The 71580-nt window shown below is 39.6% G+C and overlaps 3 protein-coding genes across 5 annotated transcripts; 2 read left to right on the top strand and 1 right to left on the bottom strand.

The window, feature by feature from the left end:
- The first annotated feature begins 238 nt into the window (after positions 1-238).
- LOC103175693 (myosin-4) lies at positions 239-15317 on the top strand. The gene is made up of 39 exons (XM_007888851.2): positions 239-455; positions 583-726; positions 824-980; positions 1133-1160; positions 1265-1379; positions 1504-1596; positions 1912-1975; positions 2072-2170; positions 2864-2967; positions 3243-3381; positions 3752-3870; positions 3984-4133; positions 4242-4412; positions 4878-5178; positions 5299-5366; positions 6086-6173; positions 6477-6594; positions 6688-6811; positions 7433-7569; positions 7655-7910; positions 8013-8255; positions 8359-8535; positions 8630-8775; positions 9401-9491; positions 9595-9984; positions 10085-10211; positions 10375-10493; positions 11103-11299; positions 11405-11588; positions 11696-11861; positions 11976-12100; positions 12245-12553; positions 12978-13181; positions 13689-13814; positions 13925-14095; positions 14265-14369; positions 14483-14578; positions 14868-15002; positions 15180-15317. The coding sequence occupies exons 1-39, from the start codon at positions 252-254 to the stop codon at positions 15192-15194; spliced, it is 5805 nt and encodes a 1934-aa protein (XP_007887042.1). The 5' UTR covers positions 239-251; the 3' UTR covers positions 15195-15317.
- An 11250-nt stretch (positions 15318-26567) lies between these two features.
- LOC103175694 (myosin-4-like) lies at positions 26568-45845 on the top strand. 3 transcript variants are annotated; one of them, XM_007888857.2, is made up of 38 exons: positions 26568-26768; positions 26892-27035; positions 27185-27341; positions 27486-27513; positions 27724-27826; positions 28022-28114; positions 28306-28369; positions 28466-28564; positions 28895-28998; positions 30195-30333; positions 30812-30930; positions 31265-31414; positions 32164-32334; positions 32450-32753; positions 32857-32927; positions 33308-33395; positions 33550-33667; positions 33761-33884; positions 34985-35121; positions 35699-35954; positions 36049-36291; positions 36389-36565; positions 36657-36802; positions 37193-37283; positions 37388-37777; positions 38226-38352; positions 38456-38574; positions 39224-39420; positions 39519-39702; positions 41056-41221; positions 41445-41569; positions 42370-42678; positions 43369-43572; positions 43663-43788; positions 44311-44481; positions 45003-45107; positions 45214-45309; positions 45705-45845. In XM_007888857.2, the coding sequence occupies exons 1-38, from the start codon at positions 26568-26570 to the stop codon at positions 45843-45845; spliced, it is 5787 nt and encodes a 1928-aa protein (XP_007887048.2). The 3 variants fall into 3 exon arrangements, with proteins under 3 accessions (XP_007887048.2, XP_007887044.2, XP_007887047.2); XM_007888853.2 differs by having other exon boundaries at positions 32450-32807; XM_007888856.2 differs by having other exon boundaries at positions 27724-27832.
- Positions 45846-48000: 2155 nt separating this feature from the next.
- Positions 48001-63841, bottom strand: LOC121848039 (myosin-4-like). The gene is made up of 39 exons (XM_042342337.1): positions 63638-63841; positions 63385-63528; positions 63131-63287; positions 62948-62975; positions 62740-62854; positions 62524-62616; positions 62318-62381; positions 62125-62223; positions 61057-61160; positions 60841-60979; positions 59668-59786; positions 59238-59387; positions 58984-59154; positions 58575-58881; positions 58393-58460; positions 57426-57513; positions 57221-57338; positions 56949-57072; positions 56624-56760; positions 56274-56529; positions 55284-55526; positions 55007-55183; positions 54778-54923; positions 54590-54680; positions 54110-54499; positions 53832-53958; positions 53393-53511; positions 52948-53144; positions 52679-52862; positions 52420-52585; positions 52198-52322; positions 51615-51923; positions 50919-51122; positions 50691-50816; positions 50368-50538; positions 49892-49996; positions 49692-49787; positions 48780-48910; positions 48001-48139 (listed from the first exon to the last, which is right to left on the bottom strand). The coding sequence occupies exons 1-39, from the start codon at positions 63839-63841 to the stop codon at positions 48130-48132; spliced, it is 5802 nt and encodes a 1933-aa protein (XP_042198271.1). The 3' UTR covers positions 48001-48129.
- Positions 63842-71580: the final 7739 nt, after the last annotated feature.

The raw sequence follows: 71580 nt of genomic DNA, 5'->3' as shown, positions 1-71580 counted from the left end.
TAAAACTTTTAGAATCGCTTTCATTAGAAAAATTGTTCAAGTTGAATATTAAAATTAAAATAATTTGTTTTAATGATCCAAGGCCCAGAGCGGGACATTGAGCTGATGGTCTGTATTTAGATATCTAAATAGATTATTTGAATTTAGATAAAGCATTTAAATGTAGGGACCAAATGCCATCATCAAAAGTTTGCTGTTTCCAAAGTACTGTTAGTTGACCCAATGGTTTGTTTAACAGTAAAACAGCAACAATGGGAGACTCTGAAATGGCGGTGTTTGGCGAAGCCGCCCAGTTCCTCCGTAAAACTGATAAAGAAAGAATTGAGGCCCAGAATCTGCCATTTGATGCGAAAACAGCATGCTACGTGTTCGACGAGAAGGACCTGTACGTCAAAGGTACAATCAAGAGCAAGGAAGGTGGCAAAGTTACAGTGGAGACGTTACTGGACAAACGGGTCAGTTACCAGACAAAGTGCAAGAGACGTTTCTTTTGAAAGTTTTTGTTGCAATTAGAAAAAAAAATCTGTTGGCTTTGGCAAAGTATCTTGAGGTCTATCTATCTACCTGTTGATTTATTTGCAGACGGTCACAGTTAAAGAAGATCAAATCTGGCCAATTAATCCTCCAAAATTCGATAAAATTGAAGACATGGTGGTCATGACTCACCTGAATGAAGCAACTGTGCTGTATAACCTCAAAGAGCGTTACTCAGCCTGGATGATCTATGTAAGTATGTGATTTCTGAGACAGATTTGCAAACATGATATGATTAATCTGTGTTATTCATGACGAATTAACTCATTTAATCTGTGCTCACAACTAGACCTACTCTGGGCTCTTCTGTGTCACCGTGAATCCCTACAAGTGGTTGCCAGTGTACAACACCGAGGTAGTGAATGGTTACAGAGGAAAGAAACGTCAGGAAGCTCCTCCACATATCTTCTCCATCTCTGACAACGCCTATCAGTTCATGTTAACTGGTAAATAAATAAGACAGTTTGCAGTTTGTCAGTTTGCAGTGTCATTGTATTTTTGAGCTTTGATATTAACTAATAGCAAAAACATTCTGAATTTTTCAATAAATCAATTTATGTTTTTCGAGACATAATCATTGTGTTCCTCTTATTCGCAGATCGTGAAAACCAGTCCGTCTTGATCACGTGAGCTTTACCTCTTTTTATTCCTATCCGGCCGCAGTTGTTATTTGACAGTAATTATATTTACAAACACCCTAACTGTTATTGTCTTAACTTTATATCACCAGCGGAGAATCTGGTGCGGGGAAGACTGTCAACACGAAACGTGTCATCCAGTACTTTGCAACAATTGCAGTGACTGGCGACGCAAAGAAAAAAGAGGCGGCAGCTGGAAAGATAAAGGTGAGATAATGTTAAAATATTCCATCATAATTTACTACATCTGACAATTTCTTGCTACTTAATAATTTGTCCTTCATTACACAAGAAGGCTCAGTCGCAATAACTGTGAAACCATTTTTTTTAGGGAAATCTGGAGGATCAAATCATCCAGGCTAACCCATTGCTGGAAGCTTTTGGTAATGCCAAGACTGTGAGAAATGACAACTCGTCTCGTTTCGTAAGTTTTGCTCGAAAATCTCTTTACACAGTTGCACAGATTATCTTTATTCCAAACCATATCGCACGCTCAACATGCATTATTCATCATGAATTCTGCCTGGCAAATTAGCACCTTATATTAATGGGGAAATGATAAAAGGTTAACATATCCCATCACAGATTATTACATATGCAACATATTTTACTGCGCCAGAAGGAACAGTGACAGTATTTTTAAAATATATTCTGGAGGAAAGTTTGGGGTCAGAAACAAAGCAGAAATAAATCAGAATTTCAAGTCCCTTGACTATATTTGTATAATCTTCCTTTCCAGGGTAAATTCATCCGTATTCACTTTGGAACAACGGGAAAACTGTCTTCCGCAGATATTGAAACCTGTAAGTAGTTATGCACTTGTCCTATAAGCATCTCCAGTTAGTGAACCATTGATTATGTATCGCAGTAATCCAACCCATGGATTCTATGTCTAACAGATCTGCTGGAAAAGTCCAGAGTAACCTTCCAGCTGAAAGCTGAAAGAAGTTATCACATTTTCTACCAAATGATGACTAATCACAAACCCGAGATTGTTGGTAAGAACCAGAGATTTTAATTCAGTGTTTTGGAAAATATTTGATCTGGGGACTTGGGGGATTGATAAGACTCTTTGAAATGCATGTTGATTGTGACCTTTCTAAAGTTACACAAGAAATGTCCAAAATATAGTATCACTTGCTGAACTTTCTTGTGATACTGTCTTCACACTATTTAACATTATTTAAATTCTATTTTATGACTGTATCTCATCATTGATTAGGGATTTTAACATAGGAAATATCCTCCTTGGTGAGGGAGGTCAGGGTGTCTCCTTGGAGCATAATTGGCTCTAAGGTGATACGCTTGGCAATGGAATGTCAGAATAGAGTCTGTGGTGATCTCAGTAGTCTGGTTTATAAGCCGGTTAAACTCCAGCAGTACCCCCAACGCACATTCTGAGGTCCCAAAGCCTTGGCTCTTACAATATACAGTACGCTTCAGAATTAGAAAAGCAGGGTGCTTCCCGCCAGGCAGAGATTGCGCATTTCATTTCAGATAGCAATTCCCACGTTTAGGTGGGATGCAAGGAACTCTGGGTTTAGGTGGGATGCAAGCATGCTGATGGGTTTCTGCCATAGAGACCCATATCCAATCAACATACTTAAAAAAAAATGGGATTGCAGAGTGAGGTTATGGGAGTAGAAATATTCATGTTTATAAATCTTTATGCAAAATCCTTTTCTTCCTAGAAATGTGCCTCATTACCACCAATCCCTACGATTTTCACTTTATCAGCCAGGGTGAGATTTCTGTCAAGAGTATTGATGATATAGAGGAGCTGATGGCTACTGATGTAAGTTATTAGCTGTACACATTCACTTTGTTTCTATTATCTTTATTATAAGGCATGGACAAAATAAAAATACAATGCATATAAACTTGTGGAATACTGTATAAAGAATCCTATTTATCAGGAACAATTGATAATTTAAGAAGGTAATCTGTGTGCCATTTTATGACACAGCAAATAACAATTATGTATATTCCACCAACCTCTTTGTATGGAATTACTGTTTCAATATATTCGTGTTTACTTGGGTCCTAACGTTTTCCCCCCTGAATTTAAAGAGCGCCATTGATATCCTGGGCTTCAACTCTGATGAGAAAAACGGTATTTACAAATTGACAGGTGCAGTCATGCACTTTGGTAACTTGAAATTCAAGCAGAAACAGCGTGAGGAGCAGGCTGAACCCGATGGCACTGAAGGTAGAAACTTGGACATTTTGCATGGCTTTAATAACTTTTGTGTAATTAAAATGTCGAATGACATAAAGTTGGCATGAAAATTGCCCGGAAACTCTGGAACACTCTTCCTCTACCCCTCCGCCTTGCCCCTTCCTTCCACATTTTCAGGTTGTGCCTGAAGAGCTTTCTCTTTGACCTGTGCCTAGTCACCGCCCCACCCCTCCTTGGCGCTGTGCTCCGCCACTGTCAAGCGCACTGGGATGCCACCCTGCGTGACGGGCGCTGAGTAAATGCAAGTTGTTGTTGTAATGCTTATGCTAGAAAAGCATTTCAACATGGAGAAAGAAGCAGCATTCCAAAAATAACATTTTAATATTTTCTTCCCTTTCAGTTGCCGATAAAATTGCTTACCTCACAGGCCTGAACTCCGCAGATTTGCTCAAAGCTTTGTGCTACCCAAGAGTGAAGGTCGGCAATGAGTTTGTGACCAAAGGTCAAACTGTCCCTCAGGTACTATTTGCTGAAACAGAAAAGTACTGTATGGCGAAATACTAAAGTGTTTTAATGATTAAATTAAAGCCTCGAGAACGCAAAGACTTAAGACAATTTTTGTCTTGATTCAGGTGTACAACTCCGTTGGAGCCCTTGCAAAATCAATCTTTGAGAAAATGTTCTTGTGGATGGTGATACGCATCAACCAGCAACTGGACACAAAACAGGCCAGACAGCATTTCATTGGTGTCCTGGACATTGCCGGATTTGAAATTTTTGATGTAAGTTACAAGGACTTATCAAAATAAACACGCCAATAAATCAGTGTTACTGAAGGTAACAATTAGCACGAAGAATGGCAACTTAAAATGTTAACTTTCTTCATTCAGTACAACAGCTTGGAACAGCTGTGCATCAACTTCACCAACGAGAAACTGCAACAGTTTTTCAACCATCACATGTTCGTCCTGGAGCAAGAGGAATACAAGAAGGAAGGAATTGAGTGGGAATTCATTGACTTTGGTATGGATCTGGCTGCCTGCATTGAGCTTATTGAAAAGGTAGGGAATGTTCCATAAACCTTAATGAGAAATTAAATCATTTAACATGTGCGACTTGTCTACGTATCCCTTCACGCCTCCCTGCCTTTCTGACCTCTCTCCCCACTCCGCTACCCATTGCCTCTGCTCAGTTGGCACCAGCCTCCTGCACGTCCCTCTGCTTCACCATTGGCGACTGCTCTTTCAACCACTATACCGTAAAGCTTTGGAACTCTCTCTCAATCCATCCATCTTGCCCCCTCCCTCCCTTCTTTTAGATCACAACTGAAGACCTTCCTCTTCAACCGTGCTTATGGTGACCTACTCCCCCCCAGCTCGCATCGGGCTCCGCCATTGTTAAGCGCTCTGAGATGCTGTCCCACATGAACACCGATATATAAATGAAGTTGTTCATGTTGTCTCTTTATAAATTGCTTAATTGCAAAAGGTAATGTTGCTCTTATACAATTGATTCTATGATTACAGCCCATGGGTATCTTCTCCATCCTGGAAGAGGAGTGTATGTTCCCCAAGTCTTCAGACGTATCATTCAAGAACAAGCTGTATGACCAGCATCTTGGCAAATCAAACAACTTCCAAAAACCCAAGCCTGTCAAAGGAAAGCCTGAAGCTCACTTCTCCCTGGGTCATTATGCTGGTATTGTGGATTACAACATCACTGGCTGGCTGGAAAAAAATAAGGATCCACTGAATGAAACTGTAATTGGATTGTTCCAGAAATCTTCAGTGAAGCTTTTAGTTGTTCTCTATGCCGTAACAGCAGAAGGTAAAACACTCATCTAAACCCCAATTTTTTTTTAATGGTTAACTTTGTTGTAGTGTTTAATTCTTGATCCATGACTTTTTTTAAAAAAAACTTACCAAATGAATTATTTCTTTGCAACAGAAAATGCCCCAAAGAAAGCAGGCAAGAAGAAGGGTGGTTCCTTCCAGACTGTATCTGCTCTTTTCAGGGTATGATTCCCTCCTTACGTAATTTTACTTCTTTCCACTTAAATACCTATTATTCTTTCTCCTCAAATATTCTGCTCTCTTCTCCTGAATACATTAACTCATGCTAAGTTAGGTGTACAGTTCCATAGTTTTGGTTGTAATCATGGACCGAGCCTACATTGTAATTCTTAATACATTAATGTTACAGCATTTAGCAATGGGAGAGTGAGGGAAGGTCACTCTAGTTCCCACTTACCTTGGTGTCGTATGACAATTAATGTCAGGATCCTCACCACACTCCCATGACAATGCTGCATCCTAACCGCCCAGTTTTCTCCAGCCCTACCTTACAGCCCCCACCAGCTCTTCTGACACAGAGGTATTACTCCATTCCATTATCAGAGTCCAAGCTCTTAGTCAGGGCATCGCTGTCCTTTGGGATGCTCTTCTCTTCTCATTTCTAAAATCTGTTAATCCCTATTAAATATTTCGAAAACTCAAAATTATTTCCTTTCCTTTCTGAATCCACTTTCAAGAATGAACTGCTAAAGTGTCAATAAGGAGAATAAGGGCTAGCTATTTTTCCTTCCCTGACTCAGGGCATTGAGTACAAATATAATTCCTGCAATGCTGCCCTGCCTGGGATGAACTAACCAATGGACCCCAGGGTTTGATCTGTGTGGCTAATGCTCAATAATAAATTTCAAAGAAAATTGCAACTGAATTCCTATTCATTACAGGAAAACTTGGGGAAATTGATGGCTAACCTGAGAACAACACATCCACATTTTGTACGTTGTTTGATCCCCAATGAGACAAAAACACCAGGTAAGTTTGGCTTTTAAACTAAATTTGTATTTTAGATAATTATTTGGGAAGGACAAGCTTGTAGGGCTATGGGGAGAGAGCGTTGGAGTGGGACTGATTTAGATTGGTCTTTTAAAAGAGCTGGCACAGACACGCTGGGCCAATGGTCTCCTTCTGTGGTGTATAATTCTATGATTCTGTGTTAATTTATAGAAAACAAATCATGAGTGTGATCAGGAAAGGTTGTTTTTTTGTATGTCTAATTCTGTAAAAAGAAAGGCCAGTTAATATTCAGTGTTCTAATTATTATGTTGGATCCATCAGGTGCTATGGATAATCACCTTGTCATACACCAGTTGAGGTGTAATGGTGTGCTTGAAGGTATCAGAATCTGCAGAAAGGGATTCCCGAGCAGAATCCTCTATGCTGACTTCAAGCAAAGGTAAAGAGTCTGAATTTCTACACTTCCTTCAGTTTATGTTGTTGATCATACACAGTAACAAATGCTGATATGTTTTCATCTTTATTACAACAGATACAGGGTTCTTAATGCAAGTGCCATCCCTGAAGGTCAGTTCATTGACAGCAAGAAGGCCAGTGAGAAGCTGCTGGGATCCATTGATGTTGATCACACCCAGTATAAATTTGGACACACGAAGGTAGGAAAACATTTTCAACTGTTGTTTGTTAATGTGAAATAAATAGCATGGTGATAAACTTATATCATGTGGAGTCCTGTAGCTCAGTGGTTAGAGCACTCGCTTTGCAAGTGAGAGACCTGAGTTCAATTCCCGGCAGAGGGCGAAACCTTGGGCAAGTTTCCTTACTCCACACAGAGCCTAATAATAATCCTCCAAAACCAAAAACAATAAATAAATTGGTCATTTTCAATCTACGACTGTTTGTGGGACATTGCTGTGCGCAATTGGCCGCCGCGTTCGCCCACAAATATACAGTCAATTCACTTTACAGTGTGTTCTGTGAAGCGCTTTGGGACGTCCTCCTATATCAAATGCAAGGATTATTATTATTATTATCATGGCAGAGAAGAGAAATAAAGCTGAGGCGTGATGTTGTGCAATTGGAGAAATTAACTCTCTGCGAATAGTAACAATTAATTATAATGAAACCTATTTGTTTGAAATGACAAATAAAACAAAAAACTTCCTAAATTTAATCTCCATGAGGAAGATCGATTCAAAGCCTGGTGATTGGTTTACCTACTCTGCTGCATGGATTATATGCAAAAACTAAAAACATTGTTTCACTGTTCTTTAAAGGTGTTCTTCAAAGCTGGTCTGCTGGGTACCCTTGAAGAGATGAGGGACGACAAATTAGCTCAACTCATTACCCGTACACAAGCATTGTGTCGTGGTTTCTTAATGAGAGTCGAGTTTACGAAGATGATGGAAAGGAGGTACTGTCCAACAAAATGGAAATTTATGACATCAAAATAATGAGCTAACAGACTCTTTTTAATGTTTGTTAATCTTATTACACAGGGAGTCTATCTTCTCTATCCAGTATAATATCCGTTCATTCATGAATGTCAAACATTGGCCATGGATGCTTCTGTACTTCAAGATCAAACCTCTTCTGAAGAGTGCAGAAACTGAAAAGGAAATGGCAAATATGAAAGAGGAGTTTGAGAAGACAAAGGAAGCATTTGCTAAATCAGAAGCAAGAAGGAAGGAACTTGAGGAGAAAATGGTGTCACTCGTGCAGGAAAAGAATGATCTTATGGTCCAAGTCCAATCGGTAATAACATTTCCACTCAGTGATTAAACTGATTTGTTTAATGGTACAAATACCGTAAAATGCAAATTAATTCACTTAATGGTGTACGGGTGACTTTTACAGGAAGGTGAAACTCTAGCGGATGCTGAAGAGCGATGCGAGGGGCTCATTAAAAACAAAATTCAACTGGAAGCTAAAATGAAAGAATTGAATGAGAGATTGGAGGATGAAGAGGAGATGAATGCTGAACTCACAGCTAAGAAGAGAAAACTGGAAGATGAATGCTCAGAACTGAAGAAAGATATCGATGACTTAGAGCTGACATTAGCTAAGGTTGAAAAGGAGAAGCATGCCACAGAAAACAAGGTATAAAAGGTTAATCTTTAGAATGGTATACGAGATATACAGTATATACACTGCAGTAGAAATAATGCAACTCTTGATAATCCTGTGTATTGCTGGAATATAGGTTAAAAATCTGACTGAAGAAATGGCTTCCCTTGACGAAAATATTGCCAAGTTGACAAAAGAAAAGAAAGCCTTGCAGGAGGCCCATCAACAAACTTTGGACGACCTCCAGGTTGAGGAAGACAAAGTCAACACTCTGACTAAAACAAAGACTAAACTGGAACAGCAAGTCGATGATGTAAGTATTCTTAATCTGAACTAAATCAAGTGGGCTTGTAAAATACTACCATTGTTTTAAGCAAAGTCTGATAAAACATGGTTTGCTTCTAAAGCTTGAAGGTTCTCTGGAACAAGAGAAGAAGCTTCGCATGGACCTTGAGCGGGCCAAGAGGAAGCTTGAAGGAGACTTAAAGCTGACACAGGAGGGGCTAATGGATTTGGAGAATGATAAGCAGCAAATGGATGAAAAACTGAAGAAGTTAGTATTCACCTTGAAATGAAATCTGAGGCATTTCAAATGTTACTGCTAACAATATAAACTTAAAATCCTAAGTCAGTAGATTTCCTCTCCTGCAGATGTAACCTTGTTGAGCTTCTCTGATTAAACCAATAGGGTAATTTAGTCAGTGCAACACAATGACTCCTAGAGAGAGAGAGGAAAAGCTGCTTCTCTCGTGAAAATGTTGGCTACTTGTTTTTTTAATCAGCAGTATAGTTCTATGGGTTTGAGAAAACCTTTTAGTACCTCATCTTTTAGTACCTATTGTTCATGTCAGTGTTGGCAGGCCATTTACCCATGGAATTGGAGCTGAACCTATTCCTGTCCTGAACTGTCATTTACAAATGTGCACACCCAGCCAGGATTGATGCATAACAATCAGGACCTGATCATTTTCCCCTGTAAATCCAAGGTACTGAGGCCAATTGTAAAACCATGAAGCCAGACTGTATCAGCTAACACCATTTTAAATACCCAATACCATTCAGATATTATACTCTGTCCCAAAGCATAATAATTACACAAGATAAATAATCGGGGATTCTGTATTAATTTCAAATTCTGTGAATTAAGTAATTAAGTAACTTTTACATCTGCAAATTAGGAAGGAATTTGAAATCAGCCAACTTCAAAGCAAAGTTGAAGATGAGCAGGCACTGGGTTCACAGCTGCAGAAAAAGATCAAAGAATTACAGGTGACCACACACTTTGGAAAATTTTGAATTATGTATTTCTAAAGTTTATTTACAACAGATTATGTTGTTCTTAGAATGCTGATCAGTATATATTTGTTCCAAGGCTCGTATTGAAGAACTGGAGGAGGAAATTGAAGCTGAACGTGCAGCTCGTGCTAAGGCAGAGAAGCAGAGAACTGATCTTTCTCGTGAACTGGAGGAAATCAGTGAAAGGCTTGAAGAAGCCGGTGGTGCAACTGCCGCACAGATTGAGATGAACAAGAAACGGGAAGCAGAATTCCAGAAAATGCGCCGTGATCTGGAAGAAGCCACACTGCAGCATGAAGCCACAGCTGCTGCTCTTCGTAAGAAGCAGGCCGACAGTGTGGCAGAACTTGGAGAACAGATCGACAACCTCCAGCGTGTGAAACAGAAGCTGGAAAAGGAAAAGAGCGAGCTGAAGATGGAAATCGATGATCTGGCCAGCAACATGGAAACAGTATCCAAATCTAAGGTAAGTTTTAGAATTTGGATAAACTTATTCTCTCAGAAACTCTCTGCTCTTTATCATCTATATAGAATTACATTTTGGGAAATTGTGTATTTTGATTTAGGGAAACCTTGAGAAGATATCTCGCACACTGGAAGACCAAGTCAATGAACTGAAGACTAAACATGATGAACATCAACGTCTGATTAATGACTTATCAACTCAAAAAGCCCGCCTTGGAACAGAAAACGGTATTTATTATAAATAATAATGTTAGCAACTGAGCCAAGTTACATAACCCTGACTTACATATGTGTTAGATAATAAATTATACATTAAATAATGTTATATTAAATAGGCATTTAATTTGAATGATGGTTTTGCGCTTTGCTCGAACCTTCTGTGTAATTGTAGGTGAACTGAGTCGCCAAGTGGAGGAGAAAGAAGCCTTGGTTTCCCAGCTAACAAGAGGAAAACAAGGATTCACTCAACAGATAGAGGAGCTCAAGAGACAATTAGAGGAGGAAACAAAGGTACAGATTGTGTTTCAGGAATACCTACTAGTTTTGGATGAATTTTTGCTGATCAAGCTGGTGGCAATGCTAAAAAGTCAAAATGGAACATATGTATTGTCTGAACTTCCTGCAGCTCCAAAAATCTCTGAATGCGATTCAGTGGGGCTGAATGTAGAATAAATTTCTGCCCAAGTGAAGTACCTGAGGTTCAGCCAGGAATGAGTGCCATCATTGTCACAGTGTTATCATTTTCATTGGTCACACAAGCTATTGTACCCATATAGTCAACAATTTGGTTTGGATTCATCCTCAAATCCCATTGATGAAACAGGAGTATCTAACACAACCAATAGTTTCCACTGAAGTTTTCAGATATAATGTAAAGCATCACCTAAGTATTACTGAACTTCTTTGAGATGCAGGATATTTAATATGTAATCTTGTTGTTGTTTAATAGCATATCTCTGTATCAAAATTGCCAAATGCCCAATTGCACGAGACAGTTGTAACTTCAATGACACAGTGTTCTTTGAAATGAAGACATTATTGTTTAGGTTTACTACACGTGACATGTTGATGTGCAGTAATATCCCGATTTAGTTACACTTGATCATTATACCATTTCAGGCTAAGAATGCACTGGCTCACGGCTTGCAATCTGCTCGCCACGATTGTGATTTACTCCGTGAGCAATATGAGGAGGAACAGGAGGCAAAGGCAGAGCTTCAACGTGGCATGTCCAAGGCCAACAGTGAGGTTGCTCAGTGGAGAACAAAGTACGAGACTGATGCAATCCAGCGCACTGAGGAGCTTGAAGAGGCCAAGTAGGTTTTCATAACATAATATGCTTGTTTATTCCTATCTACTCCATAAATGGCACAAAACATTTTACGTCATTTTAACTGATATCAATCATTTTTCTTTTTCAGGAAGAAGCTAGCTCAACGTCTTCAGGATGCAGAGGAGCACATTGAGGCAGTGAACTCCAAATGTGCTTCACTGGAAAAGACCAAACAAAGACTTCAGGGTGAAGTTGAGGATCTGATGATTGATGTTGAAAGAGCCAACTCTGCTGCAGCAGCTTTGGATAAGAAACAGAGGAACTTTGACAAGGTGAAAATTGGTTACATTCTCTCTCACTCTCTCTCTCTCTCTCTGTTTTCTCTCTCAAATGTAAAACACACATTATCCATTCTAACATTTTGAGTTGTACAATGCAGGTTCTGGCAGAATGGAAGCAGAAATTTGAGGAAGGTCAGGCTGAACTGGAAGCAGCTCAGAAGGAAGCTCGTTCTCTAAGCACTGAGATCTTCAAGATGAAGAATGCCTATGAGGAATCTCTGGACCAACTTGAAACTCTTAAACGAGAGAACAAGAACCTGCAGCGTAAGTTGTACCGATATCGCCTTCATCATTTCAAAACGTTGCTGTTATTAATTGAATAGGAGTTGGTCCTGGAGTTGTTTCTTTTTTTTACAATTCTACTTTTCAATCAAACAGAGGAGATCTCTGATCTGACTGAACAGATCGCTGAAACTGGCAAGAGTCTTCATGAGCTAGAAAAGGCCAAGAAGACAGCAGAGCAAGAGAAGAGCGAAATCCAGGCTGCTTTGGAGGAAGCTGAGGTATAATTAATTTAGGAGAACATATCAGGAGCTTCAGTGCATACACTTTTAAAAATATACATCAAGTGATACATGCTCGTATTAGAGATAACGATAACCCCAGTGATACGCAGATTATTCAGCATTTTGCCCTCCCATTCTTAGGCATCTCTGGAACATGAAGAGAGCAAGATCCTCCGTATTCAACTTGAATTGAACCAAGTGAAGTCTGAAGTTGACAGAAAAATTGCAGAAAAGGATGAGGAAATTGATCAGCTGAAGAGGAATAACCAGAGGGTTGTGGATACCATGCAAAGCACCTTGGAATCTGAAGTCAGGAGCAGGAATGATGCTCTAAGAATCAAAAAGAAGATGGAGGGAGATCTGAATGAAATGGAGATTCAGTTAGGCCATGCCAATCGCCAGGCTACAGAGGCTCAGAAACATCTCAGAAACCTGCAGGGTCAACTCAAGGTCTGCATAATAGAGATGATTTTCTGTGATTTCGCTTCATGTTAATCCAGTTCCAATTAATGTTTCCTGATCTGCTACTAATTTAAATACTGCAAATTGAATTGACTGTATATTTTGTGGGTGAAAAGCAGCAGCCAACTGTGTACAGCAGTTTCCCACAAACAGTCAAGGATTGAGTGACCAAATTATTATTATTATTTTTTCAAGGAATTGTAACAAATTATGTCAATTTGCTTAAAGACTACTCAAGCAGTAAAATATCTTCATGCTAATTGGTCAGACTTTCCTCTGTTTGCTAAGCTTTGTGAGTTTATTCCCTTAGTGAGGCGACAGTGAAACTATATTTATGTTCAATAATAAATAATGTAAACTATGCAGTATATAATTGTTACTCATATATTTCCCAATATTTTTGTCTGAGTAGGATACCCAGTTGCAGCTGGATGATGCTTGCAGAGGCCAGGAGGACATGAAAGAACAACTGGCCATGGTTGAGCGCAGAAGCAGCTTGCAAATGGCTGAGATTGAGGAAATGAGAGCTGCTTTTGAACAGACAGAGAGAGCTCGCAAGGTTGCTGAGCAAGAACTCCTGGACACAAGTGAGAGAGTACAACTCCTGCACTCTCAGGTTTGTCAATGTTGTCTTTCACCAAATGGGGTACTTTTTTTTTTACAGTTCACTCCTTCCACTTGAGCAGAGAAGGTTAAGAGGAGAACTAAAGGAAGTGTTCAAAATTAGCAAATGATTCAAGAGAGTAAACAGTGACAAGTTATTTCCACTGGTTGGTGAATTGTTAATAAGAAAATATAAGCTGATGATTATTACCAGCAACATGAGAGGCGAGGGGGAGGGCGGACGGACGGACTGAAAGACAATTTGTGCGCAACAGTCATTACAGAGTGGATGGCATTACCACAAGTGGTCATTGAAACCAAGTCTATCATGTCATTTAAAACATAATCTGATAGAAACTTGAAGAAAGATATAAATGGCTATTGGGTAAGAGTCTAGAAATACATCTAGAATAGATAGAATTCTGGAATGTTTAAATGGTATAGTCCGACGAAAATGATATGATGATATTGTTAAGATTATATACAAGACACTTTCCAACCTTGTTGCCTTTTGTTCCAGAACACAAGTCTCATCAATACAAAGAAGAAGCTTGAGAGTGACGTGACTCACCTCCAGAGTGAAGTTGAAGAAACAATTCAGGAAGCAAGAAACGCTGAAGAGAAGGCAAAGAAGGCAATCACTGATGTAAGTCAGAATCATCTTTATCATTTATGTCTGTGACCATTGTCCAAGTCAACTATTTTCAAACTCATTGTCTCAATAATGGCCCATCTCATTAACCTTGATTCATTCAGGCCGCCATGATGGCAGAAGAACTCAAAAAGGAACAGGATACCAGTGCTCACCTTGAGAGAATGAAGAAGAACCTAGAGGTGACAGTCAAGGATCTGCAGCACCGACTGGATGAGGCTGAGCAGCTGGCAATGAAAGGTGGAAAGAAACAGCTTCAGAAACTGGAAGCTAGGGTGAGTGACATTTATGATAGGCTTTGCATGACTTCTGTGAATGTAAACTGCGAGATCGTAAGATCACAAGCGAAATGTTTTAATATGAAGCTTTTTCAAATAATTAATAAGGCACGTGAACAATGATAGAAACTAGCCTTCATTTCTAAGCATCTTGTGATTGGTTTAGGTACATGAGCTGGAGAATGAACTGGAGGCTGAGCAGAAGCGCAGCATGGATTCCCTTAAAGGTGTCCGCAAATATGAAAGGAGAATCAAGGAGGTATCCTACCAGGTAATGTGCACTTCCCTATTGTACAGTTTGCCTTCTCCTTTTAGCATAGTTCCTCATGTAAAATAGCGTGCCATAACAGTGTTATGATTACAATGCACTTTTCTCCTGTGCAGTCAGAGGAAGACAGAAAGAATGTGTTGAGACTCCAAGACTTGGTTGACAAACTGCAGCTGAAGGTCAAGGCCTACAAAAGACAGTCTGAGGAGGCTGTAAGTAATTCTTCATTTAAAAAATGAACAGAACAAATGGTAGTTACTTGCATTTTTTTAAAAAAAAGAGAATTGTATGGTTGAATTAATTGGGATAATTGAAAATTGTCGCGGTCACTGAGGAGTTTCTTTCCAAGAACTACAGCAAACCTCCATCGCTAATGGATAGTTAAAATTATTATCAACTCATCAATGATTGACTATTTCTTGAGCTGACTGTCATCTGTTGGCTTCCATGGTAAATATGTTGATCTGTGTTGTGACTGTTATTGTGTTGTGATTGGTTTAGGAGGAACAGGCCAACATTCACCTGAGCAAGTTCAGGAAGGTGCAGCACGAGTTGGAGGAGTCTGAGGAACGTGCTGATATCGCAGAGTCCCAGGTCAACAAACTGAGGGCAAAAACCCGCGACATCAGCTCCAAGGTACGAGTATCTCATCTGATTTGAAAATTCATTGGACTGTGATGATTAACACACCTCGAATGTCAATAGGACAAAAAGGTTTTTGTGTATTGGTTGTTGCTAACGAATATACAGGGTATGTTACAAGTATTTCTATTGCATTATTTTAACTTTCTTGTCCTTTCTTTCTCTCAACAGTCAGCCGAAGAGTAGATGAAAAGATGAAACGGTCCAGATGAGAAATTCACAAAATGTGCATTTCTTTGTAACATAGTTTAGCAAGGTATTTCAAAGTTTAGATCTGTGCATAGGAATAAAACTGCAACTCCTAAAAAATGTCTTTGTCAGTTTCCTACATTATTCAAAGATCATACACAAAATTAAAATCAACTTGACCCATACAGCAGATGGAAACACTATTTGTACCAAAACATTCTCCGAGTCTTAATCAGTCATTATTTGTGGGGTTCACTGTTCTCTTGCGAATAAAATAAAGAGTTTAAATAGAAACCAATACCGAGCTACTTTTAAATTTAATTCAGTCTCATAATTGACTGAAAGGAATTTGAATCTGGTTAGAAAATAATTTCTGTTTCTTATTTTCCATATTTTCTTATGATTGTTATAGTAATTTCAATAATCCAACAAGGACTGCTGTCACTGTGCAGGCTTTGGCTTGCAGGGCTAACCACAAGTCTATACCTCAAAATCTCATTGATCAGCCAGAAAAGATGGTCAACCATCAGCAGTGCCATAAGGAGATATCCTGTGGACATCTGCCTACTTTCTCTGATATACATTTCAGGAAGCTCTAGGGAGATTTCACTTACCTCACCTCTAGGAAGCTAGCGACTGTTGCTTGACCAGTTCCCTAACAAGTATATATCAAGACCATGCAAATTTAAATGTTCAGGATTAATTAATTGATTGATTGATTGATTAATCAATTAATCTCTCAACACTTGGCACTCCCTTCACTGTGAGTTTTACACTAATCAGAGAGGGCAATTCAGCAGCTTGGCTCCTGGAATCTTAATAGTAATAATCCCTTCAAAACATTTTTCAAAAAATAATTTGGTCACTCAATCCACGACTGTTTTTGGGACACTACTGTGTGCAATTGGCTGCCGCATTTTCCCCACAAAATAAACAGTCAATTCACTTCACAGTATATTCTGTGAAGCGCTTTGAGACGTCTTGAAGATGTGATAAGGTGCTGTATCAAATGCAAGGATTATTATTTTTATTAAATGGAATCACATAGAATCTACAGACTCAAAACAGGCCCAACGAGTCCATACCAATGTTTATGTTTCATATTAGCCTTCACTCATCTTAATCCCATCTCTCGCCTCCTTCCATACCTCTCCTATTCCCTTCTCTGCCATGTTTGCAACACATTTCCTCTTAAATGCATTGATGCTTTTTGCTTCAACTGTGGCTTCATGTCGTGAGGTTCCACGTTCTCAGCTGTGTGAAGCTCTGTGTAAAGAAGTTCCTCCTAAACTTTCTTGTAGATCTTTTGCCTTGCTCCTTCCTAATTCTATGACCTGCTGACCCCACATGAACCTGTCCGCTCCCTCCGCTCAGCAGGCTGTCGCCTGCTCCACGTTCCCCGCCCGGCCCACACCACCTTCAACGTTTCTGCCCCCACCCTTTGGAACTCCACCCCACATTCCCTTCACCTTGCTCCCTCCCTTGACTCCTTCAAGGCAGGTCCTAAAACCCTCCTCTTCGACTGTGCTTTCAGCCACCCTTGTACCTTCCCTAGCCTCCACCCTCCCCGATCCCGACCCCCAGCTCGTTTCCAAATGCCTGACTGTCCAGTGCCTTAAGATTGCAGTGTCGACCTGCAGCAGATCCATGTGAAATTCAGCTGTAGCCCTTTATTGGGAAAATAATCGCTACGATTTATTGCCTCGGGATGAAAATTTGTTTCAATTGTGCTCAAATTATGCTGTTTCACCCGAAGTACTGCAGTTGCCACCACAATACTATGCTGCAAAGCAACAGATTGAGCAACTACAAACACACTCTCGAATATCAGTCCAGTTACATCTACCCACAGCACATGTTCTTTGCAGCATTCCTAAAGCCTTTTCTAATGTAATTTTAGTCAAAATTTCATGCAAATCATTGTTGTCAACTTCCACCTTTCACCCTCCCAGCCGTCCACCCCTCCTGATCCCAGCCCCCAGCTCGGATGCAAATCCTTGTCTGTCCAGCACCTTGGGCTGTCCTATACAAATGTAATTTGTTGTTGTTAAAGGTCTCCAAGTAATCTCATTATTCAATGTACAGTTAAAAAGTTTCTACCTTAACATGCCTTCCTCATTCAACCCAGTTGGATAAAAGGCTTACATGGCAACTACAATTGCAACAAAATAAAAGACCTGATAGGATCCCCAAAAAAGTATTTTACTGTCATTTGAAAGTTGAAAATTATTAAATCACACTTACTCCATGATGATATCCAAATTAAAGATACTATAACACCATATGCTAATAATATTTAAATAATTGAGTTTAATTATATTAATATTGTATACATAAATTAGGCGTGGCAATAGTACATTGCTTGCCTAAAATGACAAACTGCAGTTTGGAATGCAACCTACAACATCGTTATAAATATAAGAATTTGCTAAGCAAAAGAAGAACAAGGCCCATCCAGCTTGCCTTCCGCCATCCTGGCAGTGGTTTGACACATCGTGTACCAAACTATATACTGTATCCTGAGATATTATTTTCTAGTAGAAATCTATCTCATTTGTTCTTCAAACAAACAACACATTCTGCTTCCACCATCTCATTAGGGAGTCTGTTTCTTAGGTTTACTACTCACTCACTGAAGTAATGTTTCTGCAGATATGTTCTGAATTTCCCCCACCTTCAATTGCAGGCCGTGTCCTCTGGTTCTACTGTGAGGACGCCAGCATCTCAGATGTACCTTAGGACAACCTTTATAAACAATTTTTGTCTGTACAGCAGTTCCAGCCTCTATATTTGATATGCGAACCTTTGGGCAACAGATTTGCTTATTGCATTAACCTTCTTTTTCTTGCACAAGGTATAATTAGAGAAACAACGTCAGTTAATTCATGGCAAATATCTCAGAATTAGTCCAGTTGTCACCAACTGATCAAATGAATCTAGATACGTTGAACAAGTAAAGATGATATGTAGAGCGGTTTAACTATTATCAAGTGTAAAATCTTCATTACATTCAACCTTTCAAATAAGTTTGTGTTGAACAGCTGGCAGTATCTGACAAGGACAACCTGTGGATAGAATATTTTCTGCTAAAGTCAGGAACCAAAGAATGCTTTACATTGAATAAGCTTAATAATTAATTGGGTACATTTGGAAGTAAAGCCAGGACCCATTGCACTTATTCTAATTTGACTGTAATTTGTCTTTTGAGGTCATTATCTCTCAGTGGTTCAATTTTCTTTCGATTTTATACAGACAGAATGTAGAATATAATTTAATATTCTTGCAAACTCCAGTATATAGTGTCAGTTATAGCAGGATTTATTTTACTAAATCTTAACAAAGCTGTTGGAATATTGTGTGATAATATCTGTTCACTTGTGTATCATTGTCCTAAGTAGCATTGTAAGGTTTAGGGATTGTTGGCAACAATACCAGGAGAAACTCCCTTCTCTTTCATAAGGAGATGAGAACTTTAACAATCGTGAATAGGAGCCAGGACTTTGGTTTAATGCATTATCCAAAGGCAAAGGACAGCTCCTAGGATAACAAAATGCTCCTCCACTGCACTAGAATGTCAAATTAGACAAAAACTCATAAAGTCCTGATGTGGGACTTGAATCACCAACCACAGGCGAGAATGCTACCAACTGAGCCAGGCTGACACCTCAATCTCTATATTTAAACTGCATGGTAAACCCCAAATATGAAGCAAAATTGATATTCACATATGAACAATTGTATTCCATTCTATCTATTCGGGATTCACTGAAATTTTTTTATGTTGAACATATATGGTGTGATTGTAGACTTTTAGTAAGTAAAAATGTATTCACTTGAGTGCAGCAATTTCGTAATACCTACATTTGTGTGCAATGTTCTCTCACAAAAATACAGTCACACCAATTTACAGCAAGATTTGTGACATTCTCTTGATGTGAAAGGCAAAATATACAGTCAATTCGATCTACAGTAGATTCTGCAAAGTGCTTTGAGACGTTTTGAAGATGTGATATGGCGCTATATTAAATGCAATGATTCTTATTATTATTAATTATTATTATATAAAATATAATGATTATTATTATTATGTAATTGGTTACTAATGTTATTGTGAATGTTAGTTAAATGATGGATGAAATTGATAAAAATGTTGCTAATTCTAAAAATGACTAATATTATGTTCAAAAAAGAGACCAAGCCAATGTTCTCTATTGAACAAATGGGGAAGCCAGAAGGAAGCCAGAAATTCCAGGATTACTTCCCAGAGGAATGCTGACACATGTCAGTCAGGAGGACATAATCTGGCAGACATGGACTGGTCAGCAAAAGTAAGTTACCCACAAGCATCCAGAGGGCTTTAAGGTGTGATATGGCACTTCACACATGATTAAATTCAAAGGTTTCAGATTAGCCAATGCATTTAAAGGAAGTAGTTATATTGTATTCTACAAGAGGTTATGCACATAAATTATTATTTTTCTATCATTAGTGTCATTGTACAAGGTGATTTCTGAACCAGTAGCTTAAAGTATTTTTCCTCTGTGCTGTCCTTTCTTGAAGCTCTTTGATTTCCATTGAAACCCATCACCATGCTTAAGAGCACCCAAACCAAACTACTGAAAGCTCAACATACATATAGAAATCTCCACTTGTCTGTTATGGAGTGTGCACTCTCCAGGTTCAAGCTCCAAACTGGGAATCAAGCCCACAGTCTAGGGTGACATTCCAGAGAAGTTCAACTTCAAGGCCAGTCTCAGGACCTTAAAATGAATAATAATAATCTTTGCATTTGATATAGCGCCTTTCGTAGAGTCCTGTAGCTCAGTGGTTAGAACACTCGCCTCTCAAGCGAGAGACCTGGGTTTGATTCACACAGGGCCAAACCTTGGGCAACTTTCCTTACTCCACACACCTAATAATAATCCCTCAAGAAAAAAAAATCTGATAATAATTTGGTAACTTCAAACTACGACTGTTTGTGGGACGCTGCTGTGCGCAATTGGCTGCCGCGTTTTGCCCACAAATATACAGTCAATTCACTTTACAGTATATTCTGTGAAGCGCTTTGGGACATCGAGAAGACGTGAAAAGCGCTATATCAAATGCAAGGATTATTATTATTATCACATCTTTGATATACAAAATATACTACATCAAATACAAGGATTACTATTATCATGGTGCACTCTGACTACAGGCCTGTTTCTGTGCTTCATAATTGCCTCCAAATTTGAGGCCTAATTTAAGACTGTTTTCTAAAATTCTGTACAATTTTTAATTTTAAGACAGTGGAGAATGAAGCCCAAAAACATGAGAAATGTTAGGCATCTAATAAGCATAGCTTAGGTGATGTACAATTTTTGGTCAGATAATTTGAAGAAAGAAGATGATGCCAGGATTGCAGATATGAATTAGCGCCTGTTAAACAACCTATTTGATGATACAAGATCATGGACCATCTAGGTCAGAAGGTTATGCATTGACTTTCTGATCCTAGGGTTAAATAAGGTTAGGGTAAACATGGTTTACATCAAATACATCCAAGTCATAGACTTAACACTGAAAGTGCAGCATCACCATCAGTATTGACAGATTGATGACACTGAACACAAACCTGTAACTAGAAAAGCACACTTTAAGAGGATCCCTTAACTGCATGAGAACTCAGTTAATTAACAATGCTAAACGATTAATGATTGAACTGAGCTGTGATATTGTTTTGTATATTGTTTTGGACTAGTTGAGTCAAATGGTCTGCTTCCATGCCATACTAGCACTTATGGACACCACCCCACGTGAAGGGCACTACATATATGCAAGTTGCTGTATTGCCATCCGATGTAATTCTGTGTGTTTGTAGATACTCTGAAATTAAGTGAAATATAATAGTACAATATTGAACGGTCCAGGCTTTATATAATATCTTTGTGTTTTATATAGTGCTTTATCTTGTTGTCAGAGCATCTCAAGCCATTCACAGACATGTGAATTGGAGTGACAATCTAATGTAGACAAATATATTCATACTGAATAATTCTTCCTCATGTGAGCTCAGGTCTAAGCATTAAATTCTATCATTCCCAGCACACTTCACCACTTCACCTATGCTGCCATGAAGCTGCAGCTATGAGTAATTTTACTGAGTCAGAATTTATAGGACAATTTAGATGAGTCATAAGTTGGGATACAACTTGCCAGTAAAGAAGTTCCTAGAGACCTAGGATTTTGGGCTACATTGCCAAATCAATTAAATTCAGATTTTCAGACAGTATGCTTAATACATACAGTGCATAATCCTGATCACTGAAACCTAAGCGAATGGGGCAGACCATTCAGACTGGACAAAGAATAATCCTAATATGTAATGGAGAGCGATGAGCTACGAGGATGACTAGATAAGATAAGACTGTTCAGTTATAAAAACTAATATCTGAGAGGGGGATATACAGCTATATTAGTTGCTTGATAGGCTAGAGGATTATAACACAGAGCATTACTTGCATGCATGTCAATTCAGTGAAGGTCAATTTTGGGAGAGCCAACAGGAAGTATTTTTTGACACAGGGAATAATTGACAGCTGCAGCTTCATGCCAGGTCAAAATGCTGGCTTTCTTTACAAAACAGATTGATCACGTAATAGGAAAATGGTAAGGTTGCAGAAATATTAAATCAACTGGGCCAAAGGGACATCTTCATTGATTTCTCATACATATTGAAGAACTTATCCAGTGTAGAATGTCAGTAGGAATGAAGATATTGATAATGCCATATTATAAGAAGAAATACAAATTTGCCAGGTAAAAGACCAAGGTCCATCACGTTCGCTTTCCATCATCCTGGCAGTCACATGCACATGTGTCGCATCGTCAGGGTGGTGTCCTTCGGATGAGATGTTAGACCAAGGTTCCATTTGCCTAAAGAAATGGATGTTAAAGATCCCATGGTACTATTCAAAAAGAGAAGGAAGTTTCTCCTGGTGTCCTGGTCAACAATCTCCCAAATCAAATTGTTCCCTTACTCCTTCTCTGTTTGTGGGACATTGTTGTATGCAATTCAGCTGCTTTGTTATGCCCACAAAATACACAATCAATCCACTTGACAGTATATCCTGTGAAGCGCTTTGAGACATCTCAACGACGTGATAAGACGCTGTATCAAATGCAAGAAATATTATTATTATTATAATAGAGTAGTGAATTGTTTTTTCAACATTTCAGAAGAATTCAGCTTTGAGTTTAATCACAGCTCCAGCAAATTGTGCCGTAAATGTTGCTATTTCTTGAAATTTTTGATTGTTTATCATGAGTGACAGCATCTTGTCAAATAAAGTGGATCCAATATTCTGATTCGGAAGAGAATATTGTTCTTCATTTTCAATGTCATTTTTACTTATCATTTTGCTTTGTCCCTTCTAGAAGTGAAATGGAGCCAATGCGCACTTTGCTGTCTTTTCTCCTGTCTCATCATTTGCCTTTAAATGCTTTATGGTTCCAATCATGCAACTCTATATTCATTCCTAGCACCCAATGAGCAATGACCTATTCTTATTGTCTCCAGAACTACCGCTTCTTAATCCTGCGGTAAAGTTTGTTAATTTAGTACAATCTAAACTTGGTTGTGGTTCTTGACAACGTCTGAAGTCTGTTTTATCAGATGCAGCTAATCAACTCACTGATAGAGTTGCATGGTTTTAAGTCAGTAACATTCCTTTCCTTGCAAACCTTTCTTTTTGCAGTTTCCACTCTACTCTATGTTTAGTTCATATCTTCCAAAGTGGTATTGGATTGATATAAACCTTAAAAATGCATTTGCATTCTTTATCGACACCTGCCTCAATCACCTGCACCGATTTAAGCGTTAAATGATATGTGTACCAGCACACTTTATCCCCCGCTATTTAATTATGAACAGGGGATAAACTGTGCTGGTAAACATATCATTTAACGCATAGCTCTTAGCTCGCACCTCAAGGGAGAAGTGCCAAGCACTTGACAGAACACAATTCAATATCATGTTTAATTTTCCTATATCCACACTGTTAGCTGCCTTCAATAATAGTATCTTATCGTCAGTCTAATTATAAGAATAGTAGCAGCAAGTGAGATAATAATAATCATTGTAATTGTTATCGCGCATTATCGAGACTTCTCAAAGCGCTTCACAGAATATATTGTACACAAATGCAATACAAAATCACATTTGTAAAGTGCCTTTCATGTCGGGAGGACATCCCAAGGCCCTGAACAGTCAGGGATTAGCTACCGAACCGGGGGGAAGGGTTGGGATCAGGGAGGGTGGAGGGCAGGGAGGGTGGGAGTAGGAGGGTGGCCAAAGGCACAGTCGAAGAGGAGGCCTTGGGAGGGAGGGTGCGAGGCACAGGGAATGTGGGATGCAATTCCAGAGGGTGAGGTAAAGAGGCTGCAGGCCCGACCGCCGATGGTGTGGCGGACTGGGCGGGGGACATGGAGCAGGTCAGATACTTCTGAGCAGAGGGAACAGACAGATTGATAAGGTGGTTAGCAGGTTGGAGAGGTAGGATGGGCAAGGCCACGGAGGGCCTTGAAAGTGAGGACGAGAATTTTGAGAGATGGGAAGCCAGTGGAGCCTGGCATCGTAAAGTGAATTGACTTGTATATTTTGTGGGCAAAACTTGGCAGCCAATCGCACATCGATGTACCCCACAAACAGTCGTGGGTTGAGTTTAATAACACATATTAGTTGGATTAGTTCTCACTATGTTCATGGATTAGTTTAATTTACAGTATTGCAGTGAGCAGTTAACAAAGTTTGCCACAGCAGCCTATAAAATCAGAAGAAGACATTAATGCTTGCAGCATTGCCTTTTTATGTAAATGATAATACTTCTCTTTTCCACTTCATCAATGAACTAGCGTACCGATGCAGGTTAGTTTCTCTCTCTACAGAAGCTGTGTCATTCAGGTGTAACCCTCACTTTTAAGCTTTTTTGACCATATCTGCCCAAACCTTGTACGCTCTTAGTTCTGCAATCTTCATCAGATATTTACTGCATGTATGAAACGTATGAAACACATGTATGAAACAGCCAGCTGACCAAAATCCCAAATCCCATTTTCATTCTAGTCTTGAATTCAGGAATCTAATATGCTGACTGTTAAGCATCTCATTAGCATAAATCTATGGCTTGGTAGCATTTTTGTAGAATATTATGACCACTCTGATCTAAATAGCCAGCGAACCAGTATATTGAAACAAATGATTATCTCTCCCCGAGCAGCTCCTTATTGTTGCCTCTGTAGGCACATCTTTTTCATTCCATCTCTTCAATTGTTCTTTAGTCACTCTTGTTAAACCTTACACCACTAAGCTAACCAAACCAGACATTAGTTTTAATTTTTAGCCAACGTCTTCAATATTTCTTTATTACACAATATTTGTGTAATTTGTTAGTCTGGGTACAAATTTCACTTTGATTCAATTAATAATAATACTACTAATAATAATCCTTGCATTTGATATAGCGCCTTATCACATTATATTTCATAAACTGTAAACTGCATATTAAAATAAACACAAGCTCCTCAAAGTGGCCTCCTGACACAACCTGCACTGATACAGTTAATGTAACAGAATAAATTTATACTATCACACAACTTCCATCCGTTTGATAATGATTATTAATGGAATCCTGCTTAACCCGCAATATAAAATTTTTGGTTAAGCAGGGTATACCCACAGTATGAAATGTGAACAGATACGTTCAATCTGATATAAAGTTTTCATTGAAGTATCTGTACAGATATTAACAGGTCCTTTTTCTACTTCCAAATTTATATAATCATCCAAGGACTTAATGACTTCATACAATGTAATGCATTCTTTGGTTAGTGACTTTAAGAAAAACTTTATAGAGTATGCACAGGTTTGCATGAGGATATCACCAGCTGTTCAAGGCAAACTTATTTGAAAGGTTGAATGATTTTACACTTGATAAAAGTTAAACCGTCTATCGCATATCATCTTCACGTGTTCCTCTTATACAGATTCGCTGTATCAGTTGATGACGACAAGACTAATACTAAAGTATTTGAAATGAACTTACTGACGTGTGTAAAAAAAAGTTAATGCAATAAGCAAATCTGCTGCCAAGTCGTTTTTATACCAAGTATAGAGGCTGAGACTGCACCGCAAGCAAAAAAATGTCTATAAAGGCTGGCTCAAATGAACATTAGAGTCGCTGGTACGTTCATACAACACGGTATGTTCATTTCTGACTTTGCTTATATCTGGGTACCAATCGTATTATAGCATGATTATAGGAATTTAAGTATTACCACGCCTGTTTCTGTTTGGTACTTTATATAATCAAATGTTATTTTACCCTTCCTGTTACTTTGAGATATTATGGCATAATTTGAGTAATATTGAATGATTTGAATAACTTATTAAGTCATTTCAGGATATTACCTTTATTTATCTGTAAAAGTAATAACAATCGGATGATTTACCAATCAGGTCTTCTCTTGTGTTGCAGTTGTTGCCTACGCCTTTTCCCTAACTGGGTGAATTAAGGTAAGTATAGACAGCTAACTTTAACATATACACTGGATAAGAAGATTAATTAGCAAGCTTTAATATCGTAGCTTGAATATGACAAACTCTATTTTGTCCTTAGGCACAAACAGTAATTAGTTTCCAAATATAGGACCTGCAGTTCAACCCCAATTACACTTCCATTAACACGTCAACTGATCTCTTGAGGATGGCCAGCTCAATACTATGCTATTCACAGCTGGTTGAATAAGACACACCTTATCATATATCAGTCCACTTCCATCTGTCCACAGCACATATTCTATGCAGCATTTGTTTTTTGGTCAGCTGGGTAAAGCTGTAAACATTTCTAACATTATTCATGAGAAATATTAAAGAGTTCCATCATTCAAAAATCACTCAACATTTCCATCATTCAAAAACATATTTATCTTTAATGCAGAGCGACGAGAGGTAACTGAGTTGGAAGAAAATGTGGGCAATTAAACTTAATAGTTTATACCTAGTGATGTTTCAGATATCAAATATACTCTACACCTTATATTGGCAATCATAGATAGATTATCGGAGATTTTAACTGACTTGAAATGTCTTTGATTTTATGAATTAATCCAGCAGGAAAAAACACACTCTAAATAACAGGATGACATCTTTTGATATTTTCATCAAACAATTGTGAAATTAAAATAATTCACACATAAGATAAATATCCTGCTGGTCGACATTTTCTAATGCCAATTGCAACTGGTGCAGAACTTCCAAAAATATGTGCTGACTTTTAGGGTTCTTACTGGGTCGTTATATATTTGAATATATTTCAGCAGTAAACTGGAGCCATGTCGGACAGTGAAATGTTAGTGTTTGGAGAGGCAGCCCCATATCTGCGCAAGTCTATGAAGGAAAGGCTAGAAGCTCTACACCGACCTTTCGATGCTAAATCTGCCTGCTTCGTGCCTGACGAGAAGAACTTGTTTGTACCAGGCACCGTGAAAAGCAAGGACGGGGGAAATGCTACGGTGGAGACTTTCGACAAACGGGTCAGACCAAAACAAATGATTAGTCTCTTGTTTAGAATGAGTAGAGTCTGATTTGTTTTCCTTTTAGTGGTCTTATCACTCCATTGGTTTACAAAAACGCTCAATCTGTTAATTCCTTTGCAGACAGTAACTGTCAAAGAGAGTGATGTCTACCCAATGAACCCGCCCAAATTCGACAAAGTCGAAGACATGGTGGTGATGACTCACCTCCATGAAGCATCTGTGCTGAATAACCTCAAAGAGCGTTATGCTGCCTGGATGATCTATGTAAGTAAGATTTTTTAAAAAACGTATAATTATTTGTAGCTATATATTTACACCTATCTCAAAATGAATGTAAGTACGAGAGTTTGAAAGATTGAAAAAACAAAAGTGTAAATAGAATGATTTATAATACATATTATCTTCGGATACAGACCTACTCTGGGCTCTTCTGTGTCACTGTGAATCCCTACAAGTGGTTGCCAGTGTACAACACCGAGGTAGTGGTTGGTTACAGAGGAAAGAAACGCCAGGAAGCTCCTCCACATATCTTCTCCATCTCTGACAACGCCTATCAGTCCATGTTAACTGGTAAATATGAAGGCATTTAGGAGAGGTTTTATGTACTCAGTGCTATTTTTGATTTTCATGTAGTGTGGATCAATTATTGGACAATCTGTCTTTTTCTTCTACTATCCTCCTTGAGCTTTGATTTTATACGTATCCTATTCACAGGTCGTGAAAACCAGTCTATCTTGATTACGTAAGTTTTCTTGGCGATATAATCTATCCTTGAAAGTTGTCATTTGTTATTACATAATAACTTCATTTATTTGGTCGTTTCGCCCATAAAATATACAGTCACTACACTTTACAGTCTATTCTGTGAAGCGCTTTGAGACGTCTAGAAGATGTGATAAGGCGCTATATCAAATGCAAGGATTATTATTATTTACCTCACTTTTTGTTACAGTGGAGAATCCGGTGCTGGGAAGACTGTGAACACCAAACGTGTCATCCAGTACTTTGCACTAATTGCAGTGACTGGCGACGCAAAGAAATCTGTGAAGGTGCAGGTGAGAGTCAACGCAGAATAATATGATAATATAAATACACACTTTGCATTTGATATAGCAATTGTCTCTTGGTTGAAACAGCTCAAAGGCTTTCAAACCCAACATATCAAAGGCAGTTGAAAATACACTATTACCAATTGAAAAGAATAATGAACAATGGACCTATCAGGAATAATTAAAGCTGTATTTTTTTAGGGAAATCTGGAGGATCAAATCATCCAGGCGAACCCATTGCTGGAGGCCTTCGGAAATGCCAAGACAATGAGAAATGACAACTCCTCTCGCTTTGTAAGTTTTCTTTGAAAATGTTTCTATAATTAAACTGATTTTTACAATGACATCTCTCATACATTATTCATCTATAAGTCAGCATTGCAATTTCTAATATTCTAAAAAATGTGGAAATGATAGTGTCTGGGTATGATGAAATGGAACTTCAAATCTTAGGACTAATTTGAATAATTTACCTTTATTTCAAGGGAAAATTCATCCGTATTCACTTTGGAACAACGGGAAAACTGGCTTCCGCAGATATTGAAACCTGTAAGTAGTTATGCACTTGTCCTATAAGCATCTCCAGTTAGTGAACCATTGATTATGTATCACAGTAATCCAACCCATGGATTCTATGTCTAACAGATCTGCTGGAAAAGTCCAGAGTGACCTTCCAGCTGAAAGCTGAAAGAAGTTATCACATTTTCTACCAAATGATGAGCAACTGCAAACCAGAACTTATTGGTAAGAAGATGGAATGCATTGTGGAATTGTTTGTTTGATTGGGACTATTACAGATGAAATGTTTGCATCATATATTTATCTCCTCCAGAAACAGGTCTACCTGCAGACATAAGAATACATTTTTAATCTCTGTCTTTTTCTTATGTTATTTTCACACTCTTCCTTCAATATTATTTAAATTTCATTTAAATAAATGCAAATTGTGCCTATTCCATTGCGGCAAATGCAACAATATTGAAATATAAATGTAAATTGAAAGGTTATTCGAAAAGAAGAAAAACGGATAATGTGGTATTGTTCAGTTATAGTTCTTCCTATGTTTTTTCTCAGAAATGTGTCTCATTTCGACCAATCCCTATGATTTTCCATCCATCAGCCAGGGCGAAATTACTGTGCAGAGTATCAATGATTCAGAAGAATTGATAGCAACTGATGTAAGTATTTGTGGCACAGGTTCATTTTGTTCTTTTCATGTGGCTTGTGTATTGTAAGGCGCACATACACTTCATGGGAATGATAAGAAATATTGCATCTTGACGGTGGGAACACAATGAGAAGGAATTGAGTGAGAATGGGAGATATTTATTAACTGCGAACAAAATAAATATAAATAACAGCACAGGCAGTGTGCTGGGAATGTAGTATGTGGGAGTTTGTGGACTGTGAGACTGTCCCGGACTGTCAAGTCTGCAGGAAATGTCTCTGGCTTGACACACTCTGGCTCAGAATCGCTGAGCTGGAGTGCGAGTGCGAAACACACTCCAACAAATAAGGAAAGGGGAGGAATTTCTGGATAGTTTTATCCAGAACTCAGTCACACCCCAGATGAAAGCACAGGTACAGGAAGGGAAGGCTGTGACTGTCAGTGAGCAGGGTAGTGGAAACCAAGGAGAGGTAGAGAAGGAGGTCCCGCAGACATTGGTCCTGTCCAACAGGTACAATGTACTCGATACCTGTGAGCACAAAGAGAAAGACTGCAGGGAGGACAGCCATAATGCAGACCAAGGCACCGTGGAACAGAAGGCTGTCCAAAGGGGGGAGGAGCAGAATAGCAATCTAGTAGTGTTAGGGGATTCAACAGTTAGGGGCATAGATAGATCTGTTAGCCATGAACAAGAGTCCCGAGGATGTGTTGCCTACCTGGTGCCAGGGTAAGAGACATCTCAAGGCAGCTGGAGAGGAATTAGGAAAGGGAGGGGGCAGATCCAGTTGTCATGGTCTATGTTGGGATAAATGACATAGGTAAGAACAGGGAGGAGGTCCAGCTGAGGGAGTTTCTGGAGTCAGGAGCTAAATCAAAAGACAGGACCTCAAGCCACGAGCAAATTGGAGTAGGGAGAAACAGATTAGGAAAGTTAACATGTGGCTAAAGGATTGGTGTGGTTAAGAAGGGTCCCATTTCATGTGACATTGGCATGGACAGGAAGGAGCTGTACCGATGGGACGGGCTTCACCTGAACGGGAATGGGACCAGTGTTCTAGCGGAAAGGGTAAATAGGGCTGTGGCAAAGGCTTTAAACTGAAATGAGGGGAGGGATCGGAAGGAAATGGCATAAGCCCAAATATAAATGAAACGGGAGATGAGGGAAAAGGTCAGACAAAATTGTAACATCTTTACTTCAATTTGAAGAGCGCTATTGATATTCTGGGCTTCAACTATGAAGAGAAATGTGGTATCTTCAAGTTGACCGGTGCAGTGCTGCGCTTTGGCAACATGAAATTCAAGCAGAAACAACGGGAGGAGCAGGCTGAGCCGGACGGTACCGAAGGTAACCATTTGAATCTTTCCTTTACTTGCAACTTCTTTTTGGTTTGCCAAAATAAAATTTCACTTTAGAAAGCTCTAACTTATATGAATTATTTTAATTAGCATTCATTAGTTACATCACAATGTCTATTTATTTGTGATATTATGGACTACAATAATGTTTCTGTAAATATTATGAGATCTGAGAAATATTGCCTGTATATTGGTGTAAGTTCAGTGATTTGGGACGCTACCCTGTGTGAGGGCTGCTGTGTAAATGCAAGCTGTTGTTGTTGTAAGTTCAGTTAAGGATTCGTGGCATCGGTCTGCATTATTGCTTTGAATATCAAAACTGTACAGTTGTTTCCGTTAATTAAGGTTAATATATGTGTAATGTAAATTTAGTGCAGGAAGCACTATTACTCACTCTTTATCGTAAAACAGTGGTAAATATTAAATCTCAAATCAGTACTAAAATTTATTAATTATTATCTTTTTAGATGCCGATAAAGTTGCATACCTAACAGGGCTCAACTCAGCAGATTTGCTCAAAGCTTTGTGCTACCCAAGGGTAAAAGTCGGCAATGAGTTTGTGACCAAAGGTCAGACTGTCCCACAGGTATCATATCTAATTAAATCATTTTTAAATTTTAAGTACTGAATTCCCTGGGCAAATTATAACTTTGGTTTCTGACTAAACTTGAGCAATTTGCCAGCAAATTCACAAATTGTGCAATGACTTTTGTAAATACTGCAAAATTGTGCATCTAGTTAACAGCGATAAAAATGTATATGTTATCAATATGGAGGCATCCAATTCTGACACTTATAGCGGCACCTCATGAAGGCTCAAAGATAAGGACCCCACTAAATGTGTCTTCTGAAGGCTGGTTTTGATTCCTAACCTGTGACCCCAAAATACACTGAAATCTCAAAACATTGTCATCTTTCAGGTGTACAACAATATTGGAGCCCTTGCAAAATCAATCTTTGAGAAAATGTTCTTGTGGATGGTGATACGCATCAACCAGCAACTGGACACAAAACAGGCCAGACAGCATTTCATTGGTGTCCTGGATATTGCTGGATTTGAAATTTTTGATGTAAGTTACAAGGTTCAGAAAAAAACGTAACAGTAATTTAAACAAGTTAAAGTTTTGAGGAAGTATTGTAGCTGTTAGCATCGATCAAAGAAAGGTGTGCATTGGGTATTAAATACACAGATTCCTGAGGTCATTTGGTAAAGTAGACAAGAGTATAAGAGATTCATTTCAAAACATTGGCTTGATGCCAATGCTCTGTTTGCTGGACTTCCCAACTCTTCCCTACCTACACAAGCTGCAGACTAACCAGAACTCTGAAGCCCATGTCCTCTCTTACATCAGGCTCCATGAACCTATCACCCTCATCTTTGCTCAGTTCTATTAGTTCCCCATCCCTCAAGATTGAGTTCAAGATCCTCATCATCGCCTTTAAAAACCTCCAAGCCTCACCCCACTCTGCTTCTGTGACCTCCTTCACCCTACCGACCAGACCACTCGCTTTGTTCAGCGAGCACTGACCTTTATCATGTCCTCCACACTATCCCGATGACAATGTGGTGGGTAGAGAGGCCACACTTTCAGCAGTGCCCATCCAGCACTACGAACTTTTTTGAGACATCCTCCTGACATGAAAGGCGCTAGCTATATAAATGTACATATTAAAGATAAAGGTGAGTTAGAAACCAGTGAGTAAAGGCACAGACATGATGAGTGAAATGGCTGCCTTCTGCACTCAGAAAATCTTAAAAATAATCACGGCAATTCCTGAATGATAATGTCACACTTGAAATATTGCTTTGTTCATTCAGTACAACAGCTTGGAACAGCTGTGCATCAACTTCACCAACGAGAAACTGCAACAGTTTTTCAACCATCACATGTTCGTCCTGGAACAAGAGGAATACAAGAAGGAAGGAATTGATTGGGAATTCATTGACTTTGGTATGGATCTGGCTGCCTGCATTGAGCTTATTGAAAAGGTAGGGAATTTTGTGTAAATATTAAGAAACAAAATTATTAAATGTCTATACAATATGTACACTCACCTTATTATTTCAAACTGTGTTATAATGCTAATATATGTTATGATGACAGCCCTTGGGTATCTTCTCCATCCTGGAAGAGGAGTGTATGTTCCCGAAGGCCTCAGATACATCCTTCAAGAACAAGCTGTATGACCAGCATCTTGGCAAATCAAACAATTTCCTAAAGCCCAAGCCTGTCAAAGGAAGGCCTGAAGCGCATTTCTCCCTGGTCCATTATGCCGGCACTGTGGACTATAACATCACTGGCTGGCTGGAAAAAAATAAGGATCCACTGAATGAAACTGTTGTTGGATTGTTCCAGAAATCTTCAGTGAAGCTTTTAGCTCAGCTCTATGCTGCATCTGCAGCTGAAGGTAAACTCCATTTGCATTCCAACATATATATTCTTTTTAGTGAATTCTATGGTGGTTGTTCTACAGTACAGTTAAGTACAATAACAATTTTGTTTCTTTACAGCTGACAGTAATCCCAAAAAAGGCGGCAAGAAGAAGGGTTCTTCCTTCCAAACAGTATCTGCTGTGTTTAGGGTATGATTGCCTTGTCTGCACAATTTTACTATGCAGACAATAATCCCTTAAAAATAAATGTGGTCAATCAATCCATGACTGGATTGATTTTGGGACACTGCAGTGTGCTGCTGCATTTTGCCCACATTCAATTCACTTTACAGTATACTCTGTGAAGCGCTTTGAGACGTCTCGAACATGTGATAAGGCGCTATTAAATGCAAGGATTATTATTATTACTGGTTTCACTGAGGCACATTTTAATAAATTTTAGTGGGATAGCAAAATGTGGATTGAAATAGGTTAAGTGAGGTGTCAGTGCAACAAGTGGAGATCTTTTGGTTACAAACACAATTCCAAACAAATAAAAAATAATATTATAAAAATTTTGCATCAAACAGGAAAACCTAGGGAAGTTGATGGCTAACTTGAGGACAACACATCCACATTTTGTACGCTGTTTGATCCCTAATGAGACAAAGACACCGGGTAAGTTTGGCTTCTGAAATAAATTCATATTTTCTGTTAATTCATACAAAATAAATGATGATTGGGACAAGTATAGATTGGAATGGAATATATACTGAATCTAACAAAAGGAAATCAAAAAACTCTGCTCTAACTATTGTGTTGCATTCTTTAGGCTTGATGGATAATCACCTTGTCATACACCAGTTGAGGTGTAATGGTGTGCTTGAAGGTATCAGAATCTGCAGAAAGGGATTCCCGAGCAGAATCCTCTATGCTGACTTCAAGCAAAGGTAAAGAGTCTGAATTTCTACACTTCTTTCAGAGTCATGTTGTTGACTATACGCAGTAACAAATGCTGATATCTTTTCATTTTTATTACCAAGATATAGGATTCTTAATGCAAGTGCCATCCCTGAAGGTCAGTTCATTGACAGCAAGAAGGCCTGCGAGAAGTTACTGGGATCAATTGAAATTGATCACACCCAGTATAGACTTGGACACACTAAGGTACTGAATATATAATATATACAAAATATTAGGATGATTAAATCGCACAATACTCACAATACCAGATAAAGGTATAGCAAACCTTTTACCTTTGTTTAAATATGCAAGATTGAGATTACCAAACACTAGATTGGAGAAACTAACAGTTACAATTTTTCACTTCCACATTTATTTGTGAATTGAATTACAAGTAATGATCAACTGCTGATGATCCTCCTGGGGGAGGCAAGTCTGCCATATTTCAAGGCACTTTTGATGACAGACCAACCAGCTTTCGGTATTCCGCATGACTTGCAGGAGTAGAGATAGGAGCAAAGTGCCCTATTCACTGGGGGCAGGAATAGGGCACTTTGCTCCTATTAATCGTGCAGGCCAAAACCTAACAAGAAGGGTTGTCCAAGCTGGACAGGCAGTGGGAATCTTGCCAGACAGTGTTACAGGCTATGCTGTTTTGACTAGTTGAGCTCTAGGAAAAGTCCACGCTACGCTGTTTCAACTAACTAAATTCCAGTAGAATCCCAACACAAATTCTCAAGCTTTGGTTCTTACCAATCTGCGTCTAATACTTTCTGAGATTAGGTAAGAAAGGAATGTCTCTTCAAAAAGAAAGTGTACATTTCATTCCAGACAAAGGAAAATTTCCATAAATAAGTGGAATGCTCAATCTGATTCAGATACTTACAAACATGGTGATAGGTTTTCACATGTATCAGACACCTGGCTGACAGATAAACTAACAATAACAAAACAACAACTTGTTGTTGACAAATAAAATAAATGATCGGTAAAGAAATTGGATGCGTATTCATCGATTTATATTGAATGTACAGTTTGGAAAAGGCCATTAGGTGTAACTATACCGTGCCAGTGTTTATACTCCACTTGAGTCTCTACCCACTCCTTACTTTCTCCCATATCAATCTATTCCCTTCTCCTTCACGTATATATCTAGCTTCCTCTCAAATGCATCTATATATAGAAAAGGACCTGCTGTCCTTTCACCCATCAATCTCTGTTGGATCAAGTAACAAGAATTTTCATTTAAATTACTATCATAAAAGTGATGTGAATGTGAAAAAAAATAATTTCATTGTATAAAGGTGTTCTTCAAGGCTGGCCTCCTGGGCACACTAGAGGAGATGAGAGATGAAAAGCTGGCACAGCTTGTTACCAGCATACAAGCCCTATGCCGTGGCTACCTAATGAGAATTGAAATGAATAAGATGATAGAAAGAAGGTAAAAGCTGTTTCCATATTACTTCAAGCATATGTTAGTTGTATTATTTATTCTTTTATTGATGCTTTTATTGTCCATACATTTTCTCTTTCGTCACCAAGGCTTTTGACTTCTATTTCCTTTCACTGAGGTATGGTTCCACAGGTGCCAGTATTTGGCTATTATGTACATGGGAATTTTGATAGTGAATGTTAGCAAGCTATTTCTGCATCATGGTCATAATACAGAACCAGTGCCTCGGGACGTCTTCCAGCACCTTGGGACGTTCTCCCGATGTGAAAGTCGTTATACAAATGTAATTTCGTATTGAATGAGTGGAACCCTGGTTGATTTTCTCCTACTAATCCAGGAGCACTATGGTCACTGTGACTCCAACTACACCCCCTTTTAGGATTAGAAAATTTATCATCCTAGATTCGACCTTTAAGTTATATGTTCTTGTGCTGCACCAAGTGCTACCTTTACCTGCTAGGTCATTGGGGGAAGAGAAAAATGTCATGCATTTAGTTTTAATTTTACTTTTTCATGGATAATACACCTGTGGAATGCATTTACCCTTTCTGATTGGATTCTTCAGGGACAGCCTGTACAGTATCCAGTATAATATCCGTTCATTCATGAATGTCAAACATTGGCCATGGATGCTTCTGTACTTCAAGATCAAACCTCTTCTGAAGAGTGCAGAAACTGAAAAGGAAATGGCAAATATGAAAGAGGAGTTTGAGAAGACAAAGGAAGCATTTGCTAAATCAGAAGCAAGAAGGAAGGAACTTGAGGAGAAAATGGTGTCACTCGTGCAGGAAAAGAATGATCTTATGGTCCAAGTCCAATCGGTAATAACATTTCCACTCGGTGATTAAACTGATTTGTTTAATGGTACAAATACCGTAAAATGTAAATTAATTCACTTAATGGTGACTTTTACAGGAAGGTGAAACTCTAGTGGATGCTGAAGAGCGATGCGAGGGGCTCATTAAAAACAAAATTCAACTGGAAGCTAAAATGAAAGAATTGAATGAGAGATTGGAGGATGAAGAGGAAACGAATGCTGAACTCACAGCTAAGAAGAGAAAACTGGAAGATGAATGCTCAGAACTGAAGAAAGATATCGACGACTTAGAGCTGACATTAGCTAAGGTTGAAAAGGAGAAGCATGCCACAGAAAACAAGGTATAAAAGATCACACTGTAAAAGTATACAGGATATAGATACTGGATGGAAGGATTAAGGCTTCATTATCCTGTGTATTTTATTTGTCTTCATATAGGTTAAAAATCTTACAGAAGAAATGGCTGCCCTTGATGAAAATATTGCCAAATTAGCAAAGGAAAAGAAAGCTTTGCAGGAAGCCCATCAGCAAACTTTGGATGACCTGCAGGCTGAGGAAGACAAAGTCAACACTCTCACAAAAATGAAGACTAAGTTGGAGCAGCAAATTGATGACGTATGTTTTTAAAAAAAGAAACAGATAAATTGATTGAAAGGCTCTATCATTGTTTTCATCAAATGCTAATGGAAGATGATTTGTCTATCAGCTTGAAGGTTCTCTGGAACAAGAGAAAAAGGTTCGTATGGACCTTGAGCGAGCCAAAAGGAAGATGGAAGGTGATTTGAAACTAACACAAGAAACCATAATGGATTTGGAGAACGATAAGCAGCAACTGGATGAAAAGCTAAAGAAGTACGCTTTTTGTTTAAACACAATAAAATATAACAATTTGCAGTATTACTTTATTCCCCTCCACAGTACAATTTGCTTGACAAAATAACCATTCATGAGGATGGTTACCATATAGAAGTCAATCATTTGAAAATACCATGTGGTATTAATATAAAGAAATGTTATCACTCGGTGGATAACAGCAAGTAAATTATAAAATGAAAAATATGGCACAGAAGCAGGCCATCCTGCCCATCAAGTCTGTGCTGACATCTTTCCCCACTTGAACTATCTCTAATTCCACTCTCCTATTTACTCCTATATCCTATAATATTCTTCATCAGTGTTTGCTATTTGTTCAAAATATATATTCTTTTCAATTCAATGGTATTAATTAATCTGATATTATAGGAAGGAATTTGAAATCAATCAACTTCAAGGCAGTGTTGAAGATGAGCGGGTTTTGAGTTCCCAGCTACAAAAGAAGATTAAGGAATTGCAGGTGAGCTGTACACTTTTGTAATTTGTGAATTTTATTTCCAGAAAAAGCCATCTTAAGTATTCCCATTCCTAGAATCAATATTAATACATTCTTGTGTCTTTCAGGCTCGTATCGAAGAACTGGAGGAGGAAATTGAAGCTGAACGTGCAGCTCGTGCTAAGGCAGAGAAGCAGAGGGCTGACTATTGTCGTGAACTGGAGGAAATCAGTGAAAGGCTTGAAGAAGCCGGTGGTGCAACTGCCGCACAGATTGAGATGAACAAGAAACGGGAAGCAGAATTCCAGAAAATGCGCCGTGATCTGGAAGAAGCCACACTGCAGCATGAAGCCACAGCTGCTGCTCTTCGTAAGAAGCAGGCCGATAGTGTGGCAGAACTTGGAGAACAGATCGACAACCTCCAGCGTGTGAAACAGAAGCTGGAAAAGGAAAAGAGCGAGCTGAAGATGGAAATCGATGATCTGGCCAGCAACATGGAATCTGTAACTAGATCCAAGGTATGCTTTGCAATCATACCATTCATAACGTTTTAGAGCAATTAACTATGAAGAATAACTAGACGCACTTCAGCCTTGGAAACAGATCCTATAGAAAATGAGAAGACATGTAAGGGGCTAGCAGTGAATCCTTGGCAATTCAGTACTCTGAAATACACGAAAGCAGCAATTTCCTGGGGCACAAATGTAAGTTTGAAACCATCAGGTTCAGAATAAAGAAGTATTTCTTTACAAAAAGGGTAATCAACAGGCTGGAACTCATTTAAGATACTGGGAGGAAAATGATTAGGAAGATCGTAGGGCTGGTAAAGGTTGATATCAAATAGGCCAAAAAGCCTTCTTCGTTTAAACATCGCATGTGATCTTCATATAATTGTGTTTAATCAGCTACTTCTTTTCCTTTTAACAAGCACATTACTGTTTTGCAAATTGTCTTATGTTGGTTTAGGGTAACCTTGAGAAGCTAACTCGCACTCTTGAAGACCAAGTCACTGAACTGAAGACTAAACATGATGAGCATCAACGTCTGATTAATGACTTATCAACTCAAACAGCACGTATCAAAACGGAAAATGGTATTTATTAGTCGTATATCTCTACCTTGTTAATATGTAAAATATTAAATATCCAACATCATTTGACTGATTGTTGTATGCCACTTACACACTTGAACACTAGGTGAACTGAGTCACCAGGTAGAGGAGAAGGAAGGCTTCATTTCTCAGCTGACAAGAGGAAAACAAGGATTTACTCAGCAGATTGAGGAACTCAGAAGACATTTGGAGGAGGAAATAAAGGTGCAGCTGAAATTCCTTTCAATTAGTTGTTTTTTGTTAAATGGTATGCTTAAAATGAAGGATGTTAGGATTGGGAAATGAGAAAGATACAGAGTAAAGCTCTATCTTTCCCATCTATGGTGTCCCAAAAATGTCCATCAGCCTCAATGTCAGAGAACTATCAAGCAGCACACCAGTATGACTTCCATTGTCTATACCCACATTTCTGACATTGCAAATTTAATTCTAGTGCTGTGCTATGTGTTCATCTTCACTCAGAACTACCCTCAAACAGTTTCATTCTGGAAGATGCTTAAAGCCAACTGACAAAGAAAATCTTCATCCAGTTTTACTGGGTAGGATGGATTCAACCCAATTCACCCCCTCTTAATATCCAGATATCCCAGATATGTTTTTTGTAACAAAGAAACCATAATTTCTGCAATCCTTTGTAAACTTCAAGGACAGTTGATAACTTTTTGTAGCAGCTTTGTTCTCAAAGAGCAGTTTTGTAATGCTGGTAGATTTTGCTGTGCAGTTGTGATGTGAAGATTCAGGATACTGTACCAACTCTCAAGTGAATCCAAAGATTCAAGGTAGAGCAATGTTCTAGAATGGTGGTTACACATCATAACTTAGATTTGCTCATCACACTTTTTGATTCTTTTAGGCTAAGAATGCACTGGCTCATGCCTTGCAATCCTCCCGCCATGACTGTGATTTACTCCGTGAGCAATTTGAAGAGGAACAGGAGGCAAAGGGAGAGCTCCGGCGTGCAATGTCAAAGGCTAATTGTGAAGTCATTCAGTGGAGAACAAGATACGAAACTGATGCGATCCAGCGTACGGAGGAACTGGAAGAGGCCAAGTAGGTTTTAGAAACGTGGGAATTTGGCATTAATTCTATACCATTTAAGATGATAATTTAAAATTTATTGCCACATATTCAACTTGTGTATTTTGAAGGAAAAAACTTGCTCAGCGTCTTCAGGATGCAGAGGAGCACATTGAGGCTGTGAACTCCAAATGTGCTTCCCTGGAAAAGACAAAACAGAGACTGCAGAGTGAGGTTGATGATCTCATGATAGATGTGGAAAGAGCAAATGGAGCTGCTCTAGTTCTTGATAAGAAGCAGAGGAGCTTTGATAAGGTAATTTGACATGACATTATCTTTATCTGTGACCAGGGCTCCGTCTGCCTCCTCGTCTGCCTGGATTTCTTTGCCACGTTCAACACAGTCAACCACGCCATCTTCCTCCATCGGCTCTCCTCTCTCAACTACCTTAGTGGGACCCCATTCATGTGGTTCGAGTCCTACTTGACCAACCGCCTCCATTTCATCTCAGCAAGTGGTTTCACCTCTTGCCCCCACCCGGTCACCTGCGGGGTACCCCAGAGCTTCATTCTTGACCCTCTTTTTCTTATCTATATGATACAAAATCTCCGCAGACATGAGGTAAACTTCCACATGTATGAGGATGACAAACAAATCTACCTTGCCTCCTCTAGTACCAACTCCAGTTCCGCCGATATACTGTCAGCTTGTCTGGTGGTCATCAAGACCTGGATGAGTGGAAACTTCCTGCAGCTAAATATGGACAAGACGGAAGCCATATTCCTTGGCTCCCGTCAAGGTCTTCACTTCTGTGGATCTAGCCTCCTCAATCTCCCTGAGTTTTCGAACCAGTATGCAACCTAGGCATCCGGTTCAACCCACCAGATGTCCTTCCTCCCCCACATCCAGACCCTGATCAAGACCACCTTCTTCCACCTCCACCACATTGCCCACTTCGGACCATATCTTACCCCAAATGCAGCCGAAACCCTCTTGCATGCATTTGTCACCTCCCGCCTGGATTACTCCAACCCACTCCTCGCCGGTTTCCCCAGCTCCACCTTTCAAAAGATCAGCTCATTCAGAACTATGCCGCCCATAGACTGACCCCGACCAAACTCTGTACCCACATCTCACCAGTTCTGGCCCAAGCTACACTGGATCCCCATCATCGAGTGGATCGACTTCAAGATCCTCACACTTGTGTTCAAATCCATTCACTCCCTGGCACCTCCCTATCTCTGCAACCTCTCCACTCCCCAATCCACCACCCAGCACCTCTGCTCGACCATCACCGGCCTCCCTGCTTATCCCTCGCATCCTCTGCTTCACCATCGGAGATCGTGCTTTCAGTCACTACGCCCCAAAACTCTGGAACACTCTCCCTCAATCCTTCTGCCTTTCCCCCTCTCTCCCCTCTTTCAAGTTCCGCCTGAAAGCTTTCCTCTTAGCCCGTGCTTACGGCCACCTCCCACCTCCCCCCCGGCTCGGAGTCAGTCTCCGCCACTGTTAAGCACTCTGAGATTTTACAACAACTTACACTTATATAGCTACCCTGCGTGGAGGGCGCTATATAAGTGCAAGTTGTTGTAAAATTTGTTTAGGATTTGTCTCCGTCCCCATTGCACTGATATTATGGATTGTAACTTTTCAACTCATGCCATATAGATTCTGGCAGAATGGAAGCAGAAATTTGAGGAAGGTCAGGCTGAACTGGAAGCAGCTCAGAAGGAAGCTCGTTCTCTAAGCACTGAGATCTTCAAGATGAAGAATGCCTATGAGGAATCTCTGGACCAACTTGAAACTCTTAAACGAGAGAACAAGAACCTACAGCGTAAGTTGTACTGACATTGCCTTCATCATTTCAAAATATTTATTAATAATTATTTGTAATAATAATCGTTACATTTGGTCTAGAACCTTTCAGTTCGGGAAAGCATCCCAAAGTGCCTCACAGGATATACTGTAATGTGCACTGACTGTGTCTGTGGGCGATTCTAATTAAAAAGGATCTTTTTATATTATGTAGAATTTCAATATGCTTTTCAATCAAACAGAGGAGATTTCCGATCTGACTGAACAGACCGCTGAAAGTTGCAAGAGCCTTCATGACCTAGAAAAGGCCAAGAAAGTAACAGAGCAAGAGAAGAGTGAAATCCAATCTGCTTTGGAGGAAGCTGAGGTACAATTCTTTTAGGTGTGCAGTACATACCAAGAATTATAGTACAGCTATGCTGATCAATAGCACAATCACATATTTGAATAAACACAATTTCATCTAGAAAATAAAACAGTTGCAAAACAAGACTAGTTTAGTGAACTCCTTGTTAGTCTTCATTCTTGTTAATACAATGAGATTGATGCCAAAAAGAGAGTTGTGTATCCAATTGAAGTTTATATATTTATATTTATAATCTGTTTTGCAAATAATAAGAATTTACCTTGAACTGAAGAGCATGGTATACACCGTTGAATCATGCATATCATACATTGGGGCCATTTCTTTTATTTTATAGATAACTGTTGGCAGTAACTGTTGACATGTTATTTGGATGTGAGAAAAATCCCATTCAACCTCAATGCTGAAAGTTGCATTTCTCTGGTCAGGATCACTTGGAAGCAAATAGGGGGAGAAATCCTAGCTGATATTTTCTCCCTCAACTGGGAATACTGTGTGTTTTGTACCAACCCCCACATCCGCCTAGCAGAGGTCAATTAACTGAGCCAAGACTGGGATTCAAATCAGGGATCCTCCTGTCAGGGAATCTTACCACCATCAGATTTCCAAATCTTGAAAATTTTAATTCTGATGTATGAATTATTCAGACTTTGGCACGCCAAATAATTTATAATCTATATTTGGCTTTGCCTTTTTACAGTGATATATTCATAATGTATTAAATAGAAATAGCAAAGTCACTAATAACACTTATGGACATCCACAATCTGCAGACATTCAAAATGTTGCCCTCCCATTCTTAGGCATCTTTGGAACACGAAGAGAGCAAAATCCTCCGTATTCAACTTGAACTGAACCAAGTGAAGTCTGAAGTTGATAGAAAAATTGCAGAAAAGGATGAGGAAATTGATCAGCTGAAGAGGAATAACCAGAGGGTTGTGGATACCATGCAGAGCACCTTGGAATCTGAAGTCAGGAGCAGGAATGATGCTCTAAGAATCAAAAAGAAGATGGAGGGAGATCTGAATGAAATGGAGATTCAGTTAGGCCATGCCAATCGCCAGGCTACAGAGGCTCAGAAACATCTCAGAAACCTGCAGGGTCAACTCAAGGTCTGCATAATAGAGATGATTTTCTGTGTCTGACTTCATGTCAATTCCGTTTCATTGGGTGTTTGTTCTATCAATTTAAATTATAAATTTATATGTCATCTTGGCTCATTATTAGCACTCCTGAGTCAGAAGGTTGTGGGTTCAAAACCCACATCAAGACTTTGAACTCACAAGTCTAGGTTGATACATGTATTCCAATGCAGTGTTGGGTTTTGCATTGCATTCTCAGAGGTGCTACCCTTCGGATGTCACGTGAAATTGTTCAGGACTGTCTCAATGGACATTAAAGATGCCATGACATTTTTTGAAAAAGAAGAAGGGGGTTCTTGACAAATACAATTGGTCATTCATTTCATGGCTCTTTGCGAGACATTGCTATTGCTAGGATTCCTCTGTTCACTAATCCTAGCAAAGCTGTACCTGTAATGCTAAAATGCCAAGACAAGTAGCAGCTGTTTACTTCATATTCAAAAATGAATATCCAATGTTGGGAGTTCTGAGCTTACCCGGAGCAGAACTCTGACACTGGTAGAGTATGTGATATATGTTGAAGCATAAATCATTACGGATGGAAATAGTTATTTCAGAAATAGATAATTTCAAAAATATACACATGCTAATATTTGGTATGAACAATATAGTTAACAAATAATACTTACATTTTGCCAAATACTTTTGTGCTTTGAGTAGGATACCCAGTTACAACTGGATGATGCTTGCAGAGGCCAAGACGATCTGAAGGAACAGATGGACATGGTTGAGCGCAGAAGCAATTTACAGCAGACTGAGATTGAGGAAATGAGAGCTGCTTTTGAACAGACAGAGAGAGCTCGCAAAGTGGCTGAGCAAGAACTCCTGGACACAAATGAGAGGGTCCAACTGCTGCACTCCCAGGTTTGTCAGTGAATCATCAGATATACCTCTACTCCCCCAACCCCCGCGTTTACTACTCGCACTTTCTTACCTTTTTGGCTTTTCTTCCAGAACGCAGGTCTTATTAACACAAAGAAAAAGCTTGAGAGTGACCTGAGTCAGATCCAGAGTGAAGTTGAAGAAACAATTCAGGATGCAGGAAAAGCTGAAGAAAAGGCAAAGAAAGCAATCACTGATGTAAGTCTGAACTCATTGCATCATTCATTTCTGTTGCTATTGATGCCCATTTTCCAAAACAGCTATTTGGGTTTGATATGATTTCAAGTTTAAAGGTGAGAAGGCAGGTGGTTAACAAATAATGGAATCCTAGGATTATAAAAGGTACATAGAATGCAGAAAAGCAAGAGGTGATGCTTAACCTGTGTAATTATTAATAAAACTGCAGCATTGTGTATCGTGTCCTGTTGTGTTCACCTTTAGCAAGGGTGTCAGGGCATAGAGAAGATTTACTAGGCCAATACCAGGAATGATTGATTTGACCTTTGAGAAAGACAAGACAAACTGGACTTATTTTAATTGATCAGGGAGGGTTGAGGAATGATCTGATAGAAGAAAAGGCAGGTAAATGGAACTGAATGTGTTTCTCTGTCAAAGAGCTAGCACACCCACAATTGGCTGAAGACTTTCTTCCATGCTGCAAATTTCTATAGTTCTAACTTTTGATTTTCAATTACTCATACCATTGCTTAACTTATTCAGGCCGCCATGATGGCAGAAGAACTCAAAAAGGAACAGGATACCAGTGCTCACCTTGAGAGAATGAAGAAGAACCTAGAGGTGACAGTCAAGGATCTGCAGCACCGACTGGATGAGGCTGAGCAGCTGGCAATGAAAGGTGGAAAGAAACAGCTTCAGACACTGGAAGCTAGGGTAAGTGACAAGCCCATGTTGATAGTTGTATATGACATTAATGGAGATTACGTTCAATGCGTATGACTAAGAAAAAATAGGGTTAGAACCTTTGACATTGCAGAGCTCCCTCAGCAATGCATTTGAGTGTCAATCAGGACTATGAAAGTTGAGATCAACAACAACTTGCATTTTTAATTAGAGTGCTTCATAGAGTTGCAAAGAGCAATTTCATGATAGATAAGTTTTCCTTTACCTAGAAGGAAATTAACAACTGGAATAAGTTGCCAGGAAGGCTGGTTGAGGTCAGGACCCTGGACTCATTTAAGAAACAACTTGATGCTGTGATAGGACAGCAGGGTGGATATCTGGAAGGAAGAGATCAGATAAGCAAAGGGCCATCTTCATCTGAACTAATTTTGTGAGCTTGTGACCTCCATAAATATAGATTACACTGAACCTTTTGCAAAAATAAAGCTACCAAAGTATGAAAATACTGGCGCAGAATTATTGCAATTCCTTGTATCTGATGATTGGTTTAGGTACATGAGCTGGAGATTGAACTTGAAGCTGAGCAGAAGCGCAGCATGGATTCCCTCAAAACTGTTCATAAATATGAAAGAAGAATCAAGGAGGTGTCCTATCAGGTAATGTGCATTTCCCTGTTGTACAATTTGTCTTCTTAGTTTTACAAATCCTGCAAAATTTAAAGTCACACTGTGATTATTTCAATGTGATTTTTTTATTATGCAGTCAGAGGAAGACAGAAAGACTATAATAAGATTGCAAGACTTGGTTGACAAACTGCAACTGAAGGTTAAGGCCTACAAGAGACAATCTGAGGAGGTTGTAAGTAATTCTCAACTTGACGACCTTATTCACCTTGAACATCATTTAAAAATTGTGTTTGCACATCCTGTAGTTGCATTTCTTTATTTTTTAGAATTTCTTTCTGGCAGCTAGAAAGGATATCCCAATACCACCGGCGTTATATAATTTTTTATGGTTTTTGCCCATCAGCAAGTCGAAGTTACCATCAGTTCTCCGTAAAAAAATTACAGCACAAAAATGCTGATGGCCATAGTGTCTGTGCTGGCCTTTTTAAGAGAACAATCCTTTCAGTCCCATTTCCCCTTTTCCTATTATCCCTCTCTTTCCATTGATTTGTTTTTCTGACATTATTTAGGATTTGGTAGCAAATATTTTGACCTGTGTTCTGACAGTTTGTGTTGTAATCTGTTTAGGAGGAGCAGGCCAACATTCACCTGTCTAAGTTTAGGAAAATACAGAATGAATTGGGAGAGGCTGAGGAACGTGCAGATATTGCAGAATCCCAGGTCAACAAACTGAGAGCAAAAACCCGCGACATCAGCTCCAAGGTATAAATATCTGATTATAACATCTAATCATGTCAAAACAGAAGAGAAGCATTAGAAAACCAGAAAGATAAAGAGGTGTTAGGGTGTGAATGCATTTATAGGTGAGGTTGATGACCTGAAGTCGATTTGTTGGGAGATGGGGAATCAGATGACAACTAAGGTGATGGGCGTCAGCAGTTTGGGGCAGGTGAGGACTTGGGCAATGGAGTTTTGGATAAGCTTGAGGATGTGGAACTGGCAAGAAATGTATTAGAAAAGTCTAGGTGGGAGGTAACAAAAGCGTGAATGAGGTGCGAGATAGGGGTAAAGGTAGGCAATGTAAAGAAAGGCAGTCTTGGTTACTGACCAAATGCGAGTAAGTGGAAAGAGGTGAGAATCAAACCAGGCATCAAGGTCCAAACTGAAGAAATGGTGTAGCTAATAGCTGCTGAATGAATTAAAAGTTTTATTTACTGCTAACATTTTATGGAACTTTTATTGTATTATTAACTGTATGCATTGTTTTTCTCTTAGGCAGCCAGTGAGTAGATGAAAAATTTAAAAGAGGTGTACAAAATGTGCATTTTGCTGTGACAGTTAGCAATGCACCAATTCAACCAGTTCAGTGCTGGGCATAAAAATAAAGTTTCAACTCTTAAAAAATGCTCATACTCTCATGTTTGTTACATTATTCAACAATTCCTGCTATCAGTGAAAGGAGCGAGTGACTAGGGAAGAGCACAGGAGGCTTTATTGCCGTCTGGATTTCATTCATTGAGGGAAAGACTGGATCTAAATCCCTGTGTCCATCTTCCTGCCTCACTGACTGTCCAATCTTTCCTCCGGCCTGTTCGACACTGAGGTCAGTAGGAAGCTGTGTCCAGTAATGCATTGCGACAGGCACCAATTCAAAACCATATACCTCTCAAAGCCCCTACGTTGCCCTCATCCTACAGGTCTCATTTATCCCCCGCTCTCCCCATGTCTCTCCCCACTCTTTGAATGTTTGTTCAGCAGCACGCACAAAGCACAAACCTTGCCAGTAAGTTACCTTCAACTGGGGAAAGTAAAATAACAAAGATTTTTCTACCCTCCTCTTTCCCCCCCTCACCCCTGTCTCCCACCATCACTCTGCTTACACTGGGGGCGGGAATATTCAAGCTATGAACATTGTTTGCTCAGATTTAGACTGAGATCATCCCAGACCCAACAAGGCCCATCTCAAGATTCTCCTCTTCAACTGTGCTTTCAATCACCCTGCATCACCCCCCTGTCCTCCACCCTTCCTGATCCCAACCCCCAGCTTGGTTCTGAAACTCTTGTCCAGCACCTTGATATGTCCTCCCAACATGAAAAGTACTATACAAGTGTAATTTTGTTGTAAGCACTCTGGTATCATAAACTCTGGCATCAACTGCTATCAATCATAATTTTCCCACACAGTAAAGTGAGCTGCAGAGCTCACTTTACTGTGAGCCCTGACCATTTCCCCCCTCCTCGCTCCCTTCCCTCCCCTCACCCTGACCATTTCCCCCCTCCTCGCTCCCTCCCTCCCCTCACCCTGACCATTTCCCCCCTGCTCGGGTCATGACCCAACTGTGCAGCGCCTTGGGACGTCCTCCTGACGTGAAAGGCGCTTTATAAATGGAATCTTGTTGTTGTTGTTGTTGTTGGTGCATTTCTGACTGAGCCATTAGCGTATTATGAAAATAAAATTGAAACAGAAAGATTTGTTTCCTTTAATTCGTTTTCATAAGAAGTTATGTAAATGTATACCTCCACTGGAGCCTATAGAGTTCACAGACAAGGCTGACACTTTATTGAAGTGCTGGAGGAGCACAGTATTGTTGGAATTGCCATCCTTTGGACGAGATGTTCAAGTTCAATCCATTCTGGCTGTTCAGGTAGACATGAAACATACAATGGTACTATCTCTAAAGAGAAGAGTTTCTCCAGTTGTCCTGGCCAACAATTCTCCAGGTAAAACTGATCATTCAATTTGTTGTTGTTTGTGGGTCCTTACTGTGTACAAAAAGGTGCCACCTTTCCCTAGCAAATAGACCATCAGTATCCTTGACACCAATCCCTGTAAAGTGTTTGAGGTCTTTCAAAATAAGAGGAGGTAATTCAAATGGAAGGATTGTTATTACTGCGCAATAAAAAGTATAAATGAAGATAAATATTGGTTCAAGCAACTATATTCTTTATTTTCTACAACAAAACAGTACAGATAAGTAAGTGACAAAGATTCACATTCTGCAAATCTCTGCCAATCACTTCAGTTTCTTGTCATTGTCTCATTATTCTTCTTCTATTCCCTTCTGTAAAAAGAAAACATACAGCAATGGAATGCAGAAAGTGAGTTGAAAGGGTGTTTTAATCAGTAATTCAATTGAAGTCCTAAACTAGGCCTGTTTCACTGTCAGTATGGCTAATCATTATTTGGATCCAGCAATTAGCATTTTAAACTCACTTCATATTTGGTATTTTATACTCTTTGGCCAGAAGGAGATGGGGTTCTTTTGCTCTGGGGAAAATGCTCCTGAGGGAATGGAACACTTACAAGTTCAGGTACCTGCTGTTAGCATTAAGCACTCCCAAGACAAGTATAACACATCCTGCAGCAAAGGAAAGCTGCAGTGCACAACAGTGAGCCTTGGACAGAACCGCAGAAAATATCATTTTTGTACTAGTTTTATATTTCTATTTCCCATCTCATTGGGAATTTAGTGCCAAATTAGTAGCAGCTTTATGCTTTGAGCACCCATACACTAGGTACTTGGTTGAGACAGCTTAAACAACTTTCATATAGGACACTACAAACAGCAAAGCTTTGTCCCACCACCATCTACACTAAAACTGAACTATTTATAATATAAATGATAATTGTTAGGCTACACTCCAAAAATACACTATGTAAGAATTTTTTAAAAAACTGTAAATTGAAATCACAGCGCTTACCTTGCCAACCTCTCGGCTTCTCGCCCTGAGTTTGTTAACCTGGGATTCAGCAATATCTGCACGTTCCTCTGCCTCTTCCAGCTCATGTTGCACCTTTCTAAATTTGGAGAGGTGAACATTGGCTTGTCCTCCTAAAATAATTTGTTCCAGATTAATGAAATTCATCAATAACGATTTGTATTCTCCAATAGTTAAAGTTAATGAAAGAGCACAGTTATCATTTGATTAGATTTCTCCCCTTTGGGCATGTAATTATGGATAAAGTGTTCTCATTAATGTGCTAAAGCAAAGGATTTTGTTTTTACTAACTTAATTCTCATCAACCAAAAGATGCAATGAATATATCTTTAAATTCATTGAATTATAGTATTACCATTAAAAGAACTTAATACAATACAATGGTTTGATTGCATGTTGAGATACCCATTCTGTACTGAGAGTGAAAAAAATATGAACCATTGTTAGCCTTAATGAACAATTTGAAAATGAAATATCCATCTTTAACTTAATTCCACAACAATATTTGTTGGCACAATAGCGAACCTATAACAGTGACAATGCAAACAATTACCAAATCTATCAATAGTAACTTAGTCATCAGAATTTGGAACTTGAATCTGAATGACCCCCTTCTGCTATAAACGTTCTATGATTTTATATAATTATGATTTGAAAACTTAACATTACTTGCACCCAATATATTGTATGCAGTCGATGAGGTGACTTTACTGTCCATTTATTAGGTATAAGCACGTTTTTATTGTCGAACCACATAACATCTCAACATAAACCCAAAATAACTTTATAAACAAATACCCAGTTAGTCTCTTAATTTTAAGCTTATTTTCATTGTTACTCATCAAGCTGCACATCTCAAGTTTCCACAAAACCGGTATTTAAGATTTAACTTACAGCTTCCTCAGATTGTCTCTTGTAGGCTTTAACTTTCAGTTGCAGCTTGTCGACCAGATCCTGGAGCCTCAGGTTATTCTTCCTATCTTCTTCAGTCTACAACGATAGTGTTACAGCTCCTTTATGATAACTTCCCAAGAAACCATTAAATATTGAGAGTTTCAGGGTTTGCCAATGTGTGGCTGATGGTATAACCTTACCTGGTAAGTGAGCTCCTTCACTCTTCTTTCAAATTTGCGAACCCCTTTAATTGCTTCATTAGAGCGCCTTTGTTCACCTTCAAGTTCATTCTCAAGCTCACGTACCTAAAGGGTTTCAAATTGGACGTTTCTCATATTTATTAGGAAATCTAGTATTAGAGACCATCCCACTACTGAGAACAGTTACTGTGATTGTGAAGCTGTTATTCTCGTACTTAATGAAGCATTGCAATATTGAGAGAGTATTTTTAAAAATGAACAAACATACATTCAGTCACTCCTAACGAGAAAGGGGAAGTTGGTTAGTTTTGACGCTTAATTGATGACGTGTAATAGAGTATTATATTCTGACTAATTGTTGGTGCATTACAGATATTGCTAAGTGGACATCGTTTAGTGCTCTAAGCACTTTCAGTCCTTTTGACAAAGTCAACCATTCACTATAGTCGCCCTGTAGCAGTTACTGAAACTCATACCCTGGCCTCCAGTTTCTGAAGCTGCTTCTTTCCACCTTTCATTGCTAACTGTTCAGCTTCATCCAGGCGGACTTGCAGATCCTTCACGGTCTGATCCAGGTTCTTCTTCATTCTCTCAAGATGAGCACTGGTGTCTTGTTCCTTCTTCAACTCTTCTGCCATCATGGCAGCCTTAAAGAACATTGCCATTTTCAGTACAGGTAGTGGCCATTGAGCCATTCACGTCTGTGCTACTTATCACAACATAACAGAAGAGGTACAGTCACATTTATCGTCCACCTGCAAATTATGTTCAAAGAGATGATTTCAACAAACAAACTTACATCCATGATTGCTTTTTTAGCCTTTTCTTCTGCATTTCTCGATTCTTGAACAGCCTCTTCAACCTCAGATTGAAGTTGGCTAATATCGGTTTCCATCTTCTTCTTCGTGTTTATTAGGGATGTGTTCTGTGAAATGAATTCTGGTTGGTTATGTTTGCATGATTAACAAAATACTAAATCCTTTTGTATTTTAGAGAAAAGTAATTTATGTTGGTTAGTATACGGTACTTGAGAGTGCAGAAGTTGCACACGTTCCATGGTATCCATGAGTTCTTGTTCAGCAATTTTGCGAGCTCTCTCTGTTTGTTCAAAGGCTGATCTCATTTCTTCAATTTCAGCCTGTTGTAGGCTGTTCCTGCGTTCAACCATGGACAACTGCTCTTTCAGGTCCTCTTGCGATCTCAATGCATCATCCAGATGTATTTGTGCATCCTTTAGATCAAGAGATTTGCAAAAAATAGTACATTTGTGCATCAAATACATTTGTTTTTAAAATATGAAAACTTTCGGGATTTCAGTGGATGTATAGCATAGCATTTGGGCCTCACTTAGAATTTGAGAATTAATTTGCTTTCATCATTTGAAATTTTCATTTGAGATTGTTTTATAGAGATGATCAGAAGCCAATGCAGACTAGAAATCTATGAAGATGATTTGTAGTTGGTTGATTATGTGCTTATTGCATTCAATTTCAATTAGAAATCCTAGAACATTTGGGTAATAGCACCAAAAATATTACAGATATTGAAATCCATAAATAACTAACTGTGATTGCTATTAATGATGGTCGTCCCAGTATTGGGATGTCCTCCCGACATGAAAGGCGCTATACAAATGTAATCTTGTTGTGCTGTTGTTTTGTTCATGTTCACCATCATTCATATTGTTTGTTCTACTTTGGAAAAGCACTGAAATACCACATACCTTCAGTTGACCCTGTACGTTTCTAAGATGTTTTTGAGCTTCTGATGCCTGGCGGTTTGCATGGCTCAGCTGAACCTCCATTTCATTCAGATCTCCCTCCATCTTCTTCTTGATCCTCAGGGCATCATTTCTGCTCCTGATCTCAGCTTCCAGTGAACTCTGCATGGCCTCCAAAACTCTCTGGTGGTTCCTCTTCATCTGGTCAATCTCTTCATCTTTCTCTGCAATCTTTCTGTCAACCTCTGATTTAACCTGGTTCAGCTCAAGTTGGATGCGCAGAATTTTGCTCTCTTCATGTTCCAAGGATGCCTTTAAAATATATATTACAGATTAATGTGGTTTCCAAATAAAAAGATAGTTAGGATGATAGTCTACAAGGTGAGGTCCCTTTGTAATAAGAAATTTCTCATTCTGAATCTAACATTTGTCTTTGAGTTTGATTTTCTTCAACATAAAACCAGCCAATTTTCCAGAGATATAATTCGTATCGTTTCACAGTAAATGTCAAAACATCCAGAAAGTAACAAGTGCATTTCAGGAGATAGCATTTTATAATGAAAAGTTTATAAAATTGTTTTCTAACCTCGGCCTCCTCCAGTGCACTCTGCAACTCACACTTTTCTTGCTCAGTCTGCTTCTTTATCTTCTCCAACTCATGGATAGTCTTGCCATTCTCACCAATCTGCTCAGTCAGATCTGTGATCTCCTCTGTTTGAAGAATATTTCATTATATTAAGTCTATCGACATACAATACAATCAATAGCATGTTTGCTATTAAAGAAATTATTCATTGTTGGCACTCACGCTGAAGATTTTTGTTCTCTCGTTTCAGAGTTTCAAGGTGGTCCAAAGATTCTTCATAAGCGTTCTTCATCTTGAAGAGTTCAGTACTCAGAGAACGACATTCTTTCAGTGATGCTTCCAGTTCAGCTTGGCTTTCCTCATATTTTTGTTTCCATTCTGCCAAAATCTGCAGAGGCAAAAATATATGTAGAAGAAAAATATCTAACAAATCAACATTCAAAAAATGCAGTTTCATTTTCTGTGAGAAGGTTTTTTTTACCTTATCAAAGTTCCTCTGTTTCTTATCCAAAGCTGCTGCAGCAGAGTTGGCTCTTTCAACATCAATCATCAGATCCTCAACTTCACCCTGAAGTCTTTGTTTGGTCTTTTCCAGTGAAGCACATTTGGAGTTCACTGCCTCAATGTGGTCCTCAGCATCCTGGAGTCGCTGGGCAAGCTTCTTCCTGGAATGAAAGAATGACAAATGAAATACTGAAAAGTGACACCTAACAAGTAAAATATTTTAAAATAAAACTCAGTTGAACCTACTTGGCCTCTTCAAGCTCCTCAGTGCGCTGGATTGCATCAGTCTCGTACTTTGTTCTCCACTGAGCAACCTCACTGTTGGCCTTGGACATGCCACGCTGAAGCTCTGTCTTTGCCTCCTGTTCCTCCTCATATTGCTCACGGAGTAAATCACAATCGTGGCGAGCAGATTGCAGGCCGTGAGCCAGTGCATTTTTTGCCTTTAAAAAATATTTAAGAGCATGGTATTATTAAGAAGAACAAAGCTGAAGCCGGTACCTTATCAGAAATGTAAGAGAGAGGAGTTGGAGTCCAGGAAGAAATGAATCATCTATTTAATATATTTTGTCTTTGATACCTATTTTTCTGTGACATGGAATCATTTAGCATCAAGTCTTTGGAGGTCACAGTGTGTGGTTCTGGAACCATACCTGAAGTCAAACCATTTTTATAATCAAATATATATTACCTTTGTTTCCTCCTCCAGTTGTCTCTTAAGCTCTTCAATCTGTTGTGTAAATGCCTGTTTCGCTCTCGTCAACTGGGAGATCAAGGCATCCTTTTCTTCTATTTGGCGACTAAATTCACCTAATCAGAAAAGACAGTCTAACGCGTCAGTAAAAGACAGGCAGTAATGTATCCGCACAATCAAAGAATGCTTAAGGCGATGTTTAAGGCAAATCAAGATTGCTTAATTCCTAGAACCATTTGTCAATATTTTCAAAAATCTGTCATGAGAAAGATTTGGACGAAAGAGAATTTTTGAGCCATTTGGTCTTATTCTTGCAGAATACCAACTGTACCGTCTTCTCATTAAGAGCATCAACCTGTCCGACTATGCACCTTTCCGTCTCCCTCCTCAACTTTACAACCCACAGTAAGACTTCAAATAATTTTTTCATAATTACCACTTTCAGTCTGGAATCGGGCTTTCTGTGACGTTAGGTCATTAACGAGACGGATGTTCTCTTCTGCTTTAGTGCTTACTTCAGACAACTGGTCTTCAAGGGTTCGGGCTGTCTTTTCAAAATTTGCCTGTCGTGGACAATTATAATATTTGAAGTTCCACGTGTAGATTGTGAGGAATGTACTGTTCAGCGCCTTGCGATGTCCTCCCGACGTGAAAGGCGCTATACAGATCTAATCTTGTCCTTGTTGTTATATAATGCATCAACTTCTACCGTACCTTAGATTTGGATACTGATTCCATGTTGCTGGCCAGATCATCGATTTCCATCTTCAGCTCGCTCTTTTCCTTTTCCAGCTTCTGTTTCACACGCTGGAGGTTGTCGATCTGTTCTCCAAGTTCTGCCACACTATCGGCCTGCTTCTTACGAAGAGCAGCAGCTGTGGCTTCATGCTGCAGTGTGGCTTCTTCCAGATCACGGCGCATTTTCTGGAATTCTGCTTCCCGTTTCTTGTTCATCTCAATCTGTGCGGCAGTTGCACCACCGGCTTCTTCAAGCCTTTCACTGATTTCCTCCAGTTCACGACAATAGTCAGCCCTCTGCTTCTCTGCCTTAGCACGAGCTGCACGTTCAGCTTCAATTTCCTCCTCCAGTTCTTCAATACGAGCCTGAAAGACACAAGAATGTAAATTGAGTTTTTTTAAAGTTTTTTAGTAAACAACCAAATCTATGAAAACAATAATTGATTATAACCGTACTTGTAATTCCTTGATTTTCTTTTGTAATTGAGAGCCAAGAGCCTGCTCATCTTCGATCTTACTGAGAAGTTGGCTGATTTCAAATTCCTTCCTGTAATTCAAGTAAAGCAAATGCAATGTCAAATAAAACCATAGCAAATCAAATGTGATTCATTTAGTCTTTTCTATACAGTAATTCAGTGTCTTACTTCTTCAGTTTCTCATCAACTTGCTGTTTGTCATTTTCCAGATCCATTATGGATTCCTGTGACAGTTTCAGATCACCTTCAAGCTTTCTCTTTGCCCTTTCCAAGTCCATACGAAGTTTTTTCTCTTGCTCCAAAGATCCCTCCAGCTGCAAGACAGGAACAAGCCTTTGAATAATAAAATGGCAGAATTCACGTTTTGTGTTCAAGTCTTGGTTTTGTGACAACTCACATCATCAACTTGCTGCTCCAGTTTGGTTTTGGTTTTGGTCAGAGTATTGACTTTATCTTCCTCAGCCTGGAGATCATCAAGTGTCTGCTGGTGGGCTTCTTGTAATGCTTTCTTCTCCTTTGTTAACTTAGCAATAGTTTCATCAAGGGTAGCCATTTCCTCTGTGAGATTCTTAACCTTTATTTGAGAAAAGGAATGATTGAAATGAGTTGATGTCCATTAAAAGAACATGGATTATGTGCTGAACGTTATTCGGGTAAGAACAATGAATGAATACCTTGTTTTCTGTGGCATGTTTCTCCTTTTCAACCTTGGCCAATGTAAGCTCTAAGTCATCAATATCCTTCTTTAGTTCTGAACATTCATCTTCAAGTTTTCTTTTCTTGGCCGTCAGCTCTGCATTTAGTTCCTCTTCATCTTCTGCTCTTTCATTGAGTTCTTTGACTTTTGCTTCCAGCTGAATTTTATTTTTGATCAGTTGGTCGCATCTTTCCTCTGCGTCAGACAGACCTTCTGATTCCTTAAAGCAAATTAGGAACAGGTGTTTTCCCAGAACTAAATAATTATCTAATTGACTAGATTTGAATACTTTTTTTTACCAAATTCACAAACAGATGATAGAATGTGCACATTTGTGCAGGCTCAGGGAGGGCAGGTTTGTCTGGTGTGCGATTTCTCTACTTCCCCAATACATGTCTATACATTCATAAACTTGTGTACCATGAAATATCCTTCTTATACCGATTGTTGATAATCACCTGTCAACGACGGCTGTTCAGGCAATTAATTGGTCTTGCTCTTTGCACTAATGCAACTGTTCCTCAGTTTGAATCACAAACATCACGAGCAAATGGTTTAAGGGGACAAGCCATGGCATAAGGGGGTAAAATATAATTTGTTTACTCGTGGCTTTTTGCTATGTTATACTATAGTGGTGCTGATGGGTGATGGCCAAGTTAGATATGAAATCCTTCATAATAATAAAAATAATCCTTGCATTTGAAATAGCGCCTTATCTCATCTTTGAGACGTCTCAAAGCGCTTCACACAATATACCGTAAAGTGAATTAACTGTCTATTTTGTTGGGCAAAAACACATTTTTTCAAGGGAAGAACTACAGAAATTATTTTGTCAATTTGACCTACATATCCACATATATGACCTATAATATATCACCACACATTTGACCTACCGTATAACACCAACTTATGATGTATATCACCACATCCAGATCAAATTTAAGGTATAAGCATTTGTGGTACGTACTGATTGTACTTGAAGTTGAAGGTCATTTTTCTCTTGAAGCAAGCTGACCATTTTTTCCTCCAATTGCTTCCTTTGTGCTTCAGATTTAGCAAGTGCTTCCTTAGTCTTTTGAAATTCCTCTTTCATATTTGCCATTTCTTTTTCAGTTTCTGCACTCTTCAACAGAGGTTTGATCTTGAAGTACAGTAACATCCATGGCCAATGTTTGACATTCATGAATGAACGGACATTGTACTGGATGGTGAAGATAGACTCCCTGAACAATCCAATCAATGACATTAGTGAAAAATATTTTATTGGTACAGCATTCTAATTAAAATTGCCCGAAGCATGCGGATATTCTGTTGTACCTTCTTTCCATCATCCTCTGAAATTCTACTCTCATTAAAAATCCACGACACCTGGCTTGTGTACGGGTAATGAGTAAAGCCAGTTTGTCATCTCTCATCTCTTCAAGTGTACCCAAGAGACCAGCTTTGAAGAACACCTGCATAAAATAATGGATAATTTCGGCGATGTTTCGAGTTATCCACAGTGGTGAGTTAGGCATATGTATAAATGCATGAAAAAAATGTATATTAACAACATGATGACTTAAGTGTTCGTGACCAAGTTGAGCCAGGGTCGAGTGATAAGGAGTTTACTTAGGCAAATTTAGGAAGGGAAAACACATACCTTAGTATGCCCAAACCTATACTGTGTATGATCAACATCAATCGAACCGAGCAGCTTCTCAGATGCCTTCTTGCTGTCTATGAATTGGCCTTCTGGGATAGCACTCGCATTCAAAACTTTATACCTGTTTAATAAATATGGCGTGTTTCAGTGAAGAGTCCAATACCATTATTTAAATTTAGACAATAAACCTGTTCAAAGGAATACAGCAAAAAAGTGAACCTAAAATCCTACCAATTAATATCCAAGCAAAGTGTTGTTTCACTCATTACCTTTGTTTGAAGTCAGCATACAAGATCCTGCTTGGGAATCCCTTTCTGCAAATTCTAATACCTTCAAGCACACCATTACACCTCAGTTGGTGAATAACAAGGTGGTGATCCATCTCACCTAAAAAGAAAATATTTACTTATAAGCAATGCTTTAAACAGCAGAATATTTTGTCCAATGTTGAACAAAGCAGCAGCAAATGATTACCTGGAGTTTTTGTTTCATTTGGAATTAAACAACGCACAAAATGTGGATGAGTGGTTCTCAGATTGGTCATCAGCTTGTTCAGGTTTTCCTGTGTACAGTAAAACTCGCATAAGTATTATCTTTATAAATCGTATAAACCCCAAGTCGTATATTCACCCGAGACCCGTTCAGTTTCCTATCAAAACCACTTAGTCATGAATCGCGGGAAATGACGTCCTTACCAGTCAATGCATGCACACATGCACGACCTGGCTACAATGAATCGTGGGGAATGTAGCTTCATCTGCCGACGTACACGCAGAAGAACTTCATTTCCTGTGATTTACTGTATTGCCAGTATGTGTGCACGCGTGGATGGGTGACGAATCGTGGGATATGTGGTCTTAACCAGTCACTGCATGCGCACTTACCAGCTGCAATGATGCAATAGCGCACACGCACTTACTGGCTGCATTAAATTACGCACGCTCAGTGTAGTTTATTGATTAAATCGGATTTTCTACGACTTCTAGTTTGCCTGCAACTCGAGTAGTGAACCTAAGGAACAGACTCCCTAAGGAGACGGTTGAGGCAGGAAGTGTTGATTCTTTGAAACACATATTAGACAGTTTTCTTTTAGGAAATAACATTATGGGATATAGTACATAGGGAGTTTGGGATATATGTGCATGCAACCATCAGGAAGGTGGAAGGCGAACTAAATGGACCTTGGTCTTTTTTCATCTAGCATTTCTTACGTTCTTAACTCGGACTTTAAATGTTATGCTCCCAACTGATATGATTTACATGAGTCTTACATAACACTTATGGAGAAAAGGGAAAATATTAATTAAAGGTCAAATTCTTATTTCTTCAACTGTGCTTATGGGTTTTGATTTTTTAATTTAAATTTTATATTGTAAACATTTGGGAATATCTAAAATATTTCAGTTCTGTGCAAGACACTTCTAGATTGTAAAATGCATACCCTAAAGAGTGCAGAGACAGTTTGGAAAGAAGATCCTTTCTTCTTGCCACCTTTCTTGGCTCCACCCTCTTAAAACAATAAAATGAAAAAATATATCTTTAGGTACATAGTTCCAGCTTTGTGGGAGTAAATATACATATTAACCTTGAAAGAGTGTTTTGGAAATAACAAACATACATTACCTTCAGCAGCACCAAAAGTGCTATAGAGACTGGCCAATATCTTCACTGAAGATTTCTGGTACAGCCCAATTACAGTTTCATTCAGTGGGTCCTTGTTTTTCTCCAACCAACCAGTGATGTTGTAGTCCACAGTGCCGGCATAATGACCCAGGGAGAAGTGAGCTTCAGGCTTTCCTTTGACAGGCTTGGGCTTTAGGAAGTTGTTTGATTTGCCAAGATGCTGGTCATACAGCTTGTTCTTGAAGGATACGTCTGAGGCTTTCGGGAACATACATTCCTCTTCCAGGATGGAGAAGATACCCAAGGGCTTTTAACACAGAGCTTATGTTATTATACTGTGATGATCCTTGACATAATCCATTTACACAATACATCATATTGGTGACTGATTTAATTTTGTTTTACTCACTTTTTCAATAAGCTCAATGCAGGCAGCCAGATCCATCCCAAAGTCAATGAATTCCCACTCAATCCCTTCCTTCTTGTATTCCTCTTGCTCCAGAACAAACATGTGATGGTTGAAGAACTGTTGCAGTTTCTCATTGGTGAAGTTAATGCATAATTGTTCCAAGCTGTTGTACTGGGATACAGAAAATCTATATTAAACTGAGATGCATTGGATAACATTGTTTTCTTAGAAAACATTAACTGTTCAAAACTTACATCAAAAATTTCAAAGCCAGCAATATCCAGAACTCCAATGAAGTGCTGCCTTGGCTGCTTTGTGTCCAGTTGCTGGTTGATACGAATGACCATCCACAAGAACATTTTCTCATAAATTGATTTACCTAATGCTCCCACTGAGTTAGTCACCTTAAAGAAAAAGAAACAAACAGTATGTGCTGTGAAGAGTGATTGCCGGTTTAATTTCTACTAACAACAACAACAAGATTGCAAAAAGCATATTACTGTTAGTCCATATTATACTATATGTCCCGTAGACAACAGAATATTTTTGTCACGGGGGAAAGGGAAAAATGTAACAGAAGATGTGTACATTGTGATTGTTTTGGATTTCTGTTTCACCAAATATTATATTTGTAAATAAATATATATTTTCAACCAAAAAAAACTATACGTCAATGTACAGTACCTGCTGGACGGTCTGACCTTTGGTCACAAACTCATTGCCAACTTTTACCCTTGGATAGCACAAAGCTTTGAGCAAATCTGCTGAGTTCAGGCCCAACAGATAAGCACACTTGTCAGCAACTGAAACGAAAAACATTTATATTTGTCAGCAAATAGCAAGGTAATGTTGGTCATGTTTCACATTTGGAGGATGTCTCCTTCCTGTAAGAATATAAAAACATCAGGAATTTCAAGTTTAGGGAATTGTTAACATGAATCCTTCTCACACTATACCAGACAAGTGGACAGCTAAATAGGAATAGCTCTAGTTATGTTTTACATTTACGCAAGGAAGTATACAAGGAAATTAAATATTCTGATACTGTTAACATATTTTAATTGATGAGATCTGCGTATATCACTTTTGCACTAAAATCTTTTATCCCCCAAACCTGCACTTGTATAATGTCAAGTGGCAAACTACTGACTATCCCCCTTGGGGTTGGAGTAAGCAGTGTCTATTTGAGATGAGCTGGCTTGGCAATGGAATGCCAAAATTAAGTCAATCCTCTGTGGTGGTTTTGGTTGTCCATTTTCTATTCAACAACAACAACAATAACTTTAACTTAAACAGCACTCCCCCACACAGGGCAGCGTGTCAGAGTGCTTACTCTAGGGTATTGCTGATGATAGAGCAGCCAGCTTGGCTTGTTGGCAGGTTTTGGGGGAGCAAATCACTCATTAAGAAGAGGGCATTTTCCCAGTTGGCTCCAACAAGCCAAAGTCCTAACAGGAAGGTGGTCCTGGCTGGACAAGCAGCAGGACGCTTGCCGGAGTGCTCTCCATGTCAAGCTATGAAGTTTTAACTTGCTAAACACCTGCAGTACTCCAATGCACACTCTTGAGTCCCCAAGCCTTCTCTCTTACCAACCTGTGCCTAATACTATCCAGCATCAGGCAACCAGGGTGAGTCCATTCGGGAAGAGAGAGAATGCCCATTCCATTACAAATGCAGGGAAATTTGTGTGCATTGGTGACATACACATGTGGAACTCTCAGTCTGGTTTGCATTACTGTGTGGATGGGTTTCCATATGCGGCAGACAGGCTGATCAAAAATAAATTTTAAAAAAATTATATTTAATACTCCGGTCAATTGTTGACAAAGTATTGCAATAAGCATGTTATGAGAGTACCTTCAGTTCCATCAGGCTCAGCTTGCTCCTCGCGTTGTTTCTGCTTGAACTTCAGGTTGCCTTTGTGCATTACTGCACCAGTGAGTTTATAGATACCCACTTTCTCATCGCTAGTGAAACCCAGAACATCAATGGCTTCCTGCAGAATTGAATAGTGTCGCATTGAGAATCACTAGAAAAGGTAATTCAGTAGTTTGGAATATAAATGAGACTTACATCAGTAGCCATCAGTTCTTCTTGATCATCAATACTGGTAACAGTAATTTCCCCCTGACTAATGAATGGAAAGTCATAAGGGTTGGTTGTAATCAGTAGCATATCTAAAATAGAAAAGAAAGGTGTGAAATATTGTTTGTCACTGAGCTCCAAATAATTTCCATTTCGTAACATTGACAACAACAACAACTTGCACTTATATAGCGCCCTCCACACAGGGTAGCGTCTCAGGGAGCTTAACAATGGCGGATCTTGCCTGTGAGCCGGGGTGGGAGGGAAGCGGAGAGTTGGCAGTAAGCACGGTTGAAGAGGAAAGTTTTCAGACGGAACTTGAAAAAGGGGAGAGAGGGGTCAGGGCGGAGGGGTTGAGGGAGAGCGTTCCAGAGTTTTGGGGGGTAGTGGCTGTTAGCACAACCTCCGATGATGGAGCGGATGGTGTGAGGGACAAGCAGGAGGCTGGTGCCGGCCGAGCGGAGGTGCCGGGTGGTAGATCGGTGAGTGAGGAGGTTGGAGAGGGAGGGAGGTGCCAGGGAGTGAATGGCAAAGTAGATTTGTGTGTCATCTGCAAACATGTGGAAGTTTAACCCGTGTCTGCGGATGCCATCACCCAGAGGGAGCATAGAGATAAGGAAAAGAAGAGGCCAAGCGTGGAGCCCTGGGTTATCCCACAGGTGACCGGGCGGGGGTGGGAGGAGAAGCCATTTGCCGAGATGAAATGGAGGCAGTTGGTTAAGTAGAACTCGAACCATGCGAGTGCGGTCCCAGCATGAGGGAGGGGAGGTGGTGGAGGAGGATGGTGTGGTCAATTATCTCATATGCGGCAGAGAGATCCAGGAGGACAAGGAGGCAGAGGGAGCCCTTGGCACAGATAGAGAGGGCGTCGGTTGTGACTTGGACAAGCGCTGTCTCTGTGCTGTGGGCACATATCTTGAGAATGTTTAGTTTGAAACAGCTTTCTGCATTAAATGAGGTTAACAAAGGCATTTGTAACTAAAGAAATGGTTGGAATACTTATCCTTAGCAGTTTCTAGAAAGTTCCATTGTAGCATGAGAAGTAGAGCTGCTTACCTATAAGTTCTGGCCTCTTGTTGGACATAATTTGATAGAAAATGTGGTAGCTTCGTTCAGCTTTCAGCTGGAAAGTTACTCTGGACTTTTCCAGCAGATCTGTTAATTACATTGATGATTTTTTTTACAAAATAAGTTAGATTGGCAGTGTAATTAACAATAATAATGAACAGAATTCCATAAATAAACTTACAGGTTTCAATATCAGCGGAAGACAGTTTTCCTGTGGTTCCAAAATGAATTCTGATGAATTTGCCCTTAGAGATGAAGAAAATATATTTAACTCTCAGTTTATAATGCACAGTACGGGAGAAGATTTGTTTGATTATGATTACCTTAACTGTATTAAACATATTGAAGATGAAGTAACCAGAAATGTTGAGACTTTTAGATACTTACAAAGCGAGACGAGTTGTCATTTCTCACAGTCTTGGCATTACCAAAGGCTTCCAGCAATGGGTTAGCCTGGATGATTTGATCCTCCAGACTTCCCTAAAATATATAATTAAGAATTATTGCGACTGAGCCTTCTTGTGTAATAAAGGACAAATTATTAAGTAGCAAGAAATTGTCAGATGTAGTAAATTATGATGAAATATTTTAACATTATCTCACCTTCATCTTTCCAGATGCCGCCTCTTTTTTCTTTGCGTCGCCAGTCACTGCAATTGATGCAAAGTACTGGATGACACGTTTCGTGTTGACCGTCTTCCCCGCACCAGATTCTCCGCTGGTGATATAAAGTTAAAACAATAATAGTTAGGGTGTTCGTAGATCAAATAACAACTGCGGCAGGATAGGAATAATAAGAGGTAAAGCTCACGTGATCAAGATGGACTGGTTTTCACGATCTGCGAATAAGAGGAACACAATGATTATGTCTCGAAAAACATAAATTGATTTATTGAAAAATCTGAATGTTTTTGCTGTTAGTTAATATCAAAGCTTAAAAATACAATGACACTGCAAACTGACAAACTGCAAACTGACAGTCTTATTTATTTACCAGTTAACATGAACTGATAGGCGTTGTCAGAGATGGAGAAGATATGTGGAGGAGCTTCTTGACGTTTCTTTCCTCTGTAACCATTCACTACCTCGGAGTTGTACACTGGCAACCACTTGTAGGGATTCACGGTGACACAGAAGAGCCCAGAGTAGGTCTAGTTGTGAGCACAGATTAAATGAGTTAATTCGTCATGAATAACACAGATTAATCATATCATGTTTGCAAATCTGTCTCAGAAATCACATACTTACATAGATCATCCAGGCTGAGTAACGCTCTTTGAGGTTATACAGCACAGATGCTTCGTTCAGGTGAGTCATCATGGCCATGTCTTCAATTTTATCGAATTTTGGAGGATTCATTGGGAAGACTTGATCATCTTTAACTGTTACACTCTACAATAAAAAGTATATGATTCATACAAAAGAATGATAAAGCCACTGAAGTTAAAGTAGCTCTATTAAAATTGGAAATGCTATTGTTTTATGTTTATTACTTACGAACCTTCCCACCTATCGTATCCACGTTGACTTTGCCACTCTCTCTGCTCTTAATCATCCCTTTAACATACAGTTCCTTGGGATCATGACAGTAGCAGGCGTTTTTGGCGTCAAAAGGTCGGTTCTGTGCTTCAATACGTTCCTTCTCCGGCTTCCGTAAGAATGGAGCGGCTGGGCCAAAAACCGCCATTTCTGCATCGCTACTCATGGCTACGATTTACTGCAAAACATGAATAGTTTAGATACAGGACAGTGAAAAATTAGCTAAGTGAATTCTTAACTACTTTTTTTTAAAAAGAGTCAAATTGGATACATGTCAGATGGAGGCGTTATTCTAATTATTGTTCATGACTTTTACCAAACGCCAATATCAAAGTCAATCTCTCGAATCTGAGCGTATCATGATACGTATTCAACCATTGTCGCCTGCAATTCAAGGCCCTCTCCATTCTATTCAGTGAGTGCCCTTCCTCAAGCCTGGGGTGTGAACCATTACTTTCTCATTCAGCATTAAAATAATCACAATCTGGAATGTGAAATTGAGTTCTCGTCGTGTACAATTTCCACAGCGAATCACTAACTTTAATTAACCCGTATGATTTAGATTGCTTGCCAGCTTCTAAGGATTGTGACTGTTGGTGGAATGGGGAGTTATTGCATGCTGGAAATACGCAATAGTTTGACATGACGCACCTGGAAGATGTGTTTAATGATCGTCCAACAGTGGGCAAGTACTTGTGGGGTAATTTTGGAAGGTTGCATTTTAATTAGTGAAAATGAGTGATCATCTGCGAAATTAGTGATAGAAATGACAATTCGAATTCCCATCTCAAATTGTGGTTAAGTTAATGTTGAATGAGAAAGCAGTGGTCTATAGTGCTTCCTGCTGGTTCAGCATTCTCAGACCAGAATCTGATAGGTACTAGGCTTGATGTAGGAAGGGACAACGTGAAACATATTTTGGGGTCAAAAAATAAAATCCATCCTGCAATATATTCTGTCTCTCCAGTGGTGTGTATTAGTTAATGTCATTTGGGGCAACAAGTTGGCAATCTTTCTATAGTGGCAAAAAATGGGAAATACGGGTTTGTCATAGGTATTTTACGTGCAATGGTGTAACTAAATGGTGCAAGTGGTCAGTTGTGGGCCAGAGCTCACAAAGCTTCTGGGGGCCAACCTATTGACGGCTGAATGACTCACATTCTCTCAACTCCCCATTTCGATATAGTCGCATCATACATGTGCTTCACCGGGGAGAGCGAGAACACAGGGAGACAGAGATGGTAAAAGCTAAGGAAAATTTAGATTATTTCACCAGGGGCCCCCGGGGCCTTGTTATGCAGTGGAAAATGTGTGTATCTTATTAAATTAACACCTATCATTTGCTTAAAATTGGGTGCATACATACACTTTTCAGGATCAGAATATAGATGTCGAAAGCAACTATTTTGTGGGGTAAAATAAGGAAGGGAAGGAAGCTCTCAACAGTGGAGGGGGGTTAATAGATATGTTAATAGTTTCAGGCTGAATGAGAATGGATAACCCTTCCATAATTCCTTGGTGTCCTTTACACTAAGACAGGGAATCGCTACTCCATTTTTTTCTGCATTCTGAAATTATAACAGGTAAATTAGAATCATTCCTTACCTCACCACTCAGGTAAGAAGCAGCAAACAACGATTCTGAGCTGTAACAAAGAAAGATGTGTTATAGTCACAAAAAAAACATTTCAAATAATCCTGCATCATTGCTACTGATTTATTGTACTTTAACATTCCTGCAAAATTAATTTGATGAAGAATATTCATGCATTTAAACAGTTGTAGAAATCATTGGGGTCTATCAGAACAAAAGGCTAAATGGTAAAGAACACGATACCCCCATTGCATACAGCGGGTGTCTTATAAAAGCTTACATTGAAGTCTGACAACTGAGAGAGCAGATCCTTGGAGAGTCATTTTTATATTGGATTTTTACATAAATTATGAATATCACTCCCTATTTGGTCAACTATGTTTAGGCAGACATACTTTGCTTCAACAGGAGGTATAAGTTTTTACATCACCAGATATAATTAGAATTAATTTATTGACCTCCAAACATCTGAATTATTTAATTATAAATAAGTCAGGCACTAGTCTGACTGCCAACTGGGTGTTGGTATGACTTCACTAAACCAATAATCCAAAAAATTCTAAAATGGCATGATTACTTTCCTTGAGCAAGGTGGTAGTGATGCTTATTTTGGCTGCAGTTTGAAAGGTATCACATTTCATGTTCAAACCGGTCCAACCTTGTGTTTAAATGCACCTATTCGGGGGTAACTATAATTGTTTAGAATTTAATGAGATCAAATGACAATCGGCAAAAAATAAATTAATCACGAAACCCTTGGGAAAAGATTAAAAACTACGGTGATCATTTTTTTAAAAAAAACAAAGTGAAATAAATGTCTGCTGAACAAGTTGAAGCAAAGAGTAAGTGTGTTTTGTTGATCTGGACTAAAATGAACTAAAATGAATATGCTTCAGATAGACAGTGCTAACTTACACAGTTACATCTCATGGGTAAAACTCTTAAAAGTGCTACTCCTCTGTCTGTTCAGTTTGATCTTTCACTGAGTTCACTGACATAATGCTTCTGGTGGACAACCTTCCATGTGTTCCAAATACACACAGTGTGTTTGCTGGAATATGAAGGCAGTTGATCTGATTTGGTGAGTGAACAGCAAACTCCATTTATCACTGGGGAAATCCGAAGGGAGAAAGGACCCCATGTAAAGCTGTCATTTTCAACAGATGACAAATGTAACCTGAAAAGTCCCTTTGCTGTGCTCTCAAAAATGTTGTAAATGTCTTTCTGTTTTCAGTCCCTGTTAGGGTTTTTTTTTAAGCTTTGTGTTTTGCGTTGTCATTCAGTTACATTCTCACCCAAAAGGGGAATAGGGTTTCCATTCTTTGGGGGAATATGTTCTATATTCGTACGTAGAATATACTTTGCGATCAGTTTTTTTTTATTTATGTATTCTTTAAGAAAGCACTACTTCTCGAAAGATAAAGTCTGGATATACAATGATGCTGTCACAACTTTGTTAGGCTGTTTCCAATAGTCCTCCCGATAGTTTTTAAGGGGAAAAAATCACCCAAATGAAACCTCACCAAAAAATAACTGTCCACTCCGCACTGGAGCTGGAGGGGGAGGTGGAGCTGGAGGTGGAGGGGGAGCTGGAGGGGAGGGGGAGCTGGAGGTGGAGGGGGAGCTGGAGGGGAGGTGGGGGGGAGGTGGAAGGGGAGCTGGAGGTGGAGGGGGAGCTGGAGCTGGAGGGGGAGGTGGAGCTGGAGTTGGAAGGGAGCTGGAGGGGGTGGTGAAAGGGGAGCTGGAGGTGGAGGGGGAGGTGGAGCTGGAGGGGGAGGTAGAGCTGGAGGTGGAGCTGGAGGTGGAGGGGAGCTGGAGGTGGAGGTGGAGGTGGAGGGGGAGCTGGAGGTGGAGGTGGAGCGGGAGGGGAAGGGGAGCGGGAGGGGGAGCGGGAGGTGGAGCTGGAGCGGGAGGGGGAGCTGGAGGGGGAGCGGGAGGGGGAAGGGGAGCTGGAGGGGGAGCTGGAGGGGGAGCGGGAGGGGGAGCTGGAGGTGGAGCTGGAGGGGAGCTGGAGAGGGAGCGGGAGGGGGAGCTGGAGGTGGAGCGGGAGGGGGAGCGGGAGGGGGAGCTGGAAGGGGGAGGGGGAGCGGGAGGGGGAGGTGGAGGGGGAGCTGGAGGGGGAGGGGGAGGGGGAGTGGGAGGGGGAGCTGGAGGTGGAGCTGGAGGGGGAGCGGGAGGGGGAGCTGGAGGGGGAGGGGGAGCTGGAGCAGTGTAACCTGTCAGCCAGAGAACTGGACTGGAGCCCATCCCATCCCAGAGGCTTCTCTTCTCTTCAGCTCCAGAGGAGAGTGTAGAACAAGTCTCATTAGAAGCGGTTCCCCCCTCCCCAGACGCACGGGATCCCCACAGGACACAGGACACAGGACACAGGGACACAGGACACAGGGACACAGGACACAGGGACATAGGACACAGGGACACAGGACACAGGGACATAGGATACAGAGGGGGTCCGGAAACAGCACATGGAGAGGGGGGTCCAGGGCCTCCCGACCCTCTGTGTGTGAGGGGCGACGGCATCAAACAGCAGTGAAATGCCAAACACAACCATTTAAACCTCTCGATAAAAGATGCAACGAAAAAACATCGAAATACACTCACAATTTGCATTATTCGCTTAAAACTTCTGCCCTTTTCCTTCTGATGTGTCCTCCTGAGGCGAAGGGGCACTATTGTAAATTGTATTTAATTAGTTTTACCGTTAAAGAAGGGGTTTGTGAAACTGAAGCCTCAATGCCCAATGTGCCCGTGTGGGGTAGTGCCCCCATCCTGTCATCCTGAATGCGCAGTGGGGAAAAGCCTCATTGAAACCATAGACATCAGGAAACATCAACGTGTGTTCCCTGTTCTGTGCTGATTTGAATAATAATAATAATAATAACAGCAAAGAGAACATTAACATGTCCTCATGTCCCAGGATATCTAGAAGCCAAATATTCCAAGACCACTGCTCCACATGAAAATCTACTCCCAGTTTGGTTCAATTGGACTTTCATCACTGGCAAAGAGACAACCCCTCCATGAGGGCAACTGTGCACCATCGGTGCCTCCTGCAGATCAGCCGAGGAGACAGCCATCCCTCCCTACAGGACTTCCTGTTTTTTGCCAAAAATCCACATCAATGCTTGGTCCTGGTCCTTGGCCTCACAAATGGACCAAAGGAAGTCATTTTGTTCTCTGCCCAAGAGCTAGGAAATATAGGGAGAATTGTTTGAACATTTGTCTTGTTCACCACTCCAGGTTACAGCTTACACTGCATTGAGCTTCCTATCACTGAAGAGACCAGAAGAACTCAGCACAGTCCGAAAGGTCAGTGACCAAGCTAACAGCGACCACTGCAACTCCCAAATACAGATAGGAATCAACAATAGGGATGGATGCCAATCAAAAGCTTCAATAATAATAACTAATAATCCTTGTATTTGATATAGCGCTTTTCACATCTTCGAGACGTTTCAAAGCGCTTCACAGAATAGACTGTAAAGTGAATTGACTGTATATTTGTGGGCGAAACGCAGCAGCCAATTGTGCACAGCAGCGTCCCCACAAACAGCCGTGGATTGAAGTGACCAAATTATTATTGTTTTTTTCTTGAGGGATTATTATCAGGTGTGTGAAGTGAGGAAACTTGCCCAAGGTTTCGCTCTGCAGGGCAGCAAACTCAGGTCCTCTTGCTTGCGAGGCGAGTGCTCTAACCACTGAGCTACAGGACTCCGACTTCAAAGTCTCTTCTCCAATGATATAGATCCATAATGCCACACTTCAGGGCACTATTTCTCTACAAATCGTTTCTCCTCCATTGGTCCCCTCGGCCTCCTGCTTTTCCTCATTTACCTGCTCTCAGTGATGTCATCCACAGACATGGGGTCAACTTCCACATGTATCTAGATGACACCCAAATATACTTTACCTCCTCTTAGTCACAATCCCAGATCCACTGATGTGTTGTCCTCTTACTTGTCAGGCATTAAGGCCTGAATGAGCATCAACTTTATGCAGCTGAATGGAAGGCATTCTCCTTGGCTCAGGTCAATGTTTTCTCACCTGCAGTTCTGACTTTCTTAACTTCCCCGGCCTATCTATCAGCCTAATTGAACCTGTGTGCAAACTAGGTGTTAGCTTCAACACTGCTGTCATGTCCTTCGTCATTAGTGCGGGCAAACCTTCAGCCGTTTTGCCTTCGCTCTCTAAAATTCTTCCTGAATCCCTCCACCTTCACCCCTCCCACTATCAAACCCATCTAAAAATCTGGATCTTTGAATATTCCTTCAGTCATCTTCAGTTTCTATTTGTTGTGAATCATTACGTTAGAACACTTTGCTTTTCAATCTGATGAAAAATAAATCACTCAAACTGGTCAATATTTATTGGATGTCTATTTGCCAATTGACCTCACATGAGGACCTGGATTAAGCAGCTGGTGCTGAGTAAGCTTGGTGCATGGCATTGATCTTGAACCTCGAGAACATCAAGGTGGCTAGCACGTCAGAAGCTGTCCTGTACTAATAATAATAATCCTTGCATTTGATATTGCGCTTTTCACGTCGGGAGGACGTCCAAAAGTGCTTCACAGAATATACTGTAAAGTGAATTGACTGTATATTTGTGGGCGAACGCGGCAGCCAATTGCGCACAGCAATGTCCCGCAAACAGTTGTGGATTGAAAATGACCAATTTATTATTGTTTTTAGTTTTGGAGGGATTATTATTAGGCTCTGTGTGGAGTAAGGAAACTTGCCCAAGGTTTGGCCCTCTGCCAAACCAGTTTGGTTTGGAGACTCTTAAGCATGGTGATGGGTTTCTGCATGTGTTAGACACATAACTGACGCCCCCAAAAAATTGGATGAATATTGAAAATTAAACTCCAAATGCAGGCTGCATATCTTAGAAATTTTTGTGCGTTATATTGACCATGGTATTATTGATTCTTTTTGCACAAACCACCGGTCATCATGTGTATTTATGTTATGCATTTAACCAAAACATATTTATCATTTCAAAATAATTTTAATTTCTTAGTACTCATAATTTGATTCAGTAGTTAACATTGTGGATCATATGCAGGACTTGTAAGGGCAGACCAATCACTGGGGCAGGGGCATTTCCCTCTCAGCTTCTGTTAACCCTGCAAGCCAATGCCCTAAAGGGTATTATTGTCTTAACTGGCAAGTAGCAGGAAAGCTTCCTGTCATCTGTCCTGAAGTCGCCCTTTGCAATACTAAACCCATGTCCTCTTGTTTTACTGTCTTTTTCTATCCTCAAATATTGTTCGGTATTTACTCTGTTAATTCCATTTACAATTGTATGCACCTCTAGAGAATCCCATCAGAGACATCTTTTCTCAAGACTGAAAGGCACTAGCTTGTCTAATCATTGCTCATAGCTCATTCCTCTAACACTGGAAATCATCCTCGTTGCTCTCCTCTGCATTGCCTCTGTGGTCTGGGCGGCTGCCTTATGTTGAGGCAACCAAAACTCGATACAGCTCTCTAGGTATGACCTAAGCAAAACACCAAACTATGTGAGTGTGATGCCTGGGCATTTGAAATCAACTGATTTAGCAATATAGCCCAGCATTCTGTTTGCCTCGTCAGTTGCTGCTTCACACTGTTTTCACGTGGTGAGCAATACGTTAACCAACACCTATCTGGTCTCTTTCAGCTTCCTTCTTGACAATTCCATCCCATCTATGGAATACATGTGTTTCCTATTCTCACTTGCTGTATGTAAACCACAACATGCTGCTCACTATCACCACTGTCTATTCTCATACTTTCACCATTAAAAACCCAAACGTCAATGCCATCTTGACAATGGTTAATAAATGCACATTTTTTGTAATACGTGGAACCATTCTGCTAATTTGTGCAAAATATGTGTCGGTATATTGGCAATTATAATGTACTTTGTTGTGCTTATAACAACATATTTAAGTAAAGGTAACAAGGCGGGTTTGGCTGAAGAAGGCTCCTCAGACCATGGTATCTTATCATTCCTGGATACTTACTCTACCATTCTCCCATTAAAGCAACATACTGTTTCTTATGTGAGTCCAGCATTATGGTTTCATGCTCCCTTGCTGGTAACCTGTTCCAGTTGTTAATTGCCATCATCATTTTAATAGCTCCTTGAAGAAGACTAGCTTCTTGGAAGTCCTGTACACTTCTTTCAGAAATTAATTGCTGAAAATATCTATCCCTTTGAAGAATACATCTTTATAACAACAGGATCAATCAAAGATGTTTCAGAGTGCACACATTAATTACTGATCTTGACACCCCATATTTTTACAAAGCCAATTTTTAGTTTTGA

This window comes from Callorhinchus milii, unplaced genomic scaffold (genome assembly GCF_018977255.1).
Source record: "Callorhinchus milii isolate IMCB2004 unplaced genomic scaffold, IMCB_Cmil_1.0 Scaffold20, whole genome shotgun sequence".
Classification (NCBI taxonomy): domain Eukaryota; kingdom Metazoa; phylum Chordata; class Chondrichthyes; order Chimaeriformes; family Callorhinchidae; genus Callorhinchus; species Callorhinchus milii.
Note: the sequence above shows the minus strand (reverse complement) of the source record. Positions and strands in the feature narration are given on the sequence as shown.

Bases quoted from the DNA above. Each gene is read 5' to 3' on its own strand.
- LOC103175693 (XM_007888851.2), top strand. From the start codon at position 252: ATGGGAGACTCTGAAATGGCGGTGTTTGGCGAAGCCGCCCAGTTCCTC. The intron at 5,367-6,085 runs GTATGATTCCCT...TATTCATTACAG, and splicing joins CTGTATCTGCTCTTTTCAGG to GAAAACTTGGGGAAATTGAT. The intron at 14,579-14,867 runs GTAAGTAATTCT...TGATTGGTTTAG, and splicing joins AAAGACAGTCTGAGGAGGCT to GAGGAACAGGCCAACATTCA.
- LOC103175694 (XM_007888853.2), top strand. From the start codon at position 26,568: ATGTCGGACAGTGAAATGTTAGTGTTTGGAGAGGCAGCCCCATATCTG. The intron at 27,036-27,184 runs GTAAGTAAGATT...CTTCGGATACAG, and splicing joins ATGCTGCCTGGATGATCTAT to ACCTACTCTGGGCTCTTCTG. The intron at 43,573-43,662 runs GTTTGTCAGTGA...CTTTTCTTCCAG, and splicing joins TCCAACTGCTGCACTCCCAG to AACGCAGGTCTTATTAACAC.
- LOC121848039 (XM_042342337.1), bottom strand. From the start codon at position 63,841: ATGAGTAGCGATGCAGAAATGGCGGTTTTTGGCCCAGCCGCTCCATTC. The intron at 59,155-59,237 runs GTAAGTTTTGAA...TCTGTATCCCAG, and splicing joins CTGGCTTTGAAATTTTTGAT to TACAACAGCTTGGAACAATT. The intron at 49,788-49,891 runs GTAAGGTTATAC...CTATCGTTGTAG, and splicing joins TGAAGGAGCTCACTTACCAG to ACTGAAGAAGATAGGAAGAA.